Source organism: Dama dama, chromosome 15 (genome assembly GCF_033118175.1).
Source record: "Dama dama isolate Ldn47 chromosome 15, ASM3311817v1, whole genome shotgun sequence".
NCBI lineage: Eukaryota > Metazoa > Chordata > Mammalia > Artiodactyla > Cervidae > Dama > Dama dama.
The window spans coordinates 47807061-47878552 of record NC_083695.1 but is presented as its reverse complement, the minus strand read 5'-3'; the positions used below and the strand labels follow the sequence as shown (position 1 = coordinate 47878552).

The 71492-nt window shown below is 46.7% G+C and overlaps 1 protein-coding gene across 4 annotated transcripts; it reads right to left on the bottom strand.

Moving 5' to 3' along the window:
* Positions 1-34783: 34783 nt before the first annotated feature.
* On the bottom strand, positions 34784-62897 carry CXCL12 (C-X-C motif chemokine ligand 12). Of its 4 annotated transcripts, none has more exons than XM_061162050.1 (4): positions 62738-62897; positions 58611-58728; positions 56429-56515; positions 34784-35115 (listed from the first exon to the last, which is right to left on the bottom strand). In XM_061162050.1, exons 1-4 carry the CDS (start codon positions 62796-62798, stop codon positions 35031-35033), a joined length of 351 nt encoding a protein of 116 aa, XP_061018033.1. In that variant the 5' UTR covers positions 62799-62897; the 3' UTR covers positions 34784-35030. The 4 variants fall into 4 exon arrangements, with proteins under 4 accessions (XP_061018033.1, XP_061018034.1, XP_061018032.1 ...); XM_061162051.1 differs by lacking the exon at positions 34784-35115 and adding an exon at positions 47949-51175; XM_061162049.1 differs by lacking the exon at positions 34784-35115 and adding an exon at positions 53656-53808.
* Between the last annotated feature and the right edge of the window lie 8595 nt (positions 62898-71492).

Sequence of the window (71492 nt, the reverse complement as noted above, 5' to 3'; positions counted from 1 at the left end):
CATTGTGACTCCAGGCCTATGTAAATAACATTTCTGGGGTAGTCTTGGTTTTACCGCAAGACCAGTAAAGGGACCAAATGGCACTACTAAGGATATTAAGGAAAAGAATGGGTTGTATTTTATTATCAGTAAATTAGAACATTTTACTCCAGAGAGGTAAATAATGATGAAATCACTCCCTTTGCCCCTTTAAAAATCACAAAATATAACTTGTGTTCAAATATGCACATGCGAAACACAAGAATAAAAACATTTATGAGTGCTGTGTGATGGGATGTGACATGGAAAGAATCCATATAAAGTGTTCCTTTCCCAACCACAGTGCCCAGAGGACGTCAGTCTGTTCCTGGCTGTGACAGTGCTATGTGATGCAAGGACAAGAAGGTCACACCCATCCAGTCACTACACTTCTTGGAGGACAGATCCGAAGAATCTTCCACTTTCCTTGTGGACAGCAGTGTGGAGCCTATACATTGTTTCACCAGTGTGGTCTCCTTTGATCACACTTCATCTCATTTTAAACCTTTGAAGGAAAAGGAATGAGGCACTGGAGGTGACAAGGAATTGGCTGGCTTCCTCCAGGGAGCAGAGAAAAATCACTAGTCGAAATTAGCTTTGGAAAAAAAAAAAGAAAACAGCCTTGGTCCCTTTCTTAAGAGCTCCTCGTCTGGCCGCTGCAACACGCTGATGTTGGACTCGGAATTCAAGCTGGAGAGTGTTAGCTACATCATCTTAATGGAAGCTAATAAATGTATAGCCTAAAGAAGATAGAGTGGCTGAAATGACCTGAAGAGTGCAGAGAGGGAGAGGAAAAGTAGAAGAAAGAGCCCAGAAATGAATAACCTCATTTTACAAAGTGGAATGTCCAGAAAGTGTCCACACTCACCCTTTACTGGAACTACTGGTAAAGGGTGAGTGTTACTTAAAGTTACAGTATTACAATAAAACTGCTAGAAATAATAATACAATTTTCTAGCCTTTCTGAGCAGAGTAGGAAAGGAGTTGGTTGTAAGGGGACCAAGCCCTTCTACATCTCCAGCAGTATGAGGATTGATAACATGTATAACACATGTTACTCAGAGCTGTGGGGAGATTTCGCAGAACAAATACTAACGGAAAGAGTGAGCACTCTGTAGGCGGGCTCTCGGCTCTGAGGCATCTGGTAAGAAGCTATCACTTTGTATTATAAGCCTTCCTTACTATTTGATTTATTACTATGAATGTATATTATTGTAATTTAAAAAATGACACAGAACCAATTACAGCATTTGACAGGCATGCTCAAAGGCAAGTTGTTGGCTATCTTTAGGAATTTTTCTAACCTTGGGAAGGGCAGCCCCTCCAAGGGGTCCTAAGGTGTCCTTAGGTCCTAAGATGTCAAAGCACCAGAATAAAGAAAAGTCATGGTTAACACATCTTCTGAAATAGTTTCTTCTATTAAAAAAACATCCGGTGTCCTGCACCAGTAAGACAATCTTATGAAGAAAGTACTGATTGCTAGATATTGCCACACTGGCTGGTGGCTCACAAAAGCCAGAAGTCTATTAACCTCGTTGAAGTGTAACGATAAAATCTTCTGTTGATCCTTCTGCTATTCACCCAGCCTTTCCCATCATCATCCCATCTGCCTCTGAGCCAGAACCACACCAGGGCTCATCCAGCAGGCAATACACAGAAAGCAACCTTCTGGCTTGAGTTTGGTCAGCTCAGAAAAAAAGAATTTGCCAACCATGTCCGGGGGTGGGGGGCGGGTTGTGAGATATATCATGTTAACAACTGATACTTTGGTTATCTATCAGCTTTCTGTGCTTTTGATTAGCATGAGCTAAGTCCCGCTCCCAACTCTGTCTTAAGCCCCGTACAAACGGGATATATTTTTGGACCTCTCTGAATTGTTCCCATTAAGCATCAGTGTCTATCTAGGGGCTTCCCTGATAGCTCAGTTGGTGAAGAATCTGCCTTCAATGAAGGAGACCCCAGTTCAACTCCTGGGTTGGGAAGATCTGCTGGAAAAGGGATAGGCTACCCACTCCAGTATTCTTGGGCTTCCCTTGTGGCTCAGCTGATAAAGAATCCGCCTGCAATGCAGGAGACTTGGGTTCAGTCCCTGGGTTGGGATGATCCCCTGGAGAAGGGAAAGACTTATCTAATGTTTTACTGGCACTCTCTCATGCAAATAATTAATTCAATTCCTCCTGTGGTTCTCTGGTAAGCTGGGAGCTCAATAATGCCTAGAAATAAGAAATAGAGAGTAAAGGCCTCAACGTAGAAAAGGGAAGGAGAGCAACATGGGTTTGCTGAGTTAAATCTTCGTAACATAACAAATAGAAGAATCCTCTGCTATTAAAAAAAAAAAAAATCTGGAACCTATAGGCCCTCTTCATTTTTTCCAGTGAAAGGTTGGCAGAGATCTTCCCTATTGTTTACTTAATAATTTGTTTAAAAATATAGTGTTACAGCTGGGTGATGTGTTTGCTATTTTTTCCCCCAAATCAAGAGTTAGAATTGGGGATGGCTGGTTATGATGGAAACCGTGTGGACCATTCAGATTTGATAGATGTCCCCGTCCCTCTGCAGGCTACTCGCTTTGGAGGCCTACCTGGCTCCCCTTTCATTGGCTGCATTGCCCCTCCACTGTCTGGGTTGCAGGGCTCTGCCATCAGGAAGTTTAAGGGTGGAATATACAGAGTCACGCAGCTCTGTAAGGTACAAATGGGCACTGTCATGCCTCTCACTTGGGGGCTGCTGTTGACCTAGAAAAAGTGAAATAAAGTGAGGTTGCAAGAAGCAAAGTCTAATGAACTGTGGTCTCTTTGAATTGTAAACAGTTTATCCACTGAAAACATCATGTGGTTCAAGAACATCAGAGAACTTTTTAGAGGAATAATTTATATGGTTTTATGATTGGGGGAGCAAGGAGGTAACCCCTGACTAAGTGAACTTGTACTGATGTACATGGAGGAATTTTACCTCCTCACCTCCCCTTTTAGCCTCCTGGCCCCAGATAAAGCCACCCGGCCTCTCTCTTCTGTGTGTGGACTCTTCCAAGCTTGGTGTTGGGGATTCTGGGTGACGTGAAGAAACCCCACCTGCTTGCTCTGTCCACAGATGGAAGCCTGGAGTCAGGCTGCCCACTTTTGTCAGCTGGACTCTCCCACAGGTTGGGGCATCAGCAGGGGTACCACCACTGCTGCCCCCTGGACACACCGTGGGGGGATGGTGGTGGGAGGCAGAGGGAAACGGGCACATTTCATACAGCTGGAACGTGCCCCAGCAAGAGCCAGATGTCTCTGTAAAAAGCTGGCTGCCTGGTGTGACTGACACAGACCAGAGACCTGGCCCTGGAGACTGATCTGAGCCTCACTTCCCTTTATCCCCTTCTCCCCTGCGGGGAAGGCACTTGAGATGGTTGGGTTTGCTAAAGCCATGGAAAGCAAGACGCCTGAATCTAATAGTGCAATCCAGGTGTGACTCTACTGGGCTCGCCCCCTGGGAAACCTGTGGAGGAATTTTCACCTTAAGGTGTGCAAAGGTGGAAAACCACTAAGGAAACCAGAGAGGTTAGAGCCGGAAGATTTTTTTTTTTTTTTGGCCTGTAGTGTTGATCGGCCACTTCTCAGCAGTTAGTACTGGATGTACAACAGCGCTGTGTGTGCTAAATTGCTTCCGTCGTGCCCGACTCTTTGCTACCCCATGGACTGTAGCCCACCCGGCTCCTCTGTCCATGGGATTTCCCAGGCAAGAATACTGGAGTGGTTGCCATGCCCTCCTCCAGGGGATCTTCCTGACCCAGGGATTGAACCCTCATCTCTTACATCTCCTGCAGGGGCAGGCAGGTTCTTTACCACTAGTGCCGCCAGAGCCAGAAGAGTCACTTCTGAGCAACAGATTCCCAGAGGGCAAGGGGCAGAAACCCTCCTTCACCCCCACTGCCTGTAGGTGCCCACCATGAGGCCAGGAGTATGTAGCTACCCAGGGGACCCAATCGGTGGGGGGAGGAGGAAGGCAGGCCTGAGGAGAAAGGTGTGAGGGAAAAATTCCCCAAACAAACTGGAAATGTGAGAAATGCAAGGACTCTGGTTTAGGAAGAATTCTTAGCGTGCTGGACAGAGGAAAGGGGAAGAGTGGGTGGTCTGGAGCTGAGTGGCGGCTGTCACCTCCAGAGGGGCCGGAAGCGCTCCTGTGGTCCCTTTAGGCCCACTTCACCGTTTGACTGCAGCTGCTTGTGGCCTGCTGGCCTTCGCACTGATGCCAGCAGAAGAACCCTGTGGCCCCTAGCTCGTATGAACAAACTTCTTCTCCCTGGACCCTGCCTGCTTTATCAGCTTCTCTCTGGACCTGGTGACTAGCTGTTTTCACTCGGAATCCCATCGCTTACAACACCAGCCAGTGGCCCAGGCCGCCCGCCCTCCTGTCATCAGTAAGTGCGCCCTCTGCTGGCAATGGCCTCTTAGCCTGGGCCAGCAAGGTGGCTGCCCACCTCTAGAGCCAACCCTGGCAAGGACACAAACCTGTCTGATCGTCCACCTCGTGCATGAATCAGATTTGCTTGTGCCAAACACGATAGGTAACTGTTCACCCTCTGACTGAACATCTGCTGTGATGGGGAGCTCATTAGCAGTCCATTCCACTGTTGTCAACTCCAACCACTGGAAATATCTTCCTCATGTTGAGCCAGTATCTGCCCTTTGCTATTTGTTCAACTTACCCTGGCTCTGTCCTTCCAAGTCACCCTGAGCAAAGATAATTGTGTTTCTCATGACAGTCTTTCAGAAATTTGAACCCAACCACCACCTAATCACATTTCTTTTTCTTTACCTTCCTAGGTTCTCCAGCCATGGAGCTGAAATGTGATGTCACATTTGGATCCCTAGCTTCTGGACACAGTTCATCTCTCCAGCTCCCTCTCGGTCAGTGGTGCCCAGAAGCCCACCCAATGCACAGAATAAGATGTTACCTCCCAGGTCTGATAGCTGGCCTTGGGCACACAGTGGGGGTCACAGCAGTTGATGTGACACAAAGTTTTGCACTTCTGATACTTTGAGTTTATGTTCAACTATTTATTTTTATACGTGCTTTCCAGTAATCCCACCCATTAACCGAGCCAGCAAAAATTTCACTCCTACTATATGCCAGGCGATTGCTATTACTGCTATTCAGTCTTGCCATATCTTCAGTTTTTGTGTCATTATTTATTGGGGGTGTGATTTTTTTTGATATCCAATATATCTATAATGCTTTCTAAATCAATTTAGTGAGTTTGGCAGGCAACCTTTCTATCCCAGTGCCTCTGAGTACCACAATCCATCTTAATATTTACTTAAGGAGGTTGAACAGCTCCTGGAGAGCTCCCTTGAGTCCACATTCATCACTCCCCTTGTGAGAGATTATTCAATCAACTACCAAGGCTTTTATAAGCAGCTCATGAGGCTCTTTCCCTGTCATCTTTAGATTGATCAAAAAGCTTCCACATGTCACCTTGTCACGTGCCTCACAGATATCCAGAGACACGGAGCCCACCACACATCTCTACATGCAGCTAGTAACTGCCTTCGTGCTCCCCTGCCCTGCTGCGGGCTTCTGTCCTCACAGCTTTTAATTGCCCCTAGCAGTTTCTAAGCCGGCAGCTCAGTTCACTCAGCCTGACACTGAGAAGAGCCTGCTGCACACAGAGGCATGCTCTGTTTTGGATCAAAATTCTACTCTTCACCCTAAACTCAGATAAGGGGCTAGGACTCAAGCTTTGTCCCTGGGAGCACTACCTGGGAGGAGGGCACTGGGCTCCTCTCTGCACTTAGCAGTGCCTTGTTCTGGCTGAAATGTCTCAACTCATGCTACTGCCTCTGTGTCCCTGGGGAAGCTATTTTAGTCTAATAATAGACGCCACACTTAACAAAGACTTCCTGATATTACTCATAAATTGTCTCGCAGTGATTTCACACTATTATGTCTTCTTACACCTTTTGTTTTCAATATAAATAACATCCATCTCTTCAGGGTATGCCAAAATATGTGTGCTATTTGTATGGTATGTATGACAAAGATCTTATACAAGATAGTTACTGTTTCCCATTTATTTTATAATATATAGCACATGCTACATACTAGGTTGTACTATATTTCACACTATGTACTAGACTAAGCGTGCATGCTAAGTCGCTTCAGTCGTGTTTGCCTCTTTGCAGCCCTGTGGACTGTAGACCACCAGGCTCCTCTGTCCATGGGATTTCCCAGGCAAGAATACTGGAGTGGGGTGCCATTTCCTTCTCCAGGGGATCTTTCTGACCCAGAGACTGAACTCGCATCTCTTACAGGTCCTGAATTAGCAGACAGGTTCTTTACCACTAGCGTCACCTGGAAAGCCCCATACTAGACTATACTTATATTATGATAAACTATGATACTGGGCATGTGTGCTCATTTGTGTCCAATTCTTTGTGACATCATGGACTGTAACCCACCAGGCTCCTCTCTCTGCCCATGGGATTTCTCAGGCAAGAATACTGGAGTTGTTTGCCATTTCCTTCTCCTTGGGATCTTCCCTACCTACAGAACCTGGACCCCTGCATTGGCAGGCAGATTCTTTACCACTGAGCCACAGTTGGAAAATGACATAGGATTGGTCCTGGAAGTGCTCTTGGCCGATCACTTGGCAGCTGACCCTCCACTAACTTAGCCCCTCCCACCATCCTCAGCTTCTCCAGGCATCCCTCGGCAATCTTTGCTTCTGGTGACTGCAGGCCTCTTCAGGAGATCTGAAGACCTCTCCTTTGGACACTGATTCCTGGAATGATGGCCCCTAAAAATAGGTGGAAATCTCTCTTCCTTTGCTGCTAATATCCATGTTCCCCGGACCACCACCTCAAAAGGGAGTAGGTGTTTAGCTGCTCTTTAAAGGTTTGAGGAGCTATGGGGATGTGAAATGCCAGTAGCATGTAATAAAAATAAATAAATAAAAGTAGCCTATGCCAGCCCTGTGTTTCAAAGTATTCATTCCTCTACCTCTGAGGATTTGTCACTGAATGTATCTCCTAAGTGGGCCATGTGGCTCTCCCCTCCTTTATTCTCCCCTCCCCCAAGATGTGTCCACTCTCCTCTGTGGTCTCCCCATCCCCCAACCTGCCTCCTGCATTCCCTCTGATTTCATAGACAGTGTCTTTTAACTGTCTCTTCCATTGTCTCTCTGCAAATAACATCACTTTACAAGATATTTTGCTAAACAAAAACCACCTACTCTATTGAAATTGCTGCACTAATTCAGGTTCAGAGGGCCACAGAATGAATTTGGAGTTTGTTTTGTTTGTTATGTGCTGCACACTCACAGATACAAAGCTATGCTTTACTTTGGACTGGATCTGAGAAGGTCCAGGGTGAGAATGCCATTCATGGGTCCCATCATACATCCTCGTGGTGCCTTCATCTCCAGTGCTGACACAAGGGACATTACTAGCTGAGTCCCGATGCCCCAGGAACAGCCAGTAAAGCCTCTTCATTCTCTGAGGTTGTTGGAGTAAAGCCTCTTCATTCTCTGAGGTTGTTGGCTGTTACTGTGTCAAGATCCTCAGACATTTTGCTTTGGGTCATTGTTTTAAGAAGTCTCCTGGCTCTATTTTTTAAATGAGGCAGCTGTGAAGGTTGTGGCTGCAGTGACATGCCCCTGACAACTTCCAGACTGCCTCTTAAAATTTATTTTTTTCACTTATAATTGGTTTATAATTTCATCATCAAATCACTTAGTAGCAAATCCTACATTTGGGTCTCATCATGAGTAATCACCCAAAGAAAGGGTTTTATTTCCAGGAAAGACTGAGGTCAAGAAAGCTTTCGGCAGACCCAAGGCTCTGTGAAGTCAACCCCTTAGGCAGGCTGAGTAGCGTTTAGTCCCCTAAGACAGCCTGGCTGGGAGGAACGAGGCACTTCTCAGCACCCTGAGTCAGGTGCCCTGCGTGATCCTGTGGCAAAGAAGTGTTTCCACCTCCCATTCCTTCTAACCGTGGCCCCACCACACACTGCAGAGGAAGCTGCGAGGTGAAGGGGTCACAGGCCCTTAGGGGCTGCGGTGAATGTTTCCTTCCTTCCTGCAGGTGTGCCAGGAAGCAGACCTCCACCCTTTCTTACTGTTGCCTCATTGTCTTATTATCCTCTCCTATGCCCCAAGGAGCACTGTTTGTTCTAGGTATCCTTCTTCTTCCTTGATGTCCTATTTCACTTTGTGGAGGTGTTGGTCACTTGCATTTTACACCCAGAACGTGATCATGTGTTGAGGTACAGTTCTAGCTTGTTTGGTCATGAGACAGAGACCGGAGCTCTCTATGTTCTACCTGACCAGTCTTCATCGACATCATCACCCTCTGATGTGCACATTACTCTTAAGGTTACCACATATTTTCACATCCATTCTATCATTGGATAGCTACATATTTGGTTAGAGAATAAAAGCAGAGGCAGTTTGTTTCATAAGTAAATCCTTACATTTACTGTCAGTAGATGGGCATCAAGACCATTCAGTGGGAGAAAGAATAATTTTCTCCACAAATAGTGCTCGGACCACCAAATGGCCTCACACAAAAGAACAAAGTTGGACCCTTATCTCATACGTTAGAGAAAAATTAACTGAAAATATATCAAAAATACAAATCTAAGAGCTGAAGGTATAAAATTCTTAGAAGGAAACCTAGGGTAAGTCTGAATAACTGAATTTGTCAATGAATTTTTATTTATATAAGTGTCTTTTTCATGAACATAGTACTTCTCTCCATTTATTTAAATCTTTTATTTCTTTCATCTGTATTTAAAAATTTTCCACATACCAATCTTTTACATGGTTTTCCTAGATTCATACCTAGGTGTGGATATTTTTGGGTAGTGATTTTACTTATCTTTCGTCTGCTGTGAAGGTTTAATTTTCTTTTTCTTTTAAAAAAAGTTGTATTTGGAGTATAGTTGATTTACAATGTTGTGTTAGTTTCAGGTGGACAGCAGAGTGAATCAGTCGTGTGTGTGCATATATCCACTCTTTTTAAAGGTTCTTTTTTCATATTGGCCATTTCAAAGTATTGAGTAGAGTTCCCTGTGCTGTACAATAGGTCTTTATTACTTATCTATTTTATATATATAGTAGTGTGTATAATTCCAGATATGATACCAAAAGTACATGCAAGACATTTTTTAAAAAAATGTTAAATAATGCTTTTTCAAAATTGAAATCTTGTGCATCAAGGGACACTTTAAAGAACCTGAAAAGACAGCCCATACAGGAGAAAATATCTGTAAATCTTAGATAAGGGTCTAGTATTCAGACATATAACCCAATTAAAAAATGGGCAAAGTATTAAAACACACATTTCTCCAAAGAAGATAAACAAATTACCAATGAGTACATGAAAGGATGCTCAATATCATTAGGGAAATGCAAATCAAAATCACTTTATACCCACTAGGACGACCATAATAAAAAAGACAATAACAAGAGCTGACAAGGATGTGGAGAAATTGAAACTTTTATACACTGTTGGTAGGAGTATAAAATGGTGCAGTCACTTTGGAAAACAGTTTGGCAATCTCTGAAAAAGTTAAAAATAGAATATCATATGATCCAGAAATTCTACTCCTGAGTAGATGCCTGAGAAAATTTAAAACACATGTGTACATAAAAACTTACACTTGAATGATCATGGTGTTTAGTAGCTAAGTCGTGTCCAACTTTTGGTGACCCCATGGACTGTACCCTGCCAGGCTTCTCTGTCAGTGGGATTCTCCAGTTGAGAATACTGGAGTGGGTTGCCATTTCCTTCTCCAAAGGATCTTCCCAACCCAGGAATCAAACCCGGGTCTCACATTGCAGGCAGATTCTTAACCAACTGAGCTATGGCCAGAAGGTGCAACCAACCCAAGGGCCCATCAACTGATGAGTGGATAAACAAAATACTGTATATCACAAATGGAAGTAAAAAAATGAAGTACTGAAACATACTATACATCATGAACTGTGAAAACATGCTGAATGAAAGGTCAGACACAGAAGACCACATGTATATGATTCCTTTTAGATGAAATGTCCAGAACAGGCAAATCCGTAGGGCCAGAAAACAGATTATCCTTGCCAAGGGTGGTAGTGGTTGGGAATGGGGATGAGGAGTGACTACGAATAGTATGGGTTTTCTTTTGAGGGTGATAAAATGTTCTGGAATTAGATAGTGATGATGTTTGCAGAACCTTGTGAATACACTAAAAATCATTCAATTGCATACTTTAAAAGGGTAATCTTAATTTTTCTTTTAATCATTTATTGTTCCTTTTAGGTCTAGTTCTAATTTCTCCTTAAATTTTGGAAAAAATGAAGTAAAAGAGTGAATGTCAATTGTGGATTGATCCAAAACGAGGTGCATCTTGGTGGGGTCATCATTCTTTTCAAAGCAGCTGCTCCTTTTAGGATGGCAGTCTGGGGATATCTGACTGGCCATGTGTGGTGACTTTGCATGGCTGTAGGCACAATTTCAGGTGTGTACCCAGGTAACGGTTAGTCATCACCATCCTAGCTCTTGGCTACTCCTGGGATTTCTACAAAATTCCTGTCATTTACATCATCCCAAGTACATAAGTTCCAAATACTGCCCTGGCCTCCTCCTTCTAAACAGTTGATTAAGATTTCCCCTCTGTAGTATCCTGGAAGGTAATATCACAGGAACCTCTGATGCTGGAGTTGGACAGAGGGTATGAGAGTGGAACAACAGGAATGAGAGAGAGCCTAGGCCTTGGGTCCAGCCCCACCTTTCCCATCAGCATGCTGTGATGCTAGGTAAGCCAATGAGTTCATCTGCCTGTAAATTCAGACTATTATTACTATTAACAATACCTACCTTGGAAGAATGGTGTGAGCTTTAAAAAAAAAAAAATGCAGAAAGAGCCCAGAACTGTTCCCAGCACAAAATCCTCATTAATGTTAATAAGATTTAAAAAGTGCTTTCTTCTCCAGATGCTCAAAATTCTTGTGAAAAGAGTATCCATGGAAGGATTCTGCCCAGCTGTTTGCTTTGAGAAAATATACTGAGGGAAAAATAAGACATCATTCCCATTTTTATGAACGACTTTTGTAAATAACATCGGCAATCCCATCAAACCAATCCCTTTCACATCCTCTGAAACTGCCTAGATTTTAGTATTAAATATTTACAGTATTTACTAAAATGCTCATTTTGCAGATCAAATACAAGAGATCTAATTATAAGTGTTTACAAAGCAATTCCCACATAATTTTAAAAGAATTTGAGATAGTTTACAGTATAAGCCCCTTTTACAAGTCCAATTAATGATACAAGGCTGGATTTTAACATGGCATTAATGTTTTTAAAAGTGTATGCAGTCCTCTTATACAATTAATACATATATAAAGCATTCGTAATTAACATTTTAGTGAGCTGCAGTGTAAAAAAGGATTTTCCTGCAAGACAGTAAACTAGATCTAGTTTTCTCTGTGCTTTTAAGTAACTGTGATTTCAGGCAAGCCTTAATGTTCTGATCTTAACCATCATTGTAAATCTAGGTATATGAAAGAGTTCTGTGATGCCAATTAGGCTCCAAAATACTATAAAAATAAAAATCACCTGTACACATTATTTCAAGGATTTCAAGTTGTTGTATTTGCTATCTTCTTGTCTTGAGACTTCTTATTTTTCATCTCTATGATATATACATACACATAAGTGTCCATGTATAATTTTATGAAATAATTTGATCAGGAGTACAATTCCAGGGTACCCCGGTGACAGATCTCTGGATTTCCTTTGTCAAAAATTCTTATTATCCATTACTGGTTACGTGACGGTAAGCAAACGATTTCGCCTTCTTTGAGTCCATAATGCAAATGGTCTGTCTCCACCCTTCTGCATCTCTCTGCTCCATTCCAGACTTTCTGTTTCTCTAAGACCAGGGAACCAAAGATTGTTCATTTTGATCTTTGTCATAGTTGAACAAGGCAGCACAAGCCATACTCATTTTTTGGTGAAGTAGAATTTCACTTTCCTCTTTTGGGGGGAGTGGCAATATTTTTCCCAGCAATTGGTGTGCTCATGTGGCTTTTCTTCTTCATCCCAATGACAGGGCAGATCACACTGATGACTTTTTACTGTTAAGCTGGCCTTGCATACCTGGAATAAATCCCACTTAGTGGTGGTTTGCAACTTATTTTATGCATTGCTGGATTTGCTTTGCTAATATTTTGTTGAGGATTTTGTATCAAAATTCATGAGAGATGTGAATTTGTACTTTCCTAGTTGTTTTGTACTCTCTTCGGTTTTGTTTCGAGGTAAGAAAATGAGTTCTATTCTCTGGAAGATGTTGTGTAAAACTGATGTTAGTTACTCTTTAAATGTTTGATAGAATTCTCCAAAGAATCTTTCTGAGTCTGGAGATTTCTTTGTTGGGAGCTTTAATGAATTCAATTTTTTCCACAAGTTATAGGACTGTTTGGGTTGTATATTTTTTCCTCATTAAGTTTTGCTAGCTTGTGGTTTTTGAGGACTGGATCCATTTCTTCTAAGTTATTGAATTTATGATAATAAAATTGTTCAAAGTATTTCTGTCTTACCCTTTTAAAGGTTTCAAAGTCTGTAGTGACATCCTGTTTCATAACCGATATTGATGACTTGTGTTTTTTTCCCTCTGTTAGCCTTGCGAGAGGTTTAGCAATTTTTAGTTTTTTTGAAGAACCAGTTGTGATTGTCTTTAATGTATTTTCCTATTTTAAACTCTGTAAATTTCTGTTCTTCTTTATTTTCTCTTTTCTGTTTGTTTGAGGTTTATTTTGCTTCCCCGCGCCACCCCCCGCCCCACCAGTTATTTGAGGTAGGAGTTTAAAATATTGATTTGAGAACTTTTCTCTTTTATAAGCAAAAATTTAGGACTATAAATGTCTCTCTAAGTGCTGCAATAACTCCACCTCACATAGTTAAACGTGTTATATTTTTGTTTTGATGAGTTCTATGTACTTTTTATATCTTTTGAGATTTTTCTTAGGCCCATGAGTTACTTATAACTGTGCTAATTTCTAAGTTGGAGATTTTCTGTTGTGTTTTTTTTTTTTTTTTTTTTTTACTGATTTCTAGTTGAATTTCCATGATAGTCAGAAAACATACTTTGTATGATTCCAATTCTTTTAAATTTATTGAAATTTGTTTATGACTCAGGATTCGGATTTGTCTTAGGTGCTTGAAAAGAATATGTATTCTGCTGTTATTGAGTAGAATACTTGTCAGTCAAATCTTGCTTGTTGATAGTTGTTTTCCAATAGTTCTAAGTCTTTGCTGATTTTCTGTCTTATAGTTCTATCAATTGCTGAGAATGAGGTGTTAAGGTCTCCAGCTGTAATTGAGGACTTGCCTATTCACCTTTCAGCTTTATCAGCTTTTGCTTCACTTATTTGATGCTCTGTTGTTTGGTGCGAACACATTTAAGGTCATTATTGTCTTAGTGGTATATATATATTTTTATCATTATGTAATGTCCCTTTTTGTTTATATTTTTTCCTCTGCAGTCTACTTTATCTGATATTAATAGTAGCCACTCCTGATTTCTTTTTTAAAGTAATGTTTTCATGATACATCTTTAGCCATCTTTTTACTTCAGCCTATCTAGGTCATTGTATTTGATGTTTGTATGTCTTTGTATTTGTGTATGTCTTGTAGACAGTGTATCTTTGATTATACTGTTAAATCCACTCTGTCCATTCCTGACTTTTGATTGGCATTTAGATCACTTTCACTTAAAGCAATTATTGTTATTATGGGCCTTTAGGCTGCCATTTTGTTTTTTACTGTTTTCTTCTAACTCTCATTCCTTTGTTTCCCTCTTCTTGTCTTCCTTTGAGTTACTTGAACACTATTTTAGGATCCCATCTTGATTTACTTGCAGTGACTCTTTTTGACTTGCGAGTAGCTGCCATCTAGAAGTCATGAGCTTTTTCTGTGGGAAAAGCTTATTTCAGGCACTGCATGGGACTAAGGCAAAAGCCACAGCACCCGTGGCACAGGTCTCTTTGGGGTGGAGCACCTGTAACTGAGTGCAGGGCTTTTCTTCCCCTTCAGCATGAGGGATCTTTGACAGAACTTGGTGTCTGCAGCAATGGAGCCTCTGGATGACAATAATCACCAAGGCTGATCTTCCAGAGCTGAGAATAGATATCTCAGATTTATGATGGGAGGGAGATGCCAGAGTGGGCAGAGAGACTTTCCCACAGCTTGCAGGATGGGTGCTCCAAATTTAATCCTATAAAGCTGTATTGGCCTCAGTTTGTACCCTGAGCCAATAAAAACTATTCCAAAAATGCCAATGCTATCTCTTCCTTCTCCAGAAATAGCATCTAACTGCAACCTTCCATGTAGTAATATTTGAAATCCAGATTGTCTGCCTTAGATGGTAGAGAAGAGAGGAAACAACTTCTGCCACCCTACACACCCCAAATGAGGTGAGAGTTCATGGTCACCTCCCGGTGGCAGACATTTTCCCTCAAGATGCTCAGAGCACTCACATAACCTCATTAGTCCTTGAGTTAAAGATCAAAGTCTCTATCTCTCCTGTATTAGTGAGAAGATTAAAGAAGAACTGATACTTGCTGGAAGTCACATGCTAAGCCAGTAGTCAACTAAGAGTTAAACTCCCTCCTTGGATATATGAGATAATTGGCTACACCAGCTGATGTCTGCAATGCTAATTATTTCTGATGCTTAATTTATAAACCAAACTGAGAACTCTGCCTTCGCAGAAAGCAGCAGGTAGTCGGATTCAGGGAGAACTGACTGGGTCATGGTTTATTCAGTATGCTACATAATAATGTGTAGGATGTATAATGATTAGAGTTCACCTCATCCCAAAGGTTTGGAGACTTTTGCTTAGAGTTTTCTTGGATTTATACATTCATCATGCCCTTCATTCATTAAACAATCCCTGTCAGATGCCACTTAGAGCCTCAGAATACTCTTGAGTAAAGGAGCTATAAAGGTTAAAGTTGAGGCAGGCAGCCAGGTAACAAACAATTAGAGACATAAGGACATACAATATCAAAAACAGAGCTATAAAAAGCTGGGAGATAGAACAGAGAGATGAAGAAAACTTTGCAGATGTGGCTCCCCTTTATTCAGAAATGTGGCAAGCAGCCAAGAGGGCTGAAGCTATTCTAAGCAATGTGTGTTCCAGATCGAAGGGACAGCAAGTGCAAAGACATCGACTTGAGATGTGCGTCCATGAAAGGCGAGGAATTCAGTGTGACTGGAGACCAGGAAGGCAAGTGTAGATTTATGGAAGACTAGACCAAGGGGCAGAGAAGGCAATGGCACCCTACTCCAGTACTCTTGCCTGGAAAATCCCATGGACGGAGGAGCCTGGTAGGCTGCAGTCCATGGGGTCGCTAAGAGTCGGACACAACTGAGTGACTTCACTTCCACTTTTCACTTTCATGCATTGGAGAAGGAAATGGCAACCCACTCCAGTGTTCTTGTCTGGAGAATCCCAGGGATGGGGGAGCCTGGTGGGCTGCTGTCTATGGGGTCGCACAGAGTCGGACACGACTGAAGCAACTTAGTAGCAGCAGCAGCAGACCAAGGGGAGAAGCTGAGGCCAGGTGGTGGGCGGCCTTAAGTCTCTGCTGCTTCCCAAGCAGTGCACTGGGTGGAAATACCACAGGCAGGGAAGTCACAACTAGTTTTAATACCAATGTTGCCTTGTTTATGGAATTCTTTGCCTCCCCTCCTCCCAGCCACCCGAAGAGTTGTCCAAGGTGTCTAAGGCATTAGACAAAGAACGGATTTACAAAGTCATAAAAATACCAATGCAATGTCATCTAATAGTTTGTGTGTGTGTGTCTGGATTTAAAATCAGCCAAGTGGGGCTTGAAGCCACTTTGCTCTGGTTATAGGATCTGGTGAAGCTTAAGAAATTGGCTGGGGACCAGGTTGTACAGAGGAATCGTTTGCCAGCATCTGCTTCAAAGGTACCTGGAGGCCCTGTCTTCAGTGGTCAGATTTTCCCCCACTCCCTCACCTCCCTCTTATCTTGGGAGTGTGTTCCCCACTGCACAGTTCCATATTAGCAGTGCTGACATACAGATCCAGGACAGGTTAATTGTGTCCAGTGATGGCACTTGCATTCACACACTCTTCCCAAACTCCTCCCTAGGAGACAAGCTCTGGGGATCATTATCAGTTAAGATTAATGCCTTTTCTCTTTTCCTTCTTCTTTTTTATTCCTTTGTAATTCCTCCAGAGAAGATGATTTATTGAGTACAGTAGCCAAAAGTGGAAAACATCTACTACTGTGTCTATTAAAGCAAAACCAATGGACTTACCATTCCGTTTAGAAAGCTGTCTACACCTACGCTGCGTAACAGCTGTGTTGACAGTCCTGGGATGAATGAGGAAAACGTTAACAGAGATTTAAAATGTGTGACTAAGTGACTCAATTCTTTGATGCTCCACTCTCAGAGGAGGGCTTCTTGGAAAACCTGGATTTTCCTAGAGCTGAATTCAGCAACAGTCAAGGGTGGTCATAGTTTTTCAGGTTTATTTAAGAATAGCCATTTGATGGGCACACACTACTTTGTACACATCTCACATCTAAGAATACACATAACACACAGACACCATAAAATGTGTACATGCATCTTCCAAATTCAAAGGGCCATTACAAGTATTACCGTTAGGCACCTCCCACTTGAGAAGAGTAGGTGGATAGCCCTTGTGACCACATATATGATAGGCTTTAGCATGCATGCTCAGACATGTCCTATTCTTTGTGGCCCATCAGGTTCCTCCGTCCATGGAATTTTCCAGGCAAGAATTCTGGAGTGGTTGCCATTTCTTACTACAGGGGATCTTTCCAGCCCAGGGATCAAACTCATGTCCCTTTCGTCTCTGGCATTGACAGATGGATTCTTTACCTTTAGTGCCACTGGGGAAGCCCTATGATGGGCTAGACACTCATATGACTAATCCTTTCAGCAACCCTCTGAGGCAGGCATTGTCATCTTTACTCACAGATAAGGAAAGAAAGGCTCAGTGAGGCTAAGTTATTGGCTCAAAGTGACACAGAAAATGACTCTAAGTTTGATTTCAAGCCCATTCTCTACCACTTCAGCAAACCAGACCATCCTCTACAGATGACTGAATCAAAGAAAAATACGAAGAAGCCTGACTTCCACAAAGAAGTAGAATGATCTCTTCTACCTCCAATAGCCATCACTCATAAATTAATCCCTCCATTCACAAATATGAATACATAGAGTCTACTGCATGCCAGACACTGCTCTTCTTTAGAACCCTATCCCAGCCAGAACCAAACGTACTGAGAAGCAACTTCAGACCTAGGATTTGCTTCATTTGCGTTTCACATGCCAAGAAGCAGAGATAACTCCTCACATCTGGTCATCAAATGAATAAGAAATTGGAAGTCTCTGGAAATGTCACCTCAACTGTTTCAACAGGGATATCCCTTCTCACTCCTGAGTAGGTGTATGAGTGCCCTAGGGCTATCATCACAAATTACCACAAATCAGGCAGCTTAACACACCAGAAATTTCTTTTCTCACAGTTCAGAAAGACAGAGTCAGAGATTAAGGTGTCAGCAGAGCCATACTCCCTCCAAAGGGAAGAGCCTTTCTTGTCTGTCAGCTTCTATTGGTTGCAGTTGACCCTTGTGTCCCTCGATCCTTGGTGTCCCTCAGCTCATGGCAGCATCTTCTCTGCCTCTGGCTTCACATGGTCTTCTTATCTACATGTCTTTCTGCATGCCTACTCCTATTCTTACAAGGACACCAGTCATATATAGGGCTCACCCTAATCCAGGATGACGTCATCTTAACTATTACATCTGCAAATATCTCATCTCTAAATAAGGTCATAGTCTGAGGTTCTGTGTGGACATGAATTTGGGACCAGGAGGAACACTGATAAACCCACTACAGTAGAAAAGAAAGCAGGGAAAACCTAGCTTGGCTTCTTTTCTGCTCCCTTGCTACCAACATAGTCATCGATTGCTTCCCCAAATTTGCGTCTTGATGCCCTCTTTTCTGACCCCATACCTCTTGACCTAAGAAAAATCTTTGCTAGGGAATCCTTGGAATCACTTTGTTGCCACATGACTCTAAGCCCTCAGGCAAGTAATCTTCCTTCAGACCTGGACACCCAGGACAATGGACCCAGTGCTCCAAGACTCTTACTTAGCTGGGGAGAGTATAAACCAGCAGACAAGGTGAGATCTAGACTAGACTAGTGTCAATTAATTGTCAACTCTATCCCCAACTAATGAGGTTTTAGGAAAGTCATTTGGGTTCCATAAATCTCAGTTTCCTCATCTGTGAAAGGGGAAATGTATAACTCACAGGGTTACTTAAAGGAATAAATTAGGTAATAGAATGTTACTAAATAGTAGCTTTTAATAGCAGCAGTAAAGAGAAAGAAGCACAAGACACATGGGAAGGCTACAGTGAGTCTGCTACTTGGTTCACTGGGATGAGTACATCTGGTATGAAAGGAAGGCAGAACTCCTGCCCATGTTCAGATGTCTTCAGAAGTAGTAGGGTCTTCTACCTACTGAACCAGAGAGACTTATTTTACCTGAAACAAGAGCTTGATTGAGAGAGAAGTGGAACTGGGGAGAGAGATCTGAAAAGCTCAAAATGTTTAACTCTATACTTGGGGCTTCTCTGGTGGCTCAGCGGTAAAGAATCTACCTGCAATGCAGGAGCTGCAGGAGACATGAGTTCAAAGATCCCCTGGAGGAGGAAATGGCAGCCCCCTTCAGTATTCTTGCCTGGAGAATCCCAGGGGCGGCAAAGAGGAGGATACAACTGAAGTGACTCAGTACATGCATGCTTGGCAGAGAACCACGAACACTGCTTCTTCGGAACTTAGTGGGGATTTTGCTTCCAACTCCAGGTCCACTCATGTTGCTGCAAATGGCATGTATATCTATATCTATATCTATATATCTATATCTTTATCTATATTTATATATGTATCCATTCATCTGTCAGTGGACATTTAGTTTGTTTCCATGTCTTGGCTAGTGTAAATAGTGCTGCTATGAACACAGGGGTACATTATCATTTTAAATTATATAATACTTATAATATAAATTTATGAGTTTATAAATATGATCTTTATAAACCTGCATATATGCCTAGGAGTAGGATTACCGTGATCTGCCGATTCTTGACACATCAGGGGCCTCAAGTGGGACTCTTAAAACCAGATTCTTGAATAATTCCCAGGTTTTGAGAAATCAGCTTTTCTACAAGAGGTGAAAGGAACCATGAGAGGAAAAGACTTTCTAGGGGCAGAGAACTGTCCCAGCAAGTCAGGCAGGAGAAATTTGATGGGGTGGTGGGTGGCATGGTTGGATCACAGAGAGATTTCTCTCTTAGTTGGAGTCTGAAATTTGGGCAAGTGGATAGAGTGGAAAACAAGACCTGAAAGATAAGCCAGAGTCCTTTTTTGGAGGTCTGGGAAACTGGCACTTCTATCTGTTGAGAACACAAACCATAATCCTTTTCCAAGCCAAGTAGAAGAATCACTGGGACTTGTTTTAATGTCAATGTTTATTGAGCTACCCAGGCTACAAGGAAATAGGCACCCTTCTACTACCTTACAGAGCCACTTGAGCATAGGAAAGTGACCATGCGCCTCTTTGCGAAGATCCGCTTGTCCAACCTTGGGAAGACCTAGATGCTGACAAGGAGTTCACTGTCCTTAAGCCAGACTTCTGATGTGTGCACGTTTCCTCTCTCCTCTCTCACATCCCATATCTTTACTTCACCTTCCTTTATTTATTTGTATTTGTAATGACTCACAGGCACAGATTGCCAAGTACCTGGGGAGTCTGACACTCCTGAAGTGTTTTCAAGCTCTGGAGAAGTGTGCAAGTCACAGAGACCCACCCACATCGTCCTCAGGGCAGCCTGGAGTATGTGTGCACAGGGCCCTAAAGCCACTCACTGCCTTTCTAGGAATGATGCTAAAGAAACCCTCTGAGGACACACAATGGTTTGTGCAAGGTGTTGTTCATAGAAGCAGTATTTACAGGAAGAGATGGGTTAGATAAATTACGGCCCATCATATGATGAAATGATAAGCATGCTCTAAGATGCCTTTTTTTTTTTTTTTAAGGAACTTGAATAATTTAAAGGAAAAAGGGACTTCCCTGGTTGTCCAGTGGTTAGGATTCCATGCTTCCAGTATAGGAGGCATGGGTTGCATCCCTGGTTAGGGAACTAAGATCTCACATGTTGTGATGTGGCAAACAAACAAACAAATGAACAAACAAAAAAAAAAAACCACACACACACACAAAAAACAGAAGAAACTGTGGGAAATTTGTTTCTGTTGAAATAATAAGTGAAAATCAAATATATATATATATACACATATATATAACTATATATAAATAATAAAATATTATATTCATTTATATATATAAAACTTTATATAAATGATGACCCCAGATTTGTTAACTATATATGTAAGTATGTGCATCTATCAAAGACCAGAAGATATATTTAGATGCTAACATATATTTATCCAAGTTGTAGGAATTTAGAGTTTTTATTTTCCCCTTTACACTTATCTGTACTTTCAAGGGCTCCTACAGTTGAACTTGTATTAATTCCATAACCAATCACAAAAGGTGTTATTTAAAAAGAAGACTACAGTACTCTACATAACAGCTGTTTCTTGAATACTTATTACGTGCCTGGCTCGGTCTGTTCTCGGTGAAGAAATAGAGAAAGAGAAAGGGGGAGAAAAGGAAAACGAACAAAGCCTGATGTTCTTCAGAAATGGGGAAAAAGACGTTCTCTCAGGCCCTGCACTGTGCAGGAGGATCACAGAATGCGCCGGAGAGAAAGATTTGCCTCCTGTGGCAGAAGCTGAGCTCAGATGCTCGAAGCCGGGGAGCATTTCAAAGTGAGGGGCCCTTCTGGTCTGCAGGGTCCTGGCAGGCACTCACTGGCTGGGAGGCCGGCCTCTGGTCCCAGGCTCAGCCCTGCTCCTGCATCTGGGTGTCAGGGAGCCTTTTCCTAATCCTCTAAGACCTCTCTCTCCCTTCCCGTCTCCACTAAAGGAGACACTGAGAGGCTCTCTCGCTGTCTCCAGCTGTGAGATTCTCCTGGATAACAGAGGCTTGCATCCGCCCTTGACACAGTCATGCCTTTCTCCCAGATCCAGCTGTCAAGTCCAGATGTCCCCACAGCCCAGTTTACAGTCTAGGTCCGGACGTGGTGGAAGCAAGGAGGCCAAAGTTCAGGAAAGGTGGATTTGCTTTCTTCTTGCTCAGCTATAAACGATGCTATTCTGAATAATAAACCAGGGATAATTACTTTCAAACTCCCTTAGATCCCCAGCATCACCACCTGCTTGATTTCCCAGGGGTGTAAGGTGATCCCCCTACCGCTCCAATCACTTCCACGTGCCCGCTGGGCAAGACCGCCTCCTTTCTGCATTTCTTCTCTTTTTTTCTTCTTCCTCTCAGTCTCTTTATGGATTCTCTTGCACAGACCGCGTTCTGCGCCTTGTGCAGTGATGCAAAGTGTCTGGCCCATCTGTGTGGCCTCTAAAAGTGCAGTCAGCTGCAATCTCAGATTCCACAGGCTCCACCCCACCCTGAAGCCGGCATCAGGTTTCAAGCACAGGGTAAAGAAGCCACCCCCTCTGTCCCTTTCCTGGGCCCCTGGATGACCTAGAAGAGGAGAGTCAGCACTGCCACCTGCTTTCCTGATGAAGCCTTCAGCAGGATCCACTGGACTGTCCCGGGGTGAAAGAGCTCTGAGATGTGCCAGGTCTTGTGCAGGAGTACCCAAAGTTATTATTAGCTGGTAGATGATTGTGATTCACAGGATACAATTAAGGATGGACTGCCCATGAAATCCGTGGCCCTGACCGCTGCTGTGGTTAAAAAAAAAAAAAAATTAAACAGGCTACAGTGAGGCCACTGTTACCGTGGAGTAGAGGGACAATGCAGAGAGGAGAGGAAGGTGGACGGGGAGGGAAGGCCAAGGGGAAGGATGAAGGTGGCCCGTGCCCAGCAGCTCCCAGCCTGGCCCACACAGCTCCTGCCGATGCTGCACAGGCCCAAGGTGCTCCGTCCTGTGGGGGTGTGTGTGTGTGTAAACTCCCAGTTTGCACGTTTCTGTTTAAATTTCAGTTGAGAGTGGAGCACAAACTTTAAGAGTGAAACTGTGGTTGTGAGAGGGCTGGTGGATGTGAATTTCAGGGGATCATGCCTGCCCTGTGTCCTTGAGGAAGTCACCTCCCTCTTGGTACCTCGGTCTGCTCATCTGCAGTAGACCAGCATCAGTGGGTTCTAGTTCAGAAATTGTCCTCAAGAACAAGGGGGTGCTGGGAGGCAAGGTGGGGCCTGAGACATCCGTTCGGTTTGAAATTCTTGCCAATTTCTCTGCCGGATAGCATGGGAGGTGAGCAGGCTCAGAGCCCCAGCAGAGAGACCCAGTGCAGCTGATGGAGCTGCTCAGAATCTCGCTGTTCAGTTTCACCTTCATCTCTTACTGACACGTGTCTTCACCATGTTCCTCCTGACCTACAGCCCTCAGTTTCCCCAAAAGTAAACAGTAGCAGAAATCATAGGGTATCACGTTTACCGCCCACCACCCTGGTAGGGTCCTCCAAGGGAGTTCACTGTACAGAATTTGAAGACAGGACCTCAGGAGTCATCCATTCTATCAAACACTCCTTCTTCTCCTCCTCCTCCTCCTGAAGAGATGCTGGGGTGGGTGGAGTTGTTCCAGTCCCGTCTCCGCTCTGGGAGCCTCACCTTATTCCAGATGAGAGATGCTACAGCCATCACACACACATACACTGGGTGGAACTGCAGCTGATGGATCACATAGGCAGGCACAGGCCCCTGGCAGGGCAGACACAATCACAGATGCAGACCGAAAGGGAGGTGGAGGTCAGCTCTCCAGCTGCTCTGGGCCCCGCCTGGAAGCTGAGTGTACTCAGAGGACACTTGCTAATGGAGAAAGTTCTCTGACCTTCATTCTTGACTTGAAATAGACATGTTGTTGAAACAGGTGGGAAAAATGATAGCTTTAGGAAGGTTCAGACAGAGGAAGAGCAGAGATGTTACCTAAGATATTTCCAGGCCAGAATTTTCCAGGTGGTGCTAAATCCCACCCTGGTGTGGGGGGCTGGAGACCAGTTCCCCTGCCTTTGCTTCTGTGGCCTCTGCTGAGACACTAGTCAGTGCTCAGGGCTGTGGGCTCAAGTCAGAATCCGGTGACTGTCAGAGACAAGGCTGATCACAGTGTGTTGAAGACCAGGCTCGGCTCCATGTGCTCATGAGTGGCTGAAAGTCCACTCGACAGGATCTTTCTGGACCTCAACAAGTCCTCAAAAATCAGTTGACCACTCACTGACTGGTGACTGGACCATTCAGCACTGGAGGGCTAATTCAGTGTATTAAATTTAAAACATTTAATATTTCAAATCTGCAAACTTGGCAGATTTACCAAAATATTTATTAATGTCTCCAATAACTTATATTTGATGGATTGTCAGGCCTAAGAGAGCTGTTAGAGGAGTTGGGGCTCCGGGGCCTTCATATTCCATATTCCATATTCTCTGAGTACCCCCATCTCCTTCCTCTCTGAGTCAGGCAGTCAGGGCAGGGCCAGGGGGATGGTGGTCTGTGTGCTGACTACCTTTACTTGTCCTCCATCAGAGAATTCCTCTTGGTCCTGGTGCCCTCCAGGACTCTGAGAGCAGCACAAATGAAATGTCCCTTAAAACATTAATAAGCTGATAAAATCATCACATCTGGTAAGACTGCCAAATTCTCAAAAAAGAATCAAAAGGAACAAGTTGTTGGCAAATCTATTTGATATAGTCACTGAATTAGTCATTTGACCAAATAATTTATGACTTAATTGACTTTCATTGAATGGGAAGGATGGCTGGGGGCAGCCCAGAGGAAGAGACAATGAAATCTGTACCACTCCAGTGGGGAACATAAGAGAGAGGGAGGCACCAAGAATGGATGCTATCGGGGAGTGGAGGTGGGTGGTGGGGATGGAGAAGGAAGGAGTGAGAAGCATTGGTTCTGCAGCGCCTCTCTGAGGGTTCATGGCCTTGACTATGATCAAATAGTAAAGAACCATCTTCCCATCTTTTTTCTCATTTTATCCTTACACAGACTTGTGAAACAAGGCATGTCTTTTAGTATCATTTGCAGATGAACAAAGAGGGCTAGAGCTGTGGTTTTCCAAGATTAAAGTTAAGACTTTATAAAACTTAGAGCTCAAATCCAATTCTTTAGCATTTAAGATCCACCTTCTTGTCCGTCTTACCAATGAGCTCTCAGCAAAGGATAGACAGACCCAGAGAATGGACCACTACATTCTCAGTGCTTTGTACACTATGGCCGCACAGCAAGTATATCTTTCATAAATGAGTAAAGATGATGACAACAAGAAAAAATGATAATTAAAATATCTAATATATTTTGAGTTTGCTAGAATTACTTAATTTTGAACTGTGTGTGGTAGGTCATATTATTAAGCCTGTTCTGCAACAGCTTGGTGGAGCCAACAGACATTGTAATGAAGCATGAAGAAGAAAACGCTGGACCAAGCAATGCTTTCCCTCAGGCAACCTGCAGAGAGTAGCTTGACTGTGTAACAGGAAACGCGTCTGTAACCCAACCCCTGGGTCCTCAGTTTATATCCAAATTCCTGGGCCATGTGATTCAAACATGTAGAGAAATTCTTAATAGCCCAACAAGGCCTTTTGTCCTTAGAGGGGATGCTGTGAAGAAGGACTCACAGTCTCACCGATTTCCAAGTAGTTTTGCCTGCCCTAGTGCCTCTCCCATCACTTCTGCCCCTCCTCCTCTCCTCTTGCACTTGTCCAATTGTGCATGATCTCTTTCACAGAGACATGTGTCTCATGGAGACATGTGTCTGCTCTCTCGTTTCAGACTGCCCAACACACCACAACCAGGGTCCTCTGCTTTAAGACGATCTCAGCTCACAGCACTCTCCGAGGGATCCCCCAACACCTGGGAGCAGAGGGTCTCTAGCCAGAACCTGCTTTTGAGGCTGCTGGTCCCCCTCCCCAGGGTTTCTCATTTATTAGGTCTGGGGTGGGACTGAGAAATTGCATTTCTCGAGTCTTGCCCACGCTTCTGATTCAGAGATCACGCTTTGAGAAGCACACCTTTAAATAAAAGCCAAAGCTTTCAACCCAGTGTTTAAGCTGCTTTTATCATCAGGTGGCATTTCTCATGTCCTGAATCTTCTTCCATGAAATGTCTTACGTGCATTCAGCTGTTAATAGTTAGAGCTGCCATATGTGTTCCTGCCTGCTCATATCTGCTCAGTGTCTCAGCCAGGAAAGCCTATGGCCCTCCACCTTCCCCACCCTCCCCCTGCTTCTTTGCACATTGGTATCTTACACAGATCCTTCCCCTCTGCTCCAAGCCACCTGCTTCAGGAAGCCTTTCCTTACCTCTGTGAGCAGAACACTTCATTCCTGCTTTGCTCTTAGAATAATTTATCAGTTCCTTTCCTCTAGTGCTTATCAGTTTCTGGTCCTGTACATCTGTGTTTTGTGTGCCCTGCTGGAACATGGGCCACACAGAGATAGCAGGCAAGAAAGGCAACTTGGAAAGGCAAGGCCTTTGTGCTGTGGTCAGTAGTCACAGTGGAGCCTAGCCAGCAGACCATCTAGCCTGGGTGCCCGATATTCAGAGAAGGCACCTCCAGATGACCCCAGTTCAGCCCTCAGCTGTAAGCATCACTCCTGGCCATTCAATTTTTTTTCTAGCTGAGGCCCCCAAGTACGTGGAGCAGAGATAAATCACCCCTTTCTTTCCTGTTCAAACTCGTGATCCACAGACTCTGTGGGCACAGTCAAATGGTGGTGAAGTGGCTTTATGTCACTGTGTTTGGCTTGGTTTGATAGACAGTAATATTGGGTTGGCCAAAACATTCGTTCATGTTTTTCCATAACATTTTACAGAAAAACCCAATCTAACTTTTTTGCCAACTGAATGCATAACTGAACTACTGACATCTTGAGGAGAAATATTCCTACATAACCCTCTCATGTTGCTGAGGGAGATTTTTGCTGGCCTGGCTGAAAACCTATAACTCCCCAAACAGTGTTCGTTGTACAAAATCCTAAGATTTCTCACCTCTTCCTGTCTCATCTTTCTTTATTTTCCTTCCCCAGAAATACAGCCTTCTCTGAACCAACCTAGGAAGTCTCAATTTTAAAGTGTTAACTCCCCAGTCCCCCTCATTTCATCTTCTCATGTTCCACTGAACCCTCAACAAACCAGGTCTTATAGAATAGATCCATTTAAAGCTTAAGAAGGAATCCAATTATGTATAGGCTCTGGAATTTATATTTGATAAATTACTTAGCTGAGGATACGTTGGAGGGTTAATCTATTAATAAAAAGAAAAAACATAATTACTAGAGTTAGTGAGTGATTCTTTCCATCTACAAGGGCTCTCTTGTGAATTTCACAGTTTGCCTTGAGCTGGCTGCCAGCCACCTGTAATGAAGGACACTGGGAACATACACAAATTATAAGATTGCTTTGGAGGGAAATGCATTATTTTAGGAAGGGGAGAGAAAGGAACAGGCTGTTTGTTTCCTGGTCTCCACCACCCAGACTGGTGTGAAGAGCCATGAACACTTGTGTGGAGGGGAGGGAACAAGGGGATGGAAAATCTGACTCTTCATATCTCGACTTCAGGAAGACTCTAGGCCCATCCCTTCTCTTTTAATTTTTTCTGAGAAAGAATGTTTGGAAAAGTGTCATTATAACCTTTTGCTGTTGTTTAGTAGCTCAGTCATGTCAGACTGTTTACAACCCTTGAACTGCAGCATGCCAGGCTTCCCTGTCCTTCACCATCTCCCTGAGCTTGCTTAAACTCATGTCCATTGAATTGATGATGCCATCCAACTATCTCATTTTCTGTTGCCCCCTTCACCTCTTGCCCTCAGTCTTTCCCAGCATCAGGGTCTTTTCCAATGAGTTGGCTCTTTGCATCAGATAGCCAAAGTATTGGAGCTTCAGCTTCAGCATTAGTCCTTCTAATGAATATTCAGGACTGATTCCTTTAGGATGGACTGGTTGGATCTCCTTGCAGTCCAGGGGACTCTCAAGAGTCTTCTCCAACACCACAGTTCAAAAGCATCAATTCTTCGGCACTCAGCCTTCATTATGGTCCAAATTTCACATCTGTATGTGACTACTGGAAAAACCATAGCTTTGACCATATGGACCTTTATCGGCAAAGTGATATCTCTGCTTTTTAATATGCTGTCTAGATTTGTCATCACTTTTCTTCCAAGGAGCAAGCATCTTTTAATTTCATGACTGCAGTCACCACCCTCAGTGATTTTGAAGCCCAAGAAAATAAAATCTGTCACTTTGGTGTATCTCTAACATATGAAAATGGGGTTGCAGTGGGCAACATGGGGCATCCTTTCCACATTGAGTGTAAATGAGCTACAAGCCAGCTGAAAGAGCCAAGAATGACTGTCAAATGGATTAGACAAAGGAGAACCCCTGATTGTACCTTTTCCCCTGGGTGAGGAGGGAAGCATCATAGTCCTGCTTTCCAGTCCAAATTCAATTCTGGTGCCATTTTTAAAAAGGCACCTAGAAATGTGTACAGCATGGAAGAAATTCATTGTAATTGCAAAAGAATTATAAGACAGGTTCTAAAGTCAGTGATGCCCTCCAACCATGACACACTGTTCATGACTCAATAGACATGAGTTTGATTTGGACACAACTTAGTGACTAAACCACAACAATAAAAGAAAAGAAGGGTTCAAAATGCAGTTAGTCCTCAACAAGACTTGTTTCCCAGGTCTCTCTCATTACCTGCAGACTAGGGGAAGAAGGGTAATTTGCCAGAAAGGAATTTAAGACGTTGGTCCACTGTAGAAGCTCTGAACAGGACTTTGTATATAGCTTGGAGGAATTTCAGGTGCCTTGGATGAGAGAACCAAGATCTAAAGTTACCTTACCAACCCACAGATGTGTATACAACTTAGCAGAATGAAAGTTCAAAAGGAGAATCTTTGGTTTTGAGCATGCCTCCCAAACCCTACTGCAGAGAAGAAGACCGGTGAGAACTTGAAAGCCATTGGACATCCAGAAGTCAGGCCTCTAAGGGCTGCGTTGAAGGTTACTGAGACCTTGGGGCGTGTAGTTCAGCTGCAGCCCTCAGAATGCATGCATGTTTTTCCTCTGCATGGTTCAGGGACCAGCCCTTTCACCCCATATTTTGCTGAAAGGGCAGAGACCTAGGGGCAGAGAACAGGGCAGCTCTGGGTGCATGAGCTGTTAAGAGTGTCTCCTTATAGAGTGCCAATCACACGTGCGGCTGGGAGTTGAAGCCTCCCAGATCTAGCTTCCCAACCCAAACTGCCACCTCTCGTTTCTTAGTTAAAGTAGCATAGCTTCAGGTCCTAAATTTTCTTGCATTTAACTTTCTGTACTTTCCTCCAAGGTGGGGCTTAGGAGCATCAGACTAACACAGATTCCTCTGAATTTCCTGCACATTATTAAGTTGTCCCTAGGGCTCTTTTTCCTGGGGGGGTGGCGGTACTCTCAAAGGTTAAAAACTTACATGTCCAATACTTTTAAGTTTTTATCAATTTGTTCTTACAAATTCATACCAACTACTCATCTCATCTAAAAAGTAGTTTTTTTTAACAGTGTCACCTGGAACTTGACTAAACACAGGATGTATGTTTGAATTTTAATAAACTGGCGAAAGAGAGAACTTGGATTTCAGGAATTAAAGGAAATGATAGGAATCAGCCAGTGAACTCTTAATTAGTATATTGCATGTTGAAACTCACAGTTATTTTTAATAACCTGGAGTAATTAATCCAAAGTTTAAAAATCCACAAATTACTTAACTGGCAATAAAGTAAGAGTGGGTATTTGAAGAGCAACTATGCATGTCTACTCTTGAATTCATGAAGGCTTTGGGCATACTGACCTCCCTGGGTGCAGGCTGGTGAGATAGAGTTCTCCAGAGACAATATGTCTTTAAGGAATGCTCATAGTGAGCTCTGAGGAATAACTTCCCTCTTAGTCCGGATGCTGGGGAGAAGACAGCAGGGATAGTTGGGAGATATCCTGCAGTTTGACCACTAGAGGGTGGGCATTCCTTCGGCCCCCGGGGCCTGGGAGAGGCACCATGGTGCTGCCAGGACATCTTCGGGAGGTTGGGGTCACGAAAGAGGGCTAGATACTGGGTACACAGGAAAGTCACATGGAAATACCTCCAAAAGGAGATATCTTGTATTTATATGATCTTGGCCCTCAACAAGGGATAGGGTTTGAATATGTTGAAAAATGACCCTTCAGGCCAGGGAAACAGCAAAGGTAGGCATGTGGGGGAGGAGCTCACAGAAGCCAAACTAGATCTCCAGGAAACTGCAGCCTAGAAAGGGGCAAGGCACAGACTGGAAAATTCCTGGAATGTCCGAGGGAAGGACTTACTATTATGTTCTCCACTTTTGAGAAGCAGTGTTTAAGTAAGAGCCCGAGAGAGCAATGCAGTGATCAGCTGTGAAGTCACCACACGCTTCCTGCTTCACCCTGGTGAGCTGTACCACCTCTAGGCTCGATTTTCCTCTGACTTACTTGCTATTAAATTTTTTAAGTTGAGATAAAGTAGATGGACAATATTTTCAATATTTTATTAGTTTCAGATGTACTACACAATAATTTGACATTTGCATACATTATGAAATGATCCCCAACATAAGTCTAGTTACCATCTGTCCCCATAAGAAGTTACAATATCAAAAAAAAAAAAAGAAGTTACAATATCACTGACCTTATTTCTTATGCTATGTATTACATCCCAGTGATGTATTTGTTATATGATTGAAGGTTTGTACCTCTTAATCCCCTTGCCCTATTTTATCACCCCCTCCCCTCTGACAACCACACCTTGGCCCTCTATATCTATGAATCTGTTCTTGTTTTTTTTCCCATTTGTTAGTTTTGTTTTTCAGGTTCCACATATAAGCAAAATCCTGCGGATTTCTTTGTCTTTCTCTATTTGTCTTTTATTCTCTATTTTGTCTTTCTCTACAGAAATATTTTCTATATTTCACTTAGCTTAATACCTCCTAGGTCCATCCATGTTGCCACAAATGGCAATATTTCCCTTCTCATGAATGAATAATAATCCAAGGTGTGTGTATGTATATACTACATCTTCTGTATCCATTTGCCTATTGATGGACAGTTAGGTTGCTTCCATATCTTGGCTATTGTAAGTAATGCTACAAGGAACCCTGGAGTTCATATATCCTTTCAAATTAGTGCTTTTGTTTTCTTTGGGTAAACACATAGAAGCAAAATGGTTGGATCATATGGCAGTTCTATTTTTAGTATTTTGAGGAATCTCTGTACTGTTTTCCATAGCTGTATCAATGGCAAGCCCACTAGTATTGCACAAGGGTTTCAGTTTTCCTCTTGTACATAGGGATGGGGAGAGACAGCGGCACCTGCCTAACATGGTGACTTTGATGAGACTGTTCGCCCATGCACGTGAGATGTTTAGCACAGAGCTAGGCACACAGTAGGGCATGTGCATACATGCCACATATTAAAGCTTCACTTGAGAAAGATTTAGCCAGCAAAATGTATTGGAGTGGAGAAGCTGAAGAGGGGGATGCATAAAGATGCTACAGGGCACAGTTCAAAGAAGAAGACTTGAATGGGGTAGCAGAGGAGGAACAGGGAGGGTGGCGGGGGTGGGGCTCACTGGGCTTCACCATGGAGTGATTTCCATCTAGGTGGGTGGTGACGTCTTTTATCAGTTCATTCACTCCATGAACAACATGAACAGCCACTGATCTCCAACTGCATTGAAGAACCTAGCAATGTGTGGGGAAGTGGAGGAATACTTCAGAATTACAAAATTGCTCCTCCAAAGCAATTTTATTTCTTATTTTAGATGTATTCTGTCTCTGTACATTACTTGATGCTCAGAGGCCAGATTTCGGTGAATTTGAGGTAAATCCACAGGGCACCAGGCTGGAGATGATAATAGATAAGTTGAGACTGACTTTTGGAAGTGAAATGATGACAGAATGGAGATTTGGAAGCGATTTACCTGGAACAGTTGGGCCAGATGAGCTCCATGATGGAGACAGTGTAGGAAGCAGGGAAAAGAGGGCTGGAGAGACCTGTCAAGGATGGCGCTAAACTGCTTTATCTCTTCCCCACAGAGAGCACACACTAAAAACCGAATTTCTGAAGAGAACTATTTCTCAAAGAACAGTGCTTCTGACTTGATGTTTGCAAGCAAGTCATCCACAAAAGTTCTAACCTATGAAATTTCATACATTGATCCCTTCAAAATACCTCTGGCTTTTTAAGGTTCCATTTTGTTTAGCTGATTTTACTTTAGAGAAATTATGTGATCACTCAGTTCTTCCTTTGCTTCTTCCTCTGTGTCTCACCCTCCCCTTCATTTCTCTCCTTATTTTCTTCCCCCTTTCACCCTTTTCCTCATGTATTCCTTGTCCCTCCCTCCCCTCTCCTCTTTTCAGTCGTTCTCTCTCCAAGCCCCCTGCCCACCCCCATCCCTCCCATAGTGATTGAGTCAGGAAGGAGGCAAGCATCTACACTCACCAGTTCATTTTCCTGCACCGGGGCTGTGGCTTCAAACCGATAGAGAAACTGTTTGGGAGAAAGAGACCTCCGAGGACTTGAGGACTCGACACTTATCAAAGCACATCAGCATCTGGGCAGCGGCAGCGACTTCCTGTTTATACAGCTCTCCTCCTCCAGGGAGGCTCAGCTGAGCCTGGCCAGCTGTGGCCTGGGCAAGCCGCCTAGCGCAGAAGCCCAGCATCCCACCAGTTGGTGTCGGGCCCAGGAGCACTGGAAACCCACTGTGTCCACACCTGCAGCCTAGTGCTCCGCACACTTGAACGTTCTCAGTTTCTCAACACCCTCCGTCTCCTCCCGTATCCTCAGCCTTTCTCCATCAGGTGCATGGTGGGGAGAGTGAACTCCTCACAAACCAGGTTGGGGCATCTCCTGCCTCCATTTCCCTGTAGTACAGCCCATCCACAGCTGACAAGGCTGCCTGGGCTTCTCCTGGGCCTTCTGGCCTGGAGCCAGGACCAGGCTCTAAACTGGAAGGCACCTGGGAAATCACTATCCATCCTCACATATTTATTAAATCCCTACTATGGTCTCTGCGAGAAGGAAATGGCAACCCACTCCAGTATTCTTGCCTGGAAAATCCCATGGACTGAGGAGCCTGGTAGGCTACAGTCCATGGGGTCGCAAAGAGCTGGATACGACTGAGTGACTTCACTTTCACTTTTTCACTTTTTCATGGTCTCTGCAGGGTTTCTAGGGCCCTGGTGATGGATGGAAATAGACAAGGTTCTCTGCTTTTATGGGGCTTCCTAGGTGGTTCAGTGGTACAGAATCAACCTGTTAATGCAGGTGACGTGGGTTTGATCCCTGGATTAGGAAGATCCCCTGGAGGAGGAAATGGCAACCTGCTTCTGTATTCTTGCCTGGGAGATCCCGTGGACAGAGAAGTCTGGCAGGCTATAGTCCATGGCGTCACAGAAGAATCAGACATAATGTAGTGATTGAGCACAAGCCCAAGCTCTGCCTTTACACACTTACATTCACAGAAAGATGATGAGGGAGAAAATGTCAAATGATAAATGGGGTGGGATGCAGAGGCAAGACTGAGGAGGAGAGGGTGGTCTGCTTGGGGGATCAGAAGAGGCCCAGAGACGGAGGAATTTCTTTAAGTGTGGGAAGCAGGGACAGTGTGGGAAGATATAGGGACCAAGCAAGGGGACCCTCTGTGCAAACATCCTAGTCCTGAAAATGGAGCAAGGGGGGCTTGGTCGAGGGACAGGAAGTGGTGGGGAGAATGGATCATAGGAAACAGGTGACAGGGTGTTTTTTGATGAGCACGGGAAGGTAACCAAAGGCTGAGCTTCTTGGGCCTGTGGGTTTTAGAGAGATGCTTGAATTTTATTATTATAATAGCACAGAAAAAAAAATTGAAGTATTTTACTCCTGGAGAAGGATGTGAATAATTTTCATTTTAAAGATCAATTTGGCAGCTGCGAGCCTTTGGGTACCCAGTGGAGGGTCTGGTCCCATAGGGAACCCACTGGCAGACACATGTTCTATAACTGGAGCTGGTAACTGCGTACTGGACACCAGGAACTAAGGCCCAAGCCACAAGGATGCTACACCTGTGATCTCCATGATTCTCTTGCAGACCTGGGCTATAGATGAGCAGAGGGAGAGTGGCCAGGGCGGGACTGCAGTAAGATTGTGGCACAGTCCATGGAGACCAACGGTCCTTCCCATGCTGCCCTGAAAGCCTCCGTTGCTAGCCTTTTCTCCCAGTCCATGAAGCTGGACAAGGAACTGGTTTTGCTCTTTCAGACCTGGAGACATATAGCTTCAGAGTGACTCTCCTACCTTCACATAATACGGCCCCCTGATGAACAGCATCAAACACTGTGCTTTTTATGCAAAGGTGTGTATGGGCCGTCTGACTGTGGCAGAGTGGTTGGATGGTCAGGAAGGACGGGGTGCCTTTATAGGGGAATTGTCCAATGTCCTCTTGCAGGCACTGAATTTGAATCCTATTTAGGAAAAGATTCTTACTGAAGAGCAAACATTTAAGATGGCGGGCCCAACACTGCAGTGAGTCAACTGCAAAGCCCTCAGTGACTGACAGCAAGATGCTTGTCCCAACCAACCACCCAGGCTGGTGGCCAGAGTCCTAGGAAACTGGTTGGAGGGAAGTTTTCTTCCTCAGACACCAGGTGGTAACACACCTGTGCATGAAGTGACCTTCTAATGATTGCAGACCTTCTGCCAACTAAGAGGAGGGCTTGCTACCCCAAAGCAGAGCCAGTTGGGCCACAGGTAATTTGGGACCCACAACTCAGAAAGGACAGACTAGGGGTTGAAGACCTTGAAGGAGCTCAGGCCAGACTGGGACCAAAATTACCTTGTTTCTATACATGTCTTATAGAAAACTAGAAGCAGGTAGATCATTGCCCACCTTACTGTACTCACGATTGCTAAGTTATGAATACATTTATAGTAATTATATGAGAATTATCTCTGTGTTTTGAGGACGTGCTGGGTGTTCATTGTGCTAAATGTTGAAAATATATTATCTCAGTTATCCCCACAGAGAACTGACAAGGTTCTGCCAATGACAAGGTTGATTTTCAGAGAGGTTAAGTGACTTCTCTGAGATCACACAGACCTGGACTGGACCCCAGGTCTGCCTAGCCCCAAAGAGATCTATAGCCTCTGAACTTGATGCAGACCATGAAATAAGTGTAGAATGAAGTTATAATACTCTGTTTCCAGAGTGTGAATTGAGTCATTACTGGCAAATCCTTTTGCACCATCATAATTTGCTGAATTAAAATCTTCCCCTGGGTATCGCATGCATAGATGCAGGGACCTGGGTCAGCTCTGTGTCCCCTTGGGGATGGAAACCTGGGCCCAGAGTGAGCCAGGTCAGGGAGCAGTTCCCTGCCCCTGCAGCATGCTGAATGCTGCCTTTCCTGATTCTTCTCTTTGCTGTTCACTTTTACTATAGAAGTAACACGGGCTTGTTATAAGAAATGCAAACATCATGGGAAAAAATAATCTGAAAATATGAAAGTGAGTGTAGCAGTTATGGTACCAGCAGAGAAGAGACGGCACACTCCAGTTAGCGTCAGCTCAGAAGAGTTTATTAAAGGAACTAGTTACAAAAGTGCCGGCAGGACACAGAGTCACCTCCCTGGAAGGGGGGAGGGAGGGAGCAGTCAGTCACCAGATACAAAGTCAGGGAGTGACCCTGGACAGAGGGTCAGAGTTCCAAACTTCCATCAGCAGAAGCAGGAGTGGGGCAGGGGCAGGGGGTGTGCGTGGAATGACTTGGCTCAAAGTTCCAGGGAATCAACATCCCGTCGTCCTCAGCTCCCGCTGGTGATGCCGACAGTAGTGCTGGCCAGGTTGGTTCCCAGGGCAGAGGTCAGGCCCGAGAGAGTGGGACTGGGTCTGGAAGGTGACAGAAGATATTCCAAACAGTTCTCCCGAAATCCCATCCTATAAAGTAACCTCTGTTGGCAATGGAGTCTGTGAAGACCATTTTAGAAACTGAGTCCTCAAGACATTCATTGAACCTGGATTGTTCCTCCCGCATCTCGCTTAGCCCTTAAGCTCTGCAGGGCACTGGGTGAGTGAGGAACAATCTGCCTTATACACTCCGAGAATCCTACGAATAGAGTGAGAGCCACAGAAATTAATGAAGAGTAAGAGAAGCAGCCACACGGAGGCTGGTAGTCCATGGTGACAGGCTGACATGTGGAGGAGGAGGATGTCCAGGGCTTAAGGCAGCAAATGGGCAGGGCACCTGCTTCAGTGAGACTCCTGGACTGGCCCTGCCTCCGCCTCCTGACACCCCTTCCATCTCCACGTGCACTGATATCTTCATGTGCAGCCTGGAAGCAGGTGTAACAAGCCTGGGGATCCCAGGGGCTGCGGGATTCTATTAGAGAGTCTGATTTAGCTTTCAAACAATCCCTGCAGCTTTGTCTTTTCTCCAAAGCTAAGTATCCCAAGTCCAGAGTCCAGGCTCACTGTTGTCTTGTGTCCTGGGCCTGCAGCATCACAGCTTCTGGAACCCGTTAGAGATGCACCTGTTAGGTGCCACCCATGCCTGCTGAGTCAGAAGCTCTGCGCTGCAGCCAAGAAACGTGTCCTAAGAAGCCCTCTGCTCACCTCTCAAACTCGAGCACCTCTGGTCTGGAGCAGCGATTTCCCCACCGTGAGGGTCCCCACAGAGCAAAACATACTGCCACGGGGACCCCACCCCCAGTCTCTGATTTTGTTGGCCACAGTCTGGGAACCCAGACTGAGCCTCTCGCCTGGACCTTCCCCCGTGAGGCCTCTGTTGTCTCTAGACTTCCCAGCTCTTTGCATTCCTATATTACTTTTACTAAATCCTCCTCTTGGATTTGCCTTCTCGCTGTCTCTATTTTTTTTTTTTTTTTCCATCTAATCACTGAAAATGAGTTAGGGTGATAATCTTCTTTCCAAACATTTACTGAGACAAAAAAAAAAAAAGTGCCTCAACAAGATAGATTATTGTGAGCAAAGCCTCTGTCTGGGGATTTTGCACAAGTATGTTAAAAATAGTACGTTCCATTTTTCCTAATGCTTCAATCTATAGCCTTGGGGACTTACTGTGTTCCATATGAAACCTGCCAAATGAATTTTTTTAAATAAAATGAATACTATGGCTTATGTTAATATAGTAACATGCATTGCAAATGTAACCACATGAAAGTGTTTAGAGAAATATTAACTTGGCACATTATTCAAATTATGTCAAATTGACCAAAGCAAAGCCCTCAGGGCATGTGAGCAAAAGCAAAAAAAAAAAAAGTACTGCTTTGTAAATAGTTAACAGGTGACAGACAGTTTTGCTGCCTTCCTTCTTGGGATAGTAGATCAGGCTTTGGCCAAAGAGCAGATAAACAAACATGGACTTGGCTGCATGATGGGAGATGTCTAAAACTTCCAGAGAGACAAGAATGAAGAATAGCAGCTCCCCTCAGAGGGTGTCCTAGCAGGGACAGCTGGGGGGTGGTGTGGAGGAGAAAGTCTGGTGGAGCTGGCAAGCAGAGGGAGGACAGACCCCAGAAACAGATACAGATAGGTGAACATGGGAGTGAAGATGTGCAGAGATCTGTGAGTTGTGAGGGAAACTGGGTGGAGCAGAAATGGTTCTCAGGAAGGCCTCTTGGTGGAGGGGTCAATGCAGTTCAGTTCAGACCCTGTCGTGCCCGACTATTGTTGACCCCATGAACTGCAGTACGCCAGACCTCCCTACACATCACCAACTCCCAGAGCTTGCTCAAACTCATGTCCATCAGGTTGATGATGCCATCCAACCATCTCATCCCCTGTTGTCCTTTTCTCCTCCTGCCTGCTGTCTTTCCCAGCATGAGGGTCTTTTCCAATGAGTCAGTTCTTTGCATCAGGTGGCCGAAGTATTGGAGCTTCAGCTTCAGCATCAGTCCTTCCAATGAATATTCAGGATTGATTTCCTTTAGGATGGACTGGTTGGATCTCCTTGCAGTCCAAGAGACTCTCAAGAGTCTTTTCCAACACCATAGCTCAAAAGCATCAATTCTTCGGCACTCAGCTTTCTTTACAGTCCAACTCTCACATCCATACATGACTACTGGAAAAACCATAGCCTTGACGAGACGGACCTTTGTTGGCAAAGTAATGTCTCTGCTTTTTAATATGCTGTCTAGGTTGGTCATAACTTTCCTTCCAAGGAGCAACTGTCTTTTAGTGTCATGGCTGCAGTCACTGTCTGCAGTGATTTGGAGCCCAAGAAAATAAAGTCTTTCACTGTTTCCATTATTGTTTCTCCATCTATTTGCCATGAAGTGATGGGATCAAATGCCATGATCTTAGTGTGGAGTTGGGTTTTTTTTTTTTTTTAACTAATTAAATTATCTTAATTGGGGGCTGATTATTTTATAATATTGTTGTGGTTTTGCCATACATTGACATGAATCAGCCATAGGTGTACATGTGTCCCCCCTGTCCTGAATCCCTCTCCCTCCTCCCTTCCCATCTCATCCCTCTAGGTTGTCCCAGTGTACCAGCTTTGAGTGCCCTGTTTCATGGTTTGAACTTGGACTGGTCATCTATCTCACACATGATAATATACAAGTTTCAATGCTATTCTCTCAAATCATCCCACCCTTGCCTTCCCCTACAGAGTCCAAAAGTCTGTTTCTGACATCTGTGTCTCTTTTGTTGCCTTGCATATAAGGTCGTCATTACCATCTTTCTAAATTTCATATATATGCATTAATATACTGTATTGGTGTTTTTCTTTCTGATTTACTTCTCTCTGCATAATAGGCTTCAGTTTCATCTACCTCATTAGTACTGACTCAAATGTGTTCTTTTTAATGGCTGAGTAATATTCCATTGTGAATATGTACCACAGCTTTCTTAACCATTCATCTGCTGATGGACATCTAGGTTGTTTCTATGTCCTGGCTATTGTAAACAGTGCTGTGATGAACATTGGGGTGCACGTGTCTCTTTCAATTCTGGTTTCCTCAGTGTGTATGCCCAGCAGTGGGATTGCTGGGTTGTATGGCAGTTCTATTTCCAGTTTTTTACGGAATCTCCACACTGTTCTCCATAGTGGCTGTACTAGTTTGCATTCCCACCAGCAGTGTAAGAGGGTCCCCTTAGCTCCACACCCTCTCCAGCATTTACTGCTCGTAGACTTTTTGATGGCAGCCATTCTGACCGGCATGAGATGGTACCTCATTGTGGTTTTGATTTGCATTTCTCTGATAATGAGTGATGTTGAGCATCTTTTCATGTGTTTGTTAGTCATCTGTATGTCTTCCTTGGAGAAATGTCTGTTTAGTTCTTTGGCCCATTTTTTGATTGGGTTTTTTATGTTTCTGGTATTGAGCTGCATGAGCTGCTTGTATATTTTGAAGATTAATTCTTTTGTCAGTTGTTTTGTTTGCTATTATTTTCTCCCACTCTGAAGGCTGTCTTTTCACCTTGCTTATAGTTTCCTTTGCTGTGCAAAAGCTTTTAAGTTTAATTAGGTCTCATTTGTTTATTTTTGCTTTTATTTCCATTACTCTGGGTCATTAGAGGATCATTAGAGGATCTTGCTATGATTTATGTCAGAGAGTGTTCTGCCTATGTTTTCCTCTAGGAATTTTATAGTTTATGGTCTTACATTTATATCTTTAACCCATTTTGAATTTATTTTTGTGTATGGTGTTAGAAAGTGTTATAGTTTCATTCTTTTACAGGTGGTTGACCAGTTTTCCCAGCATGAATGTGGAGTTTTTAAGTCAGCTTTTTCTCTCACCTTTATCAAGAGGCTCTTTAGTTCCTCTTTACTTTCTGCCTTAAGGGTGATGTTGTCTACCTATCTGAGGTTATTGATATTTTTTCCTGGAAATCTTGATTCCAGCTTGTGCTTCATCCAGCCTGGCATTTGCATGATGTACTCCGATATAAGTTAAATAAACAGGGTGACAATATAGAGCCTTGATGTACTCCTTTCCCAATTTGGAACCAGTACGTTGTTCCATGTCCAGTTCTAACTGTTGCTTCTTGACCTGCATACAGATTTCTCAGGAGGCAGGTCAGGTGGTCTGGTATTCCTATCTCTTTAAGAATTTTCCACAGTTTGTTGTGATCCACCCAGTCAAAGGCTTTAGCATAGTCAATGAAGCAGAAGTAGATGTTTTTCTAGAATTCTCTTGCTTTTTCTATGATCCAATGGATGTTGGCAATTTTACTGAGCCACATCAGTTCAGTTCAGTTCAGTTCAGTTCAGTCGCTCAGTCATGTCCAACTCTTTGCAACCCCATGAATCGCAGCACGCCAGGCCTCCCTGTCCATCACCAACTCCCGGAGCTTACTCAAACCCATGTCCATCGAGTCGGTGATGCCATCCAACCATCTCATCCTCTGTCACCCCCTTGTCCTCCTGTCCCCAATCCCTCCAAGCATCAGGGTCTTTTCCAATGAGCACATAGAGAACCCCAAAGCAAGGTGAAGCTGATCTTTCTGCTCCAGCATCTAACATTTTCCTACCTTTGAGCTACTTTTCATTCTTCTGTGAGGAAAGACAGTTGAATCCAAGACCCCAAAATGTTCAAGACCATTGCAAAGGTTATCCTCACATTGTTTAAAACTAAATGTTTTTAATATTACTTTATAAATCATGTTTTTCTTCCATCCATTTCAATTTTTGTTTGTTTTTCTCTTCAGGTTCATCTTAAATCACTGCATATCTTTTCTTACTATGGATGACCTCCTTGGCCCACGTCCAGGGAGTCAGGAAGGCTCTTTGTTTCTCTTTCTGGATGGGAAATACAAAGTTCTGAGAACCTGCCTTCCCTTGTCCTAAGCATTAGGGACATACCCAAAGAGTCACAGATCAGGCCAGATCTTCTCCCAAAGTCTGGCCCTGACTCATCCAGGTTGGATTTGGCTGGGTCCCTGAGATATGATTTCTCATAAGTGTCTTTAGTTCCTGCCACAATTCCAAGCCCAAACCTGCCAAAGATGCCTTTTTCTGTTTTGTTTTGTTTCAGTTGGATGCTAAATTGTGTGAGCATGTGAGAAAAAAACAATGGGATAGGTGCATTTCGCTGCTGGAAACTTTACACCTTGTTCCACTTCGATCTGATTCTTATAAAAAAGCCCACAGTGTGTGTTGGGAGAAGAGGAGATTCAAGTCATTTTCAAGTTGCCTTGGACATCCTGCTAAGCAACCCCTGAGTGGGGACCAGGTTGTGTGGTGGAGGGTTTAGGTTGAGGGAACCAGGCAGAGGGCTCTATCTGTCTTATTTTATTTGAGAAACTTATTTTAAAAGTTAAAAAAAAAAAATCTTTTGTGCAGGAGGCCATCTGGCTGCACTTAAAGTGATCTACCTGTCTTTGTTACACTGGCATGAGGTGGTGCCAGGGCCCCCTGGCAGGACAGCTGGTGAAATGAAATTGCTGAGGCTGGAACAATTGGGGTGAAGGATGAACACTGGAAATTTGAACCCCCAAGAACACGTATTTCAAACTGGAGATCTGTGATTTGTGATCTCTCAGCAAAATTAAGAAATGGTGAAATCCAGATGAAAAAGTTTTCAGTTCACAGATAAAGGAGCAAATATGATTTTCAAACCACACCCTCATCAGCAGCCTTATAATCAGATGTGCCCTGTGTGTGCTGAGATGTCACAGGGAGCTTCTAGGTCCAGCCCAGACCACGATTGTCCCAACCCTTCCGGAGGTGCAAGTCAGGGAGCTGCAGCCAGTGGCAATTACATAACCTCAGGTGTTTTTGTTTAAATATTCTGTTCAACAAATAGTTAAAATTTTGCGCGATGAGTGAGTGGTGGCCCCAAGATGGAGATTGAGGAGTTGGAAATTTCCATGAAAATGGGCAGTTGCTGGTGACTCTTGGTGATGAACCCAGGGGAACAGGGGCCAAAGCCCCTGTGATTAGGAAATCTTGGAGGAGAGCTGAGCTAGGAGCTGGGGTCCCTGAGGATGGGTCTGAGACTGTAGACAGAGGCAGCATGGAGATGAGGAAGGGAGAAAGGAAGCAATGGGCTGAGCCCAGGGTGGGTGGGCTGTGGGCCTGTGTACCCTAAGGCCAAGGACAGAGCCTGAACATATGAATCTGGAACAATTCCTGAACTGGGGCTGCATGAGAACGTCCTGCCCTGGGTACTTCAAACAGCCCAGCAGGAGCACACTGGAGACAGGACTGAGGAAAAAGCTGAAGTAGGGGGGCTTCAACCCTTTATCCCAGCCTGGTCTTCTGCAAAGGAACAACCTCAACACAGATAGCTGAGAGACAAATATCACTAAGAGTGCCTGGCACTTTACTAAAACACAGGTTTGATTACAAATGGAGGACATAGGAGACATCTCTGAAAAATAAAAGAGCCTCGTGATGGTGGTTTTGAAGGGCAAAGCTAGGCAAGTGAAACCCTACTCAGCACTGCACTCTCTGGAACCCGACACATCAAGCTGCAGAACCCCAACACGAGCCTGCCCACCCCTACCATGCAGAGATGGGGACAGATCTGGTCCTCCTCTGCTATTGATCCTGAGTATCCCTTCCTCCTGGATATGTCAGGTCAAATGAGGTCCCTGATCTAGAGCAGCCAGCCCTGAGTCTGGCACTTAATCAGCATATGGATAACATTAGCTGGCATCCATTTTGTCCTCATTATTGATATTCCTGTTATTCTTTATCAGTCTCTGTCCTGGCTTTTGGAGGACGAAATGGCAATGCACTCCAGTATTCTTGCCTGGAGAATCACATGGACAGAGGAGCCTGGAGGGTTATAGTCCATGGGGTCACCAAAAGTCAGACACAAATGAGTGACTAAACAGCAATAGTCCTGGCTCCCTCCATGCCGACTGCTCAGGGCAAGGTCTAACTCTTCATTTTTCCAACACAAGAATGCAAGTCATTGACCCACGCTCCTGAGCCCATGGCTACACATGGCTGGGTGGGGGCATGTCAGTGCAGGAGACACTTCTGCATACCTCACGTGTGCAGGCCCTGTGAGAGTCGTAGCGCCCAGCCCAGTGGATAGTGAAGGAGTGTCTAGTGACTTTTAGGCTCAAAGTGACTCCCTCCTGTCACCACAGCCCCTCCCCATCCCAACACCTCCCTCCCATCCCTCCATGGCTGATGGTTACTTCTGAGACACACAGGATGAAGGACTAACTGGTGACACAGATGTGCAATAAAACATGTAGAGACTCAAGGTTCTGCTACTTTTACACACACGGCTTAGGAAAGTGCTGAACTTTTTTTCTCATGTGCAAAAGAGGAGCATCATCTCCCTTGCAGTGACCATCTGTTAGTGTGTACTGTGTGTTGGGCACGAAGAAGGATGCAATGAATGCTAGGTCTGTACCCTTCCCTGCACTAAGGCGCCAGCCCTGCCCACCTCCAGGGCCATCCAGGGCAGTCCCTTCACCCTACTCTGTGAGTTCCAGATGAGGAACCACAGACAAGGAGATTGCGGCTCGGGGCGGTACACAGGCTTCCCTACGTCCCCAGTGTGGTCTGTGGCAGGTGGGCATTCACTACGGTTCCAGTGATTCTTCAAAATTCTGTGCATTCTGATCTCTCCTCTTCCTAGGCCAGCTGCCGTATCTTGAACCTGGCCTCTGGGGAGAAAGAGGAGCCCAACGCTGGGCCAGGGAGCCACATGCCCCAAAAAGCAGCTCTGCTTTGGGTGAACAGAGATGAAGGCCAGGGGAGGACATGGGACAGGGACCTGAGTCTTGTTCAGCTTTTCTGAAGAGAGAGGAGGAGACAGAGGAGAAAAGGGCTGGGAGAAGCAGGGGTGAGCTTAGCGGAGTTCACAAACTCATTCATGCTTTGATAATTTATCATTCAAGCTAGGACATTTTGAGAGAGAAAGGATACTGTTAGTGATTTTGTTGGGACAACAGGCAGACACTGGGACTGTTTGGGCATATCCAGATGTACTGTGACTCCATTTTTAAGAACTTTGAAAGGGCATCTTTATAGCATCACTGATGTCCTTGATTGCCCAGGGGATATTCCCTTTGATTTCCCTCTTTGGAAATCTTTGAGTTCAGGCTCTCTCCTTTCTGGGCCCCAGACCCCAGGTTCTTGCTCCTTGTGTCTTCCCGAGTGCAGACCAGGCTTTTGGAGGTCAGCTGGGGGTTCCATGAGCCCGACCCTTTTGGAACTGGACTCCCCGGAAAGGTTTAATGACAGGATCTAGCTCCTGTCCTCCCTCTACTTGAGAACATGGGCTGGGAAAGTACCTATAGGTTAGAATTGATTTGGTTATAAAAAAGCCTACAGCTCTTTAAGAAAGGAAAAAGAGTAGTCATTTGATGCACACTGTTATTGTCAATGTATTCTGATTTTAGAAACATAAGGTTTTTTTTTTTTTTTTTTTTAATTCTTTAAATCAAAGGAGTCTCTTGTTATCCTCTAACTTCTTTCTTTGTACTCAGGGAGGGTGAGACCCATTAACCACTGGGTTTTATGTACACAGGACCAGTAATTATACTTGTGACCATCTACAAGAAAAATTGCATTTGACATTGTGAAACACAAACAAACACACACACACATGCAAATTGTTCTTCCCTTTAGTAAGTGTGATGTATGCCTGCCTGTGTTTTCCAATTTATCTTTTTTTTCTACTTGATGCTATTTCATTTTTAAAAATTGCTGTTTCTGATAGGCTGTGCTGACATTACAGCCAGAGTTTGCCCAGCATTTCTTCCAAGTGGTTTCTCATTTGAGATCTGAAAACACCCCAGAGTCATACAGGGCAGAACTGGATCTGAAGCCCAGCAGCCTCTGCCCACAGCCTCTTGCCTGGGGCTCCTCTCTGCAGATGGCAAGGACGACTTGTCTGGAGTCAAACAGCCCAGGATCAGATCAGGCCTCCCCGAGTCCCAACTCTGAGACACAAAGGCTCCATGCCCATGCTGGGCCCTGGTGCCTTGTCCATCAAGCGTGAGAGGGCTGGTCTCTCGAGGGACTGTTGAGAGGACAAGAAGATTGTGTCTAGAAAGTACTGTCAGGGCCCTTGTAGGCGCAGGCTGCCCTGCAAACATCGGCAGGTTGGAAAGCGCCTGAACAAGGTGCTTGTTTGTTCTCGCTGGGAACCCTGTCCTGTCCACGTAAGGAAACACGCGGTGAATGCATTAGCCTCCAGTTCCCACTTGGCCTTCTGAGCAGGTGAACTATCAGTGGAAGAACTGGAAAGAGCTGGTCTCTCGCAGGCCTTGTTCCCAGGTGCTAAGGCCCCGGCATGGCTCTGGGGGTTCCCACAGCAGCTGGAAGGACGGTCACCTCCCCCAAAGCTCAGGAATGCCCAGAATGGTTGTTTCCTCACGGCCCTACAAGCCCCCATGACCCAGGCTGATGTTCCCACGTTCAGGAAAATGCCTAAGAAGAGGCCAGGACAAGGTGAGATCCCCATGGCTGCATCTGGGGCCTTCTAGACCCCAAGCCCGGTCCCTCCTTCCCCTGGGGGACTTCCACAGCTGCAGTGCAGGGCTTGGCTGGGCTCAGGGGGGCTGAACACTGGATGCCAACCTTCCCGAGCCCTCGGCCACTGGCCTCACCTCATCCGCAGAGGGTTGGCCATCCCGCCTAGATCTGGCTGCCGGCATCTGTCTTGAGGCCAAGCCAGCAGCACCCAGCTGCTGCCAGGAAAGGCATTGGGACCTGTATAGGTGAGTCAGAGGATCCCAGCGGTCAATGAGCTCAGACCTCCTCCAGTCTGTCACTCACTCGTGTCCATCTGCGGAAGGACACAGCCTCATTTCCCTGGGGCTGATCCCTGATTGTCCTTTTCTGCTCGGTATTTCTGGAATCACACTCTTCTAAGGGCCTGGCTGTGTCCTAACGTGTGGCCAGCCATCCACTGCCTATGATGAAGCACCAGCAGCAGAGGTCCCATCCCCGGGGACCCACACTGATTGTGACACATGGAAGGCCTGCTGGTCCCTACAATGGGGAGGATGGAGGGACCTCTGAGGAGAGGGGTGACTCGTGAGCCTGGACTCACAAGGAATGAACCACTATAGTTGGTCATGTGGTGGAGATTCCGGGGGAAGGAAGACTCTAGAGAAGAGACAATGTGTGTGAGCACTCATATACAGACATTAGAGTGAGATAAATTTGGGTCCAAATCACAACTTACCAGTGAGGCCTCGGGTGCACAAATGAATGCACAGTCTTGTGAGCATTGTTGTCTTTATTTTAGAGATGAGCAAAGAAAGGGTCCAATGTGTTAGCATCTTGTTGATTTATCAGGCAGTCATTCTAAACATTTTTCTTGAGTACCTTCTATGGACCAGCCACAAAGAATAAATAGTGAGTGAAAGAGGCCAGGCCCCTCTCTTCCTGTGTGTTGGTATTAATCCTCTCCTTCGGGGATGTGGTCAGCAAGCAAGTGAACAGGGAAGGTGGTGGGAACAAGCAGGATGAGGTGGCCGAGGCACATGCAGGTGAGGGGCTGCTATACAGGGTCGGGGGTCTGCAAAGCCATTTCTGACAAGGTGATGGCAACCAGAGATGGAAGGAAAGGAGGGGTAAACCATATGATTTCTAGGCAGAGGGCACTGAGTGCAAAAGTCCTCTACAAGGACTTTTCAAAGGCAAAAAGGCCAGTGTGGCTGGAGTATAGACGGGTGAGTTCAGAGACGTGACAGGGGCCGCAGGTATAAACCTCTGTTGGCCACTGGAGGATCTGGGTAAGGGTGACATGGCAGGGCATGGTGACCAGCCACTTTGGTTGCTGTGAGAGCAAGCAGCAGGACACGACAGTGAGCCAGCTAGGGGCCTGGTGTACTGGGTTCAGATAGATGGCTGTGGCTTGGATCGAAATGGGAGCATGAGGGGTGTTTGGGTTTTGGATGTATTTTGAAGGTAACTAATTGGGTTTGTTGATGGTTTAGCTGAGGGCTGTGAAATAATACAATAAATCAAAGATAACTAAAAGATTTTGGCCTGAGCCATGGGAAGACATGGGAATTGTTATTTGCATAAATGAGGATGGCAGGTAGGGGCAAAGTGGGAATTGGGAATTTTGTTTTGCATATGGTGCATTTCAGAGGAGGAAGTGGGAGTCTGGGAGAGAGATCCCTGGATTCCTTAGCCCTGGGCAGAATAAGTTTCCATTTCTAACTCACAGCAGGATACCACATGGGCTCACAATGGCAGTCCTGGGGGTCAGTAGATCGTCCCCTCCCTGAGAGAGGTAGATTATCAAGTCTCAGCTTTACCAGCACTGCTTTTAGGTGCTGTAAGTTTCCCTGATCCCTGGATGCATTCTGACCTACACTTATCATGCTTTATGAAAACGCTCACTTCATTGCAGTCATTTCCCACCGCGCCCCCCACCCCGCCACCCCTGACTGTAGGTTCTGTGACGTCAGGGGACAAACCGCTTGCTCCCCACAGTATTCATACCACCTAGTAATAAGCCTGACATGGCAGTTGTTGGCTGGCTAAATGAGGGCCACCAGTTGTGTAAAAACATGGTAGGCCATGGACTTTTTCTTTTTAATGCAACATCACCCTGAAGAGTCAATATCGTTCTGCGGAATGAACCCAGGGGTTAGGTTGTGGGTCCCTCCCTGGTGGTGGAGCATTCCGGATCAGCACTGCACAGGCCCCAAGGCACCTGCAACATGGAGCCAAAAGGCTTTTCCCATCAGTTGGCTAAGAGGGAGAAACTCAACTTTTAAGATCGCTTTCAGCTCCAGCTGGTATCCAAGCTTTGGCCAGAGTCCAAGCAGAGGCAGGCAGGATCTCATCCCAACTCTGTAGACCCCAGGGAGCACCAGGGTGAGAGAGGGAGCAGGACGGCTTCCATGCACACCAGCCCAGTCTGATCCACGCAAGTGTGGGTGATGCTAAGCTCCAGAGTTATGTGGGGAGGCTGAGACTCAGGCAAGGGTCTCAAATCACAGAGTGAGCAGAGAGAAGACCAGGATTCAAGAACTGGCCTGTCCCAGGACCCCACGGTGCCACTTGACATGGCCTCAAATCCTTCCTACTTCCTCCAGCCCATCTGCAGCTTGGTAACCATATCACAGTCACTCTATAAATGACTGGGATGTACTGAGCACAGGAGTGACACAGTCACGTGTGGGCCCACGGGCAGGAGAGTCTGGAGGACAGAACACTCTGGACTCAGGCATTCGGGGGCCTTTGTGCTGACTTCTCCTTTCCAGCATGGTTGAGAGAAGGTGGTGGAAAGTGTGGAAGGCTGACCGACCTCTGTGTGGACAGAACCCAGTATCTGTCGGGCTTGGTCCCTGTTCTCAGCGTCCAGGCCAGTGCTGGCTGAATCAGCATCTGGCATCTATCAGGGGCCCTGAAGCAGGACAGAAAATAAGAAAGTGCTGGGTGTTTGGCCCTGCCATCTGGGACAGAGGCTCTGTTGCCTTCTACTAAGCCTGAGAAGTAGAGTGGAGGTTTCCCTCCCCATCGCTGATACGCACTCAAGCCCTTACACAAAGCTATCCCTTTGGGAGTAGAGGGCTGACTGGCCTTAGAGAAGGGCTTCTAGCAAAACCAAGGGCATTCAGGGAAGAGGGCGTGCCTCTCCCCCTGCTAAGGATGCTCGACTAAAGGATGAAAGTCTGCGCCCCAATTCTTGCCTACGATGAGTGTTATTACTATGGCTTATTTTCCACCAACTGTCGCAGCAGTGTGTGTTGGGTTTGAGGAAGAAAAACCAGGTCTGGAGAGCTCCACATGGTAACACTAATTTCAAACCGTTGGCTGCTACATTTGAGTACATGTCTTTATTAGGAAAATTATAAGTGCATATACATCTTTTCATTGATATGATTTCAAAGTAGAAATTGTTGTTTCTCAAAAGGAGTTGTTACTTGTTTAAAAAAAAAAAAAAGCACACTGCATACAGGAAGCTGCCTTCTCCGGGACCATTTTCACATTTTGTGGGAGATGCCATTTAAACAATACAAAATACAGTATTTATCACATTTAACACTGAACCCATCACTGCTCAGAGACTGAGAGTCCAGCGAGGTTGCAGGATTACAATCTATGGGATTTTTCACCTTGGCAATGTCAATGGTCTCCTTAGGGGACATGAAGGTTTTTCTAAGGGATATTTCCAAGGGATGGGAAATTTCCCAGCGAAGATGCATAGAGGGATCAGGACCCCACAATTCTCATCCAGCTCCAAAAGGGTGTACCACCTGGGAAAGGTGATAAGCTCCCAGTGAGAGATCTCATAGTGATTACACCAGGCAGCAGTCAGAAAAGGAAGGTCAGACTGGATCCAGTGACAAGGCTTAAGTTCTCTGGACTTCACACAGGGGGACTACAACCTTTTGTTACTCAGGCTCTCTCCTCAAAGCTGGCCCTCCTTTCTCTGGAGGACCGGCAGAAAAGCAGAGGGCCCCTCCTGAGCCTCGCTGGGGTCTTAGCACCTGGCCAGAGTGGGGCAAAGAACAGTGCAAACAACACAAGGCACAGATTCAGATTCCAACACGCAGCACATCTGTGAGCTCAGTCCCCCCAGTCTTCCCTGCCCGGGTGCTGATGCAAAGGCTGGTGGTGGAGGACCACCCTGGAGGTTACTCGGAGCACAAGGGAAGGTCAGAGAGGGGCAGCACTGGACCAGGAGGAACAGCTGGGTACTCCCTAATCAAAGTGATGCACAGGATTTGTATTTTGAAAGCAAAAGGGGATCAAGAGAGTCTTTTCCTGTGCAAATGGACTATTTAAATGCATATTTGCTTTAGCTGGGCAGTCTCCACTTAGGAGCACTGCAAGGAGAGGAATTGTCACACAAATCATTTTCCAGGCAGTTTCTCCTCTTATCTATTTCCCCCCCAATAGGGGAGAAACAAAAATCATTCTTTATTTAACTGCAGTCAAGATTTATTTAGGGCATATTAATTTTCTAAGAGAAAGAGATTTAATGGTTCTGGTTCATGGGTTCCAGGGGAAGATGCTTCTAAATTTTCCATGAGATTTTAAAAATATCTTGAATTACTTAGAAAATGACTCTCCCACTGACAATTCGATCATTTCATGTATAATTCAGGAGCCCTGTAGTGACAGGTTAATTTCAGAAGAGGGTTTTGAAACCAGTTCTGTATACCTTGTAACTAATAAAGGCCCCTCCATACTCTTTTTTTATCAGTATAACAAAGCTGGTTTGACGACGTGAATTTTTGTTTGGTTGATGGATTGGCCATATACCGTGAAGATCTAATTTAAAGGAATATTTATGGAAATGCCTAACACATGTTACTGATAACTCAAAGATTATTAAATCTGAGAACACCTATAATTCAAGATTATTTTACAACTATGTACTTTCTGCATGTTATTTACAGTTCCTGTCAATTGATACATTTCCTGGTTTTGTCCTTTTTTTTTTTCTACTTTCTTAACTTAAAAAACTTTATTGGGAACTTTAACCAGAGAGGAAAAGTATTAGTGAGACCAAATGAAAAACAAAACAAGCAAAAACCTTTCAAGTGCCTACCTTTTCAGAAAGAGATTTTTTAACTGTTTAATGCAACCATACAAACTGCTCTCAGTAAAGGGAAACCCCTAAATGTCAGGATTTGTAAGCTACTTTCCTAACCAGTCCATCGTTTTCTAAGAGGAATGCCCTGCTGGACATCCTGTAAGCACAAAATGACCGTGGCGGCAGAGAAGGTCCAGGGGCCACTGTGCAAGGTAAAAGATGACAGAATCATCAAATGGTGGAAAAGGTGAGTTTAGATTTTAATTGGGAAGGAATCTTCATGTTCAGCTTTGATTATTTTACGGGTCGGGCTTTCAAAACCAAAAAAAGTTGAAAAAAAGTTTTTTTGTTATTCCCCAAACAGTGCTGACACCACAGTGAGAAAATTCTCAGTAGTTCTGAGATATCAACAATTATAGAAGCCTTGAGGGTCTACATCCTCGGAGGTTCATACTGCTGCAAATTGAGTTCCCTTGGGCTCTGTTGATACCACCAGGGGTTCGCGATCATGGGGAAATCAAGGTTTCACCCAAACGGATCACAGCCCTAATCAGAAACCTGGTCAAAGGCCCCAGGGGGCACCTCCTCACTCTCAGCCTTTGCATACGAGGAACTGACAGCGCATGCACCAAGGACATTGGCTTTGAACAAAAACACAGGATTGGACACTGGACAGTATTTCAAACAAGACATAGATGTGCACAGTGATTTCAGGACCAGGTAACACAAGACATTTTGGGTTGCTTCTTGGTGCCCAGTTTAAAGTAAAGCTTTGGTCTTGAGAGAGTCCTTTTCCGGGGTCACGGAGACAGTCTTGGATACACATGACGATGGATGAGAGAGAGAATGATGAGAAGGACGTGATGAGATGTAGAGGAGAGCTTGGGATGAAGGGTGCATCTCACCCTACCCTGGTCTCACACTCCTGCCTGCTCAGCTCAGGGAAGCCCTGCGGTGCTCACCAAAAAGGCCCACCCCTGCTCTCATCCCAGAGAAGGGTGAGCCTCCTGCCTGCCCCCCTAGAACCTATCTCCTCCACCACTCGCACAGGGCCGCCTTCACTAGAATCTGCCCAGGCTGGCTGGCGCGGACCCCTCCTGGAGGCTCTCCACCCTGGACATGGTGATGTGGACAAGTCTCCCTCCTTCTGGGGTTCTGGGGTTCCAGCCTGCACAGCTCAGGAACCTCCGGCCAGATAAGGGGTTCCGTGGGAAAGATACAACAAAGCAGGTAATAGAATGGTCTTAATCTAAGTTCCTATCTGTTACCAGTGACATTGGATAATCAAACTAAATGAGAAATAAACACCATATATTCTGCTACATAATCAAATGGTGAAGTAAGGCAAACTGCGAGACAAGGCCCTCGGAAATGCACTCAGCCCCGCCTGGGTGCAGGGGGTGGCCACAAGCCCTTCCTAACACTGGTTTCAGACCCGGGCTCCTACTGTAAGGTTTCCTCAGGCGTCTGACCCAACCTGCGCCTCTCACATCTTGAACCTCCTGTTAACAAGAACAGAGGGAGACACCATTAAGGCGGGTTCCCGCAGTGGCGGGGCAGCACGCTTGAGACGCCGAGACCCGCTCCAGCCGGGGACCGCCCCCCACTCTTGATTTCCAAATCGCTGCGGGGCTTCTCCCTTCCGAGACCCTGAGCGAGGAGACTGAAGTGAGAGAGACAGATGGAAGAGGCGAGGGACGGATGGAAGGCGGGAAGCGGAAAGGGCAGGAGGGCAGAGCAAGCACAGTGCGGAAGGACGAACGAGGGCATGGCACAGCGGTCACACGACAGGACGAGGCGCGATGCCTTAGCCCAGCTTAGGCATCAGCCCGGGTCACACAGCGCCCCGCCCCAGGACCTCTGGGCTGGCGCGGCGTGTTGGTCCTGGAGCGCGGAGCTCCCGCCGCCGGGCAGCGCTGGGACTGCGCATGCGCACCTGGTGGCAGACGCCTGCGCGCCGCCTAGTTAAGTTTCAACCCACAGTGGAATGGAGGTCCGGCTCTTCGGCTCTTCCACGGCGACCCTGTCTTCAGTGGGGCTGGGGCTGTGCCCGCTGGTCAGATACAGTATGGCCCCAGGGCCAGTGGGGGTAATCTAAGGGCAGACAGAGGCTTGCCTATGTGTCTTAATGGGGGAGGGAGGGCAACTCTCTGAGTCCCCACAGCTTGCGCCGACCCGGGGCTAGGTGGCTGGTGCTGTCTTCCCGAGCACTGCAGAAAGCAGTTTGCCACCTCAGGGAAGCAACAGCTTGACCCACAGCTGCTACAGGCCAAACAGCTCTCCCAGAACAGACCTGTCACCCTCTTTGGCACAAAGATATCCTGTTCCTGCGGTGTGAAGAAGGGAGCGTGGAGGCACGTGTCTGGCACTTTTCTAACAGTAGTGCTACCCTGGCCGAGGTCTCGCAGACCACTGCTGCTGGTTTCCACAGAAAGGACCGCAACCCTAGACAGTCCAGCAACCAGCCAGAGGCCTTCAGAGGCACCGAGGGCCGGACGAGGTAGATGGGCAACCCACACACTCGGAAGCAGGCCTACCATTACCCCCCGCCCCTGCAAGAGGGGTACAGGCTGGGGGAGTTAGCCAGATACAAGGGATGCAGTGGGAAGTAAAAAGTCCTTGGCCACAGTGCCCTAGGAGGTACACTCCTCCAATGGGGAAAAATAATGACTGTAATTCCTATGCCGTAAAACAAGAGGAGGACACAGTGCTCTGTGACCCAGGTGACAGGCAAGGACTCTGAGTTTCTTCGCTTGAAATCCATGTGCTCCATCCTTCAACCATGTCATCTTTCTGGATCTGTGTACTGAAATTATGATCAGGGGTCTGGGGAGCAGGGTGTGTGTGTGTCCATGTGTGATAGGGGATAGGGAAAATAGTATATATATTCATGGTTTCCCTTTTCAAAGTATCACTGAAATCAGTCTTTCTCTCCCCTGGGATCCCCCCTCCTCCCAGTCCAAATTAGAGACTTGGGAAGAAATCTCAGCCATAAATCTGTGTGTGTATATGTGTTGGATTGGGGGCTGGTGAATGAGGACTGAGACAGCTGTGTCCCGGAACCTAATCACTCAAGGTCATGCAGAAGCGGGGGAGGGGACATGGTAGGAGTCCCCAGAGCTACAGGCGCTTCACACAACTCCTCTGCATCAGGGACTCCGGACCCGTTGAAAGAATCTACAAAGCGAATTAACTGCCCTGCAAAGAGGCTCCCTGAGAAGCATTTCCACAGCTGCTCTCTGGAAATGCAGAGCTGCCAGCCATTTTCCCCACATAGTCTGAAGAAACCCACCTGAGCTTGGAGGTAAAGCCACTCACACGGTCCCAGGCCCAGGGGAAAAGTCCTGCCTCCCGTGGCAGAGTGGTGGAGGACCAGGCAACAGGCACTTGGGGCAAGGTTTCAGTTATCACCTGCAAATGTCATGACCACAGCCAGCTCTACTCCACAAAGGCAGGGATGCCCCAGGCAGGGGGGCAAACGAGAGGGTATAAGGTACATGCCCTGCGCTGGCTGTCTTAAGACACCCCTGCTGGACTAGCAGACTGCTCTGTGCAGAGTTCAGGTGGCCACACGCTGCCCTCAGACAGGAATGCAAATTGTAAGAGTGTGGAGCTGTGTCAGCTCTGCGCGATCCTGACCATGCGCCTTCCAAGAGAGGGAGTGGAGGGCTAGGTGGGAGGCTCATCAGCCCAGGGTGATGCTGGAGAGAGATGCCAGGTCACTCTAGATGGAGCCCTGAACCATTCTAGAGTCCGCTGTTCTAGATGGAGTCCTGAGCAAACGGGCTCTGCCTCACAGACCCCAACCCCCATCTCTGCAGAACTACTTTCTTCTTAACTTAGCAGACCAGGAAGGACCCTGAAAAGCACATAAATACAGGAGCCAGTGTGGCCACAGAGGCGGCAAAGCACTGCTCCCCCATGGAAGTCTGAGAACCTGCCCCGGGAGGCAGGGGGGCTCTGCCCTGGAGGAGGCTGAGAGCAAATTTACAAAGCGCCGGGAGCAGAGTGCACTGCGGTCCATCTCGAAGTGGCAGATAACTAGTTTTTCCTTTTCTGAGCAGCCTTTCTCTTCTTCTGTCGCTTCTTTTTTCCTATCTTTTCTTTTTTCCCCACTTTTTCTTCTCTGCTCCCCCTTAGATAGAATTAGTAGAACCATTAATAATGTTGAAATAAACAACAGTACATGTCAGTCTGTGCAATATTTAAAACTGGCCCGTGTATTTGTTTAACCCTGTCTTTAGTCTCAGGCCTGGAGGCTCCTGGGCAAAGTACTGTCTGTCAGTATTTCATTAAAATAAATCAGACATTTCCCCCAATTCCAAAAAAATATTACACGGGCTTCCAGAACACCGATACTTGTGAACTGGTTATAGCCATGGTCCATTGGCCAGCTTGACCCCGGTTCCCGCTATTGCCTGAGGCTTCCAACAGGGACCAGGACTTGATATCTGTAAGGGTGGGAAGGCAGGCCCAGGGCCAGACTGTGTCACCCTAACCTGCTCTCCTAGAGCTTCTTTACATCTCAATGCAGAGCAGAACTCCCTGCTTTATCTTAAACATCTCTGCATTTCAAATAGAATAAAGGAGGCTGGAGGACCAAGGTTTGGATGACCATCCAGGAGAAAAAGAAGGCAGCCCGACCCCACCTTCTTTCTGGATGCCCGTGGACACCCCTGGAAATGACTGGGATTGTTCTGGAGAGCAAGGGAGAGAGCTGGTTAGCAGGATTTTATTAGAGCAACTTTATTAGAGCAATTGGCTCTTGACTGTCATATTAACATGATTCAAGCTGAATGGTATTTAATGATTTATGGGGTAAGGCCACCTGTTCTTGAGAAAGCTTGATATTAACCATGGGCTGGAATTATGGGATTTTTACATGGGAAAATGTGAAAGCTGGGTATTATGAGGGTTGAGTCTCTGGAGATTACATGGGGATGTTAGGAGAACCAGGGTGGAGGAGGAAGGGGAAGAGGAATTAGTGAGTCAAATATTATTCTTCAGAAAACTAGCACCACTGATTCCACTGTTTAAAAAAAACAACAACGCAAAAGCTTGAGTTGCAGATCTAACCTGCTCCTGAGCAAGGCCCATGTACTGTCACTTGCAATGTGAACTCAGCAAAAGGGATGCAAGGCACCTGACCAGCAGGCCAGTTTATGTTTATAAATACCAGAAATGTGTGTGAGCCCCATGTCTGACAATTAGAGGATTTTAGCTCAGGTAAATAAATTCCCACATACAGTAGGAGGTTTATACCATGAAACAACGAGCATTTTATTGCTAGTACATATGATGTCACATTTGATACAATTTTAGTACAAGTGAAAAAATACACTGTGGGTAACATTAAAAAGCTGCAATCACACTTATATATCATAGATATTTCTTTACAAATTGCCAGTAGTTTACGATAATAGAGAAATGTAACCTACTGACATTCATATGGCTCCACTTCAAATATAGGAATTGTTTGACTATAAATATATTTTGAAATACATTTGTCTACTAAAGAAACGTTTAAAAAATTGTGCACGAAAATATATATAAAAAATGCCTTGCAAAAAGTTACAAATACCACCAGGCCCATCTGTGGATCCCATTTATGCATGGGAATTTCATCTTGCCAACATTTCTGATTGGAACCTGAAACTGTGCTGTGGCTTCAGGAGGAGGGGTTAGTGGTCAGAGGCTGTCTATTCATCTATTTTTTTCACTTCTGATTTCAGAAACCTCAGAATTTGTAGAGCCTCCATGGCCTACATAGGCTTCAGAGGCAATCGCAGAAACCAAATTCCTTATAGCAAACCCTCAGATTGAAAACTGCATTTGATTTTGCAAAGACTGTCTTTCATGGGAAGGCGGAGACATGATCTCATACCCCCAGCAGAGGGCCAGCCCCATTCTGGAGAAGGCCAGAGAAGGATCTCACAGAGGGCCTGCGGAAGAGGTGTGGGCAAAGGGAGGAGGGGGGCTGCAGAGCTGGAGCCCCTGCGGTCACCCTCCTCCAGCTGGGTGCGTACAGAAATGAGAAGCAGAAGCAAGATGAAAGCATGCTCTGGGAAGCAGGGAGAGGCTGGGAATGATCCAGAGAGGGTCTCTGAGCACAGTCCCCAGTGATGGCAGTTCTACATAGAGCTCTCCTCTAATCACTGAGCTTGAACCAGGAGGTGTAAGGTAGTGGCCACTGCCGAGCACCAGCCAGCATCTGGGTTGTCATTCTAGTAGTGGTTCCTGCTGCCGGAGCTGCCCAGTCTTCCTCCCAGCCTCAGCGTCTGGAGGAAGAATGCTTTTCTCAGCTCCCTGCTTGGCCATCACCTGACTGTGCTCAGACTCCCCAGGGGAGAAAAGGAGAATCTCCAAAACAAACCAAATACAGAGCTTGAAGTAATTATCAATTTAAAAAAGGATAATGAGTGATGATGACTGTGATGATCATGAGGTAACTGACTGGTGGGAAATGCTGATGGAATGATATAATTTCTTAGAAAAACCCCAGTTATAAAACAGCCAATGTGAAGAGTATGGATGAATACACGCTGCAATATTGTACCATGTGCTATAAATGCAGTTGTCTACATACTGGGCAAACCTCACGTCCATCCCCAGGTCAATGCACTGCCCCCCAGGCATACCTGGTCCTCACCATTCAGCCCTTCTTCCCCCCCATACCTTTGCCCTTTCATCTCATTCAGGCTTAGCTTTCCTCAGGTGGATCTAGTGGAAAGTCCTTTTTTGGTTGTTGTGCTTACTTGTTTAAAGCTTTGTCCAAGTATTCCTGAATCCACTTCAGTTTCGGGTCAATGCACACTTGCCTATTGTTGTTCTTCAGCCTTGCCCTGTCAAAACAGAAGAGGCGACAGTGTGCAGCTGAACGGAAGAGGGCATGGCTGTGACCTGGGCCACTGCTCATCTGATACCCAGGTTTGGACCCGACTGGAGCCTCCCAGCTGGCTCAGGCTTGGAAGGAACCCTAGATGTGCTAGGGAGATGAAGCTAGCCATGTTGCAGCTTTCACCCCAGAGATACTGGGAAGAGAAGGAAAGTCTTTAAGGAGTCCAGAGAGAATTCACACACAGAACATCTGAGCTGGCTTTTGAAGGATAAGTAGGAGTGGGCAAGTAAAGGGGGAAAGAAAAGTAGGAGCAAATACCCCAGGGGGTTGACAGTACAGAGAGGATGTGGAGGAATTGGAGAGACAGGACACTGAAGAAGCCTGCGGCCAGGTGTAAGGAGCAAAGAAGTGGAGCTTTATCTGCAATTTTGTTTGTGATGGGAACCCGTGGGGACTTTGAACTGGAGGGTGGCAGAAGCCAATTTTTATTTTGATGGGTCATCTTGACAGTACATGGAAGACAGACTTACGAGTAAGCCTGGGGGCCTGGAGACCTACAGAGAAGTATGAGCAATAGTCTGGGGGATGGGAGAGGTAAGAGTGCAGTGGGGGGAGGGACAGTGTACGGGTGGGAGAGATGGGGAAGGGGATGAGGGAGAGGAAGTGTAGGTAGTTTACCAGAAAATGGTTTCCAGAGAGTATTTACAAGTTCATTGAATGTTCATGGTCTCATTTGTTCTCTGAAAGTTTGGTCTGCACCCTATCACCTCCATTCATAACCTCCCTCCCTAAAGACTTCTGGAGGAGAGCCTGGACTTATCTCTGGATCCCTCTCCATAAAACCCTGGTACCAGGTAATGTCAAGTAGCCTGAGGACACTACCACCCCCCCAGCCACTCGGCATCTATGAGGACACCTGAGGCCAGCACGGTGGCTTGGCGACACTCACAGGAGTCTTCACATAGCCTGCCTGTTGAGCCAATGAACTGTGCAGAGGGCCAGTCTCAGAGCAAGGTGGACTGAGGTCCAGTTCTGGGGTCTGCTGTTTTTTAATGTTGTGTTTGTGCAAACAGACCTGAGGACTCTATTTGGCTTCTTCCAACTCGAGATGCAGTTCCAGGCAGGAAATCTCCACTGCAAAGTGGCCCATCCTCACTGAATTCAATATCTGATTAAATACTTCTCAAATGAGAGAGTATTTTATTACAAGCAAAGAAAAAAATCCATCTTCTAGTGCCCTAAAACATAGTGTAAATGACAAATGCATTCAAGGCAGGAAAGGCTAGGAAAAAAAGACAAAGAAAAATCAAACCTAAAACCAGTTGCTGTTGGGTGGAAAGTCGTCAGGTAGCTTTTGCTCCACCTGTTGTGTCCCCCACCAAGCTCACTGCAAGTGAGCACGGGGACACGTGGGCACTGGAGGTCTGAGCAATTGACAACCACGTGTGGCTTTCTTTCTGCACCCGGCCCAGCCTCCTGCACTCCAGGAGAGATCTTTGTCTTCTGCATATGTGATTTTGGTGTGTCTCATTTCCCACATGAATGAAATCAAATGTTAGCAGCTGCCATCAACACCAGCAAAATAAAAACCTTGTGTGTTGGGTTTCAGAAAATGTAGTTAAGTGAGCTGGTGATTTTGAGTTTCACCAAACAGTTTATTGATGGCTTCAACTGCATTTGGGTCTTGGGATTTTGTGCTGTGTAATAAAGGATTAAATGAGGGCACCAAAGCCCTGAAATTGGTAGAACTATTACTAGCAAGGGGCTGGTTAATTTACCGTATTTCAGCAGAAAGTAAGTTTGGTGAAGTTCATGTTCCTCCAGTCTAAGGGGTGCATCTGAATGTGCTCCCATCTCTTACACTAAAGGGAGGGAGCTTGGAAAGAGGAGGTAAGGACCTGTGGGAGCATGGAACCCAGGCTTTAGGGCACCAGGGCTAAGAGCAGCTTTTGAAACCCCGTCCTGGTGGTAATGTCAGCTGCTGCTAATCATGCCAGGTTCGAGGTTAGACACTCGGCATGTGTCATTTCCCTAGCTTTAACATGTCTACGGGTGAGGTGTCACTATGCCCATTTCTGGAGGATGACGTTGAGACTTACACGATCTGAAGGGCGCAGTTTGGAGTGTTGAGGATCTTGAGGTGCTTGACGTTGGCTTTCGCGACATGACTCTCAAAGAATCGGCAAGGGCATCTGTAGCTCAGGCTGACCGGTTTCGCTGGAGAGGGAAATGAGAACAAGGCAGCTTGTTATTTTCCTGCTGGGCCTTGGGGATACAAGGGTGTCTGAGTCTGCAGCCGAGGGATCAGGTGGTGGTTTGCTGGGGAGCGATGGGAGGAGTCATGGGTGCCTCGTGGCAGAGACCTTCACCTTGGGCGGCACAGGGAACTCTGAGTGGGCTTGGGCTCAGCTTCAACAAGGCAAGAGGCCAGAAGGACCTAAGGAGGCTAAACCCTAGGGGGTTAGGGAAGCTAACATAAGAAGCCTCCTGCTAGGGTGTCTCAAAAAAGGACATGAATTACAGGAGAGGACTGTTTCAGTCCAAGGCACTGAGGTTCCCAGTTATTCTGTGCAAAATCAACTCCTCCAGGGCCTATTGAGAAAGACTTCCCCATTCAGGGAAAAACAAGAGGGAAGAAAGGGGCTCCAGGCTTGCTCTCTCCTCCTCCTCCCCCGGAGAAGCCACTACAGCATCCCTGGGAATGCTGCCCTCCCCCACCTGCGGTCTCCTCTCCCCACACATTTACCTTAAGCTCAGGCAAACCACAAAAGAATCCCAACTGGCTTCCGCCCTGGGAATCCCCAGAGGGCAGGCAAGGGCCCACCTTCTCCCCTGCACTTGCAGGGCTGAGGCACAAGGATGCTCCAACCTCCTGGGTTGTATTCCATCTTTGTTTGCCAATCCACCAATTTGCAAAATGCCATAATTGACACTCATTAGTGTAAATTAGCAAAGGGCTCCTGCAGAACCCACAGCTCACCCTGTAAGTCTAGAATTGCCAGCCCAGGAGTGGGGGGCGGGGGGGGGGGTTTCGGGTGGCGGGTAGGGTTGGGAGGAGTGGATCCTAGGATTTGTGTGTGTGTGTCTGTGTGTGCATTTTCTGCAGATTTTATCCAAGCCCTTAATACCCCCAAATTATTTGAATTTGTGAATCCTTTCATCAGGGATTAAATGTATGTCTGAGAATATTTAGTACAGAGATTTTTATTTTTTAAGTTTGCCTGTTTACAGAGCTCCCAGAAGCCTCCTGATGGTTCTAAAGTTCCATGTTTTGGGGCAAGAGAGCTGGGGAAGCTTATGAGCAAGGGATTTTTTTTTCTTCTTCTTCTAAAGGCCGAATTTAGTTGAGAGAGGGCATGGCCACCAAGTCAAGGGGGAAGCAGACCACCTGGCCCCTCCCAAGATCAAACTCGACTCCCTGAAAACCAGGAAGAAGAAAGCCTGGTTTCCAGGCGCTGGGTGACTGTGGCGCTAGGGAGCCCGGAGCAGCCTTCAGGTTTACACCTGTGCTGACTCCAGAAAGTCGCTGCTGGGGCCGGGCTTTTAGCAACCGCATCAGGTCCCTGCACAAGTCTGCCTCGCTCTGTAACCAGAGCACCTGGGAAAGTGGCCTGGAGCTGGGGGCTGGGCTGCCTGAGTGAAGGAAGAGTCAAAGTCCCCCTATTGAGTGTCCTGTGACCAGGTCCCAACTGAGCAGAACCAGACTATGGGTCCCAGTGGTGAGGCAGGATTGGTCCCAATCCCAGCGCGTCAAGCCGGAAGGTGCACAGCGTGACAGCTGCTGGGGCGATGCTGTGGATGCTGGGGGCTGCTCCTCGCCCCTGTCCCCCAGACGCGGCTTGGACTCCATTAACCAAGCAGTGAGATCAGGCCAGAAATCAGAGCCCATTCTAAGCTCAAAACACAAGCTTTCTCTTTTTCTCCTCTCCCCTCTCCAACCCCCTGGGATTATCCGTTTCCTTCAAAGGCAATTTTTCATTCTTGCTCCCAGGACCCAGTTGCCTCCCTATCAAGCGGAGAATTTCAACAGGTTTTTTAAAGTGACAGAGCCCCAAGCGTTCTTACCAAGAGAGCTAGGTGCTGTGTCCACCTGGTGACCTTCCTGCCAGCTTTTTACCAATATTACTAACTTTTCCAACTGGTTTGCATATGTACAGGCAAGAGGCCTGACTGGCCCAGATGTTACCCAGGATTGGGGTGAACTTGGCTTCTGGTGAAGTTGGCATCTGGTGAACTGGGCTCTGCTCGGCAGCAGTCTTTCCACACTAATGCAGAGACAAGAGCCCCTGAGTTAGCCCCCCCAACCAGGCCTGGGACTGGGACCCAGCCTGGCTTTAACCCCTAGAAGCCCAGGACATTCAGGGACCCAGCTTTGTGGTTGAGGTCAACCAGTGGAAGGAGGATAGAAGCCAGAGAGTCAGAGCCTGAACATGGGGACTCAGTGGGAGCACCCAGCCTCTCGGTGGTCACAAAGTGCCTCCTGACCTATGCATGCAAGGAAAGTGTGACCATCTTGACCTGGCCACTCAACTGCCAAGAGGGCAACTCAGATGGGCAAGCAACCAACACTTGCCAGAGTTAGAAGGAACCTGTGAAGGAGGCCCCCACTCCTTCTGTGTTCCCCAGGGTCAGCTGAGCCCAGGACTCCAAGACCTGGGTCCCTGCATTCCAGTCATTTCTGCAGTTCCCCAGGGGAGGTGGCAGCCAGAGGAAGCACCATTTCCTCCTCCAACAGCTGGATGGTAACACCTCCACTTTCGCCCAACCACTCAATTGTTAACATGCTCAAACCAGAGCATTCCCCATCACCTGGGGCCAGGACTGTGTAAAGAAAAGGCTAGGTTACTTTTTCACCTTACAGGAAAAAAAAAAAAAAAAAATCTAAATTCCCCTTGGGGGCAGTCCCACTGTAGCTTTGACCAGCAACTTGCTACACTTTTAAGGAACACTTCCCAGGTGGTCATTCACTAGCCATGGAGAATGCAGCCTGTGGTCTTCTGTGGGAACCCAGCTGACTGCTCCAGGGTCTGAGCCCCCAAACAGACCTCAGCTGCAGGGAGCTCTCAGTGTCCTTCAACCCTCTGCAGGATTGGTTAGAAATTTCACAGCCAAGAACTCTCAGCAGGGCCTGACCAGGCTGACATGGTTTTGTTTTGTGTGTTCAGAGGCAACGGTTTATTTTGGTTTGCAGCAGTGGTGTCCTGTAACAGGACAGTGAGTTTTCTCTTAAGCCTCAAAAGGAAAAAACGCTCTCTCCCTCTCACAGTGAAATGGGACACCACCTTTCCCCGTGGCCTAAGGCCTTGGAGATTGAATTTTGCAGCAGCGCTCAGCTCACTTCGAAGTAGAGAGCTCAGTCGGCTGGTGACAAAGGCGCCTGTCTGCAGGTGTGCTTGGGGGGCTGGGTAGGAGCATGCATGACCCGGATGGCGCCTGGGTCTCTCTTGGGTGCCCCCAGGAACAGGCAGGGAAGGCACTGGCTGGATGCGCGTCCAGCTTCGCCGCGTGGCTGCGAACCGCACTATGGGTACGGAAGCGCAACCAGGCGTTTGGCTCAAACCCGACAGCTGCTCGGAACGAGACGCCCGCGTAGCCCCACTTAGGTGGGTGCAGAGAGAGGGTATGTCTCGCGTGAGTGGGACGCCGCGCAGCTGACCGGATCGCATCGCCACCACAAACAAGTCGCGGTGCCAGACAGGCTTTGCAAAGCGCTCTCTCCAACACGAACCGCAGATCGCATGTCCGGTGCGATGCGCTGCGGGGCCTCGGAGCCCATTCGCCTCTGGAAACTCAACTGCGCTCGGGAAGGCACTAATCTGGGAGGTGGGTGGTCAAGGGCCAGGGACCATCGGTTCCCGGTTCAGCTCCACATCTCTGCCCCCTCCCTAGCCGACTCCGAAAGCGCCAAGGGCGCGCTCGCACCCAACTATGCTGAGCGATCTCGCTCTGCAGCCCGCCCGAGGTCGGCCGGCTGCTCCCAGGTCCCGGAACCCGAGCCCTGTCGCGGAGTGCGAAGCCTCAGAGCTGGGAGCGCCAGGCGGGGGACTTCGAACACCGCACGCCGAGGGAGTGCGCCCCGCGAAGTGGGCTGCCTCAACCTCCGGGGTGCAAAGCGGCTAGAGTTGGGCTCGCTCGGGACGGCTCCGGCTGGGGCAGAAGAGCCGGGGCCCCGCACCGAGCCCGGAGCCCAGCGCCTGCCCACGCCTCGGTCGCTGGGCGCACTCACCGTCGCTGAGGCACAGCGCAGTCAGCACGAGGGCCAGCACGACGAAGACCTTGGCATCCATGGCACTAGCCGGCGGCGGGCGGACGGAGGCCGACACAGAGGGGATGAGGCGGCGGAGAGTGAAAGTGCGGCAGCAAGAGGCGCGCGCCCGGCACTTTAGAGGCGAGAGCGGGGCGGGGCGGGCGCGCGGCGAGGGGCGGGCCTGGAGCTGAATCCGGGCTGTGGCAGGGGGCTTGGACCGGAGTCCCCTCCCAGCCGGCCGCTCCCCCGTCCCCTCCTTTCCCACTCCTGCCCCAGCGCTGGATGCTCCTGGGACTGCGGCGAGCTCCAGCTTTTGACCTCTCAGTTGCACTGGGCCCTGCTTTGGAAATGTGACCTGCACCGAGGAAGCCGGGGCCCAGGGAGGGGTGAGGACAGGGTTGGTAACTGTTCCCATTATGCAGATGGAGAGATTGAGTCCCAGAGGCTAGAACTGAATGAGAACCAAGGGAAAACAAACAGGTCGGTCCCAGAGGTAAGGGCCAGCTAGGCCAGTGGCAGCCTGAGTAAGCTAATAGCGTCCTATTTTGGGAGTGCAGGACCTGGAAGTGACCACCGGCCTCGGCTTGCTGCACTGCGGCCGGGTAAACTGGAACCAGGGACACCAAACTGGTCTTTGCATCAGAGCTTCTCTGATTCCAAGCCAAAGCTATCACTTATGTATTAGCCAAGTCTCCCTTTTCTCAAGTATGAGGTTGAATCTTTAAAATAGAATACCGTGCCGTCAAAAGGAAATAATGCCAGTTCTCCCCGGAGGCTTTTAGTAACCATGCATTTATTCAGCGCTTTGCACCTTCTCTTCAACTGAGAAATGGGTTACTTCCCACCCTGCGAAGGGGAACTATGGGAATTGACTTGAGACCACCGCGAAGTGCTCAGCATTCAGTCTAACACAGTCAGTACTCAAGAAATGTAAGCTGTTTACACTTCAGTATTTTCTCCCTCGTCCCATCCGATGTCCTTACCACCCGAAACAATGAGAGAACTCTCCTCTCCTCCCCACACCCAGGACGGTGCTCCTGGAGATGGTCTTTTTAGTTTAGAGACTATACCAATAGGGTCGTCCCTCGGCGGTGTCCAGCCCTCCCAGCAGGCTGCTGCGCCCCAACCTGGACACATGAGAAGGTCCCGAAGTGGACAGGGGTGCAAGCAGGCGGTCTGGAAGGCGCGGGGGTGAGAAGAGTGCCCTTTTGATCCTCTCTAGTGATCACAAGCCTCTCCGGCCACCTCCCTCTGTTCTTTCCCTCATAACCTGACAGTGGAGTGGATTCTGTCCCCGCGTCCATCCAAGGGGCGCTTGCTCGGTGGGGACAAGTCTCTGGAGTCCCGAATCTCTGGCCTTGGGGGAGTGGGCGGGGCCTGCCGGGTCTGGGCTCAATTGCTCAAACGGGGGGGGCCAAGGGAAGGGGCAATCAGCAAGAAACAGCGAGAGCTCCGGGATTCCAGTCGTGGGGATGGGTGTCTTTTGTTTTGTTTTTCCAAACTACTGTCGCGCCCAATTTGATGCCTTGTGAATCCGTGTTCATTCATTCATTCATTCACTCCCGGCCGAGCTCACTTCTGGGTACTGGGCGTTGAGCCGGGAATCTCACTGACTTGATCTCTGCCCTTAAAGAATTACCAATCCAATGGGTAATACAGTCCTCGGGCATCCCCCGGCCGGCCATCGCCTCCTCTCGGGAAAGCTGAAGCAGATAATCTCCAAATATCCGAGCCCTAGCCGACTGCGAGCAAGCTAGAGCGCAGCGGCCGAGCTCGGGCGCCCTCTGGTGACGAAGTCTCTCATTTCCCCTTCTACCCCTCCCCCATGCCCCTGGGGTCCGAGGGGACCAAGTCTCGCCAGCCCCAGATCCCTGAGCAGACTTGTAAAGCTGCAAGGTTCAGTCTTATACGGGCGGCGGGGACTTAGGGGGCACATCGTGGAGCCTAGAGCCCGGCGAGAGATGCGCGGGTGGAGTTTTACCTGCAAGACCGGCCAAAGCCAATGTTAAAACCTCTTGCTTGTTTCCTTTTTGTCACAAAATCAATAGCTGTTCCCAGAGTTTAAGGGAGTCACTGGGAGGGATCTGCGTGGACTGGTGGGAAACCAGGACCTTCTGCCTGGCTGCTTCCCGCTATCCCAGAACAGACATCAGTGTGGACAGACATCATTGACCCTTCGCTTCCTCTATTAATTCATTACAGTTCTTCCTGAGCACCTGTTATGTTCCAGACACGAATGAGTGTTTGATGTGTTAGTAAAGGAGGTACAAACAAACAAACGAAACAACCCAAACCCCTGTCCTCCTGGAGTTTACATCCTGGGAGGTGGGGGAAAGAAAATGCGCACTACAGGTAAGTAACTAAGCACATTATCTATAGAAAATCATCAGTTCAGTTCAGTTCAGTTGCTCAGTCATGTCCAACTCTTTGCGACTCCATGAATCGAAGCACGCCAGGCCTCCCTGTCCATCACCAACTCCCGGAGTCCACCCAAAGCCATGTCCATCAAGTCGGTGATGCCATCCAGCCATCTCATCCTCTGTCGTCCCCTTCTCCTCCTGCCCCCAATCCTTCCCAGCATTAGGGTCTTTCTCAATGAATCAACTCTTCGCATGAGGTGGCCAAAGTATTGGAGTTTCAGCTTCAAACATCAGTCCTTCCAATGAACACCCGGGACTGATCTCCTTTAGGATGGACTGGTTAGATCTTCTTGCAGTCCAAGGGACTTCTCCAACACCACAGTTCGAAAGCATCAATTCTTCTGCACTCAGCTTTCTTCACCATCCAACTCTCACATCCATGCATGACTACTGGAAAATCATCAAGTGGTAGAAAATCTTTAAGTAAAAAAGTGGACCAGAAGAAAGGGGAGTGAGTTCATTTTAAATAGGGAAGCCAAGGATCTGTAAAATCCTGTAATCCACAGTTTATAAGTTGGCAAGCTATTTAAATTTAAAACTCGGTGCAAGTCAACACTCCTGGGACCAGGGACATCAGACTGTCTACCCTTTTAACCTGGGCTCTGTGCTCTGTCCCAGGGACCCCTCCCAAATTCAAGGCAGCAGGGCACACCACCCTTTCTCTGTCCTTTGCTTATGATACAATCCCTGCATAAAAGGCTCCACTTTCTTTCTCTGCTGGGAAACTCGGTTTCCTATCAAGGCCCAAAGCAATGCCACCTTCCCTGTGAGATCTCACACACACTCAGCACTCAGAGTTGCAGCTCCTCAAGGACACCTCCGTCAAGAGGAGTTCAAGGTTAGAAAGAGGCAGAGGTCTGGCTGTTGAGTTAACAGACAGATATATCTCCAAGACTATGGACTCTGGACCCCTGGTGGGTCTAGAGCCTCTCTGTGGCTCTCTGCCCAGCCTGGGCTGTTCATACCTTCAGAATTCAGTGGCGGGGATTTTGGAGGAGGACCTTAGCACAGGGTTGAAGGTTGGCACCCAATCATTGTTTCCCAGTGTGAAACCATCAAGGTGACTTTAGGTGGTACTCTGAAAACATTATTTTGAAAACCATGGATTTATATATTTATTTTTTTAAAGAGATAAGAAAAAAGTATAACTAGCAACTTAAAAGCAGGCATTTCAGATATTGCTCAAGACATTTCATTTTAAAATATATGATTTAAGTTTTTAAAAATAAATAGATTTAAACTAACAAAGCATTCAATGGTATAGGTGGTTGGGGAAAGAGCAAAACATCAGTGATACAAAAAGATCTGAAGTTTGAAAATAAATAAAGAACATTTTAAAATTACTTGATACTCCCACCCTTTTAAAAAACAAACTGTTTGGTCTTAAAGTGGTAAAACCAAATCATATAAGGGAGATATGGCATCTTCACTCTTGCCATCCAGACAAGACCAGAAGGTGCTCACCCAGGAGTGCTCACTCAGGTTGGCAATCTATGAGATCCCAAACTCTGGCCCTGGAGACCCATAGCCCTCCCGCTTCAGTCATGAGTCTCCCTTCACACATCTCTGAGCGTGGGCCTGAGGGGCTCAGCCAGGGGACAACTGCACGTGCTGCACCCCACCCCACCCCACTCTTCCATCACTGACATCTAGCACTGGGGTTCACCAGGATGTGTCCCAGTCTGCGAACCAGCAGGCCAAGGGAAAAGGACAAAGCTCCAGAGCCTGCTGTCATCTATGGAATGGGTCTATTAGCCCTCCCGTTGGCTTTGGGATTTACTAGGTGTGAAAGAAAGCCCTTGGCACAGAGAAGGCCCTCAGGAGGTATTAACACAGGACTTCAGTTTGGTTCTCTGCATTTGTCACATTTGGTTCTTACAAAGACGACACCCGCAGAAGAAACCCTAATACCTCAGTTTTGTAGACAGGAGGCTAAAGTTCAGAGCAGTTCAAGGCCTTGGCCAACCTGGCAGAGCTGGACAAAGACAAAGGCACAACTCTCTGGACCCGTGTCTCTGGGTTCTGAAACATCAGCGTATGTGGGGATGGAGGTCATTTTCGTGACAGGTGTCTAGGGAAACCTCTTATAGTCCTATACCCAAAGCCCACACTCAGAATCTGTCAGGCTGACTCTATTTTCCTTGACTGGACCCTAAATTGGCCTCAGGAGCCAGTTCCAGGAGCCCCAGTCCATCCCGGAGGGAAGGACCCAGGGAGGCTGAGGCAGGGCTCCTGTCTGGGGGGTGCTCATTCAGTGCTGGGTCCTGGCGGGCTTTGGGATCCACACGCGAGCAGGGCTCACCCTAGGTGAGGGTGCACCTCCTGTGAGTCAGATCTCCTGTGGGAGACGCTGGACCCAGACTCTCCCTCGATGAACACTCCTAAAGCAGGGGTGGTATTTTCTGGGACATCTGCATGCCTCCAGCCCACACATGCCAACACAACTCTGCCTGCACCCATTGCCCAAATCAGTGGAGTCAAGTCCAGATTTGCTCTGCTGATCCTAAGGCTTCCCCTCTTCTTCCTGTGTCCAGGGTAGCCTCTGGGCAGACAGGGCTCAGCATCTGGAGCTCCATAAAGTTTCTGGGACTGGAGTGTACCCCAACCTCTACCATAAACCCCTGGATGATAGGAAGTGCGAGCTCTGGGGGATAAACAATGCTTACACAGGAGTTCCTCAGTGTTGTTACCTTTATCCTCACATCTCCCTATGAGGCAGGTTCAGTGTTAACCTCCATTCCCAAGATTCAGGAACTAAGGTCACAGAGCTACTCTTCGACAAAGCCAGGATTCAAATCAACTCTGCCTGGCTCTGAAGGGGCTGTTCTTGGTGAAGGATGGAAGGGTGGGTTTGTCACATAAAATATAGGACACCCCATTAAATTTGAATTTCAGATAAATGTCTCTTTTTTTTTTTTTTTAGTATAAATATGTTCCAAATATTGCATGGGACATACTTACACTAAAAAGAATTATTCCTTGTTCATCTGAAATTCAAGTTTAACTAGGTGTGCAGGATTTTTATTTGTTGAGTCTGGTAACCCAGCTCGAGAGTCTACACTCTTCTCAGTACCATGAAGCCCCTCTTTGGCGGGCTCCCTGCCTGGGAATTGAGGACATGTGGGCAGAGGGTGGGAAGAATATTGGGAAGGCAAGTTCTGAAATCATCCACTTTCTCAGTGAAGGGATTTCTTGAATTTTATTACAACAGAGTTTTATTATGCTGGAAAGTGGTGCATTAAAGCAATATGGGAATGATCTTTTCTGTTTTCCTTTCTGCTGTGAATAGTTTAATGAGTTGCTAACCCCAACTCTGACCTTCCAGAAATCATCCTGCTCATGCCTCAGGCCTCTTCTCTCCAGCATCCCCAGTCCTCCTATTCCTCTGGTCTGTATGTGATGCATGGTCTGAAGATGTATGTGAAACCCAGTTACCGACACCCTTTCTGTGTTTCAGGTGGCCTGAGCTGTGTATGGGGGAGGAGGTGGAGCCATCATCCCAGGAATGAGCATCACATGGGCAGTATCCTATCTAGAGGGGTTTGCAGATGAAGAAAGAGGTCAAGAGCTGCTACGGTTCATGGAGGAGGAGCTGGGCCTACTGCCCACACAGCTGGTCCCCTAGTCAGAGAAGCCAGGATCCCAACCCACTGACCCTCCCTGTTCAGAGAAAGGACTTGAACATCTTTCCCCACCTTACATCCCCATGGCCAGAGTCTGAAGTCTTTCTTCACAGATGTGCTGGACAAGACCGCACATGGAGGCTGCCCAGAGAGCCTTTCAAGGCTGAGTGCAAAGGCAGGCTGCACTGGCAGCCAGGTCCAGGGGATATAAGTGGGAGACGGACTTGGGTGGGGAGACTTGCCAGCACCTCTAAGGTATGTAACACCCACCCCACTGCTCAGAAACAGACTGAGGAGATTAAACAAATGGATCGTTAAAAGATTTTTGTTGTTGTTTGGGAATAATTTATCAATTAAACTTTGTAAATTAGGGATGGCCGTGTTGTTTTTAGACAAGCCAGATCCAAGATCTTGACTGGGAATTTGGGTCTCATCCATGACACCTCACTGGCTTCCAGCTTCTAGCAGCCTTTCTCTTCTTAGGTTCCAGGAATGAAGTTCCTATGTTTGCAGCCAAGTTGACTGATCCCGGGTGCGCCCCTTGTCTCTGTGGAGTACCCAAGTTTTGCCTCATAGCCCTAGGCTTGCCACCAAGAGGTGCTATACTTCCTCCATAAATCTGCAATCCAACCTTCCATCCATCCATCCATTCCTCCATATACCCACTCATCCACTCATCTGTTCATCATCCACCCACCAATACATCCACCCATTTGTCCCCTCATCCATCTATCCATCCATCCATTCATCTACTCAACCAGCCATCCACCCATCAATCCATCCTTCTGGCTCTTCCCTTCAACCACTCACCAATTCTCTCCAGGTACTACTCTAGCCCTGAGATGCCTTTTGCACCAGGAAAAGAAAGATGCACCTCCTGCTTTCTGGACCACGGGGGAAGATGAATCAAGCATCAAAGGCCGGAAACCTAGAGGTCACCCAGAAAGACCTCACCTTGATACAGATCAAAACCTTTGCTTTCTCCTCACCGAAGGAGTAACCTCTGTGAAAGGCAGGGAGGGCTTCCTGGCTTCCCACCCAGTCAGGAGCTAAGGAGGGACAACATCTGAGTACTCTTCACCCTTACTGCCCATCTCATGATTTTCTTCCATAAATTACAAAAAAAAAAAAAGCAAAGCAAAGAAAAAAATAGCAAAGAAACAAACCTTTATTTCTCTGTTTACTCCTTTGCATTTAATGAGCAGTTGTTAACATGACTGAAACCATCTGATGATTTTTGCCAAATGGAAAAATCTCCCTACAGGGGCAATAAAACAAATATTCAGGATAGAGAGAGGCAGTCATAAAAGGCATTACCCGGTTGTAAACAGAGGCGGGTGGTGGTGATGTATTACCCCTGCTTCGGCAGCTTTCAACAAAGTTCAGAGATTCCAGGAGGGGCTCTGACCCGAGGCAATATTTACTTCTGTGGCTTCTTCCGCAGGTCAGTGCGGGTATAATTCTGTCTACCAGTTGACTGCAGTTGAGGTTTTGAGCAGGAAGCTCCAACCCTGAGCACTCATAACTCAGTAGGATTCACTCCCCCCGGCCCAGAACACGCCAAGAAAAGCCCATTGTACTGTCCTGGCCAGGTGGGGTGAGGGTCTCTGCACACCCTGGATGGATGTGCAGAGCTGGATGGCTTTAGTTTGTACCTGGTCCCCTAGAACCACTTGTCTGCCAAACAAAAAGCTGTATTTTGTCCCAGTGTGCTCAGAAGGCCCATGCTTTTCTGATGTTCCATCATGCAGAGTCTTAGCTGTATAACAACCTCATGGTTTGGTAGAAAGAGCCCACTAGACTTCACGCAGATCTTAAAGTCTGAAGTCAAAGCAAAACTTAAACTGTGAGTTTAAGAACAGGAGTCCTACTGTAGGGTCCAAGCACCAACCTGCCTTGTGAGGCTGCACTTAGCCTGTAGGTCTGTATGGTGACAACTGCAGTATAAATGAGAGTCAGACAGATCCTGACAATTCCAGAGATGGGTCACACGGCCCTCTGACAGCAGCATGGAAGGGTAAGTAAGCATGCTTGTCCTGGACTTCAGGTATAACCACTAATGCCCAGAGAGTAAAGGGGCTTCCCACCCCCTGCCGAGCTGGCAGTGCAGACCAGACTCCACCCAGAGCTCCTGCGATGGCCCCTGTGTTCCCATCATGCTCCAGTCTGGGGGTGGAGGTGCCCACCTTTGGTCACTTTGGACTTAGAAGATCAGCTTCCCCCAACCTAGAGCCCCTTTCCAGGAGCACTGACTGGTGTGCAGTAGGGTCTGAAGCCTCATTGTTAGGCTCTACCCCACAGCCAAGAGGATGCAGCTTAATAAATCTAACCATAGCTGACTTCGAAGAGCAGAATGAAGTCTGGTCTGTGTCTGATGCCTGCCGTGGGGTCTCCAGAGTCTCAGAGGCCCAGGCAGGCTGGGAGCCCCAGTGTGGGCCATGGGCTCCCCTGTTTCATACCCCACTGACTCCTTCCCAGGGAACTCAAAGGGTCCCTAAGAGGGACCCCCTCACCCCTGCCCTAGCAGATCTGAAATCCTCATAGCTAAGGTCATGCCCAGGAACCAGCTTCTTAGGACAGAGGAGTCATTACTGGGGCTGGAAGAGGGGATGGGATCTGCTCTTCCCTTCCACTGGAGCCAGAAGCTGGGAGAGTGGCGCTCTTCCATTCTGTATGTGCAGGGAGTGCCAG

What these genes read in the sequence shown, in the direction of transcription:
- CXCL12 (XM_061162049.1), bottom strand. Translation starts at nt 62,798, where the DNA reads ATGGATGCCAAGGTCTTCGTCGTGCTGGCCCTCGTGCTGACTGCGCTG. An exon ending in TGCGCTGTGCCTCAGCGACG is followed by an intron (nt 58,729 to 62,737) that starts GTGAGTGCGCCC and finishes TTCCCTCTCCAG; the next exon opens with CGAAACCGGTCAGCCTGAGC. An exon ending in TTGGACAAAGCTTTAAACAA is followed by an intron (nt 53,809 to 56,428) that starts GTAAGCACAACA and finishes ATTCTATCTAAG; the next exon opens with GGGGAGCAGAGAAGAAAAAG.